Source organism: Phyllostomus hastatus, unplaced genomic scaffold, assembly GCF_019186645.2.
Source record: "Phyllostomus hastatus isolate PE091 unplaced genomic scaffold, TTU_PhHast_1.1 phas_contig_64, whole genome shotgun sequence".
Taxonomy (NCBI): Eukaryota; Metazoa; Chordata; class Mammalia; order Chiroptera; family Phyllostomidae; genus Phyllostomus; species Phyllostomus hastatus.
In genome coordinates this window covers 6,023,656-6,095,744 of record NW_025333928.1, presented here as the reverse complement: position 1 = coordinate 6,095,744, position 72,089 = coordinate 6,023,656, and the positions used below count along the sequence as shown (strand labels likewise).

The window sequence follows — 72,089 nt, the reverse complement described above, 5'->3', positions numbered from 1 at the left end:
AAACCCTGTGAGGAGCCAGAAAGGATGTCAGCAGAGAATGTCCTGTTCAGACTCTTACTTTAGAACAATCTCTATGGCTGAAGTGTGGGGTTGAGACTAAGGGGGCCCAGGAGAAGCAGAAAGACCACTTCAGAGACTAAGGCTGAGAGCCCAGTGAAAAGTTATGAAAGCCTTAATGGAGACAGTGACCTTGGAGTAGAGCAAAAGGGACAGAATGACAAGCATCTCAAGTAAGAACCTGTGGGATACAGTGATTGGTTGACAATAACAAATAACTAAGAGGGGATGTATATCTTAAATGACTCCTTGGTTTCTGTCCTGAATAACTGGGTCGAGAGCTGTACCATCAAGTTAGGGAATGAAAGTGGCAGTTTTGGGAGGGAGGAGTGAGTTTGATTTTGCATATATTGCACATTACATGCCAATGAAGATGCCCATAAGGAACTAGCCATACAGATTTAATGTTCCATGAAGATCTGGGTTAGATTAAGGAGGTTCATCATAGCTGAAACTATAGGTCCTGGAATTTTAATGGAAGCTTTGTTCTGGCAGCCTGCAGTTGGGGTGAGAGACAGCAGGGAATACTCCCATTGATAGGGATGTGGCTGGGAAACAGATCTTCCTCTCCAGGAAGAATTTGAAATGTTATCCCAGTGTAATCCCATATGGTTATTGATTCTGTAGAATGATTAAGATAGCACTATTGTTCACCAAATTCTGAGTGAATTTGGTCTTGTGGGCTAGCCTAGGAACCCAACCACGTCCTGCATAAGGTTGTTTCTCCAGTAAAACATATACCCACACCATTCACAAATTGAGGACTGCTGTTACAAGATGAGAAACCTCCACATCAGCCTGCATTTTGGAGAATCCCAGTAGTACACTGTGATTCTTCCACCTAAAAGACAACTGTCTCAAAAAATGTGAGTAGTGTTTCTGACTCCCAAGTGGGTTGCTAATGCTGAGGAGCATGGTTCATCCTATAGTGTCACAGTTCCAACTCTGGAATTGAAGGAATCCCAGAAGGAAGAGTATTGATGAAAGAGAAGAGAGATCCTAAGACACTATAACAGAAATTGGGAGAAACAATATGTGAGAATGCGCTATAAAACTTGACAAATATGGGGACTTCTGGACAAAATGGAGGCATAGGTAGACACACTGTGCCTCCTCACACAACCAAAATAAGTACAAGAACAATGTAGATACAAAATAACAATCAGAACTGACAGAAAATTTAACTGTATTAAAGTCCAACAACCAAGGAGCTAAAATAGAGATATTCATCCAGACCTGTAGGCAGGACAGAGTCAGACAGCTGGGTGGAGAGGGGTTGAGGCACAAAAAGCAGTAGCACTGGGCAGGCAAGGCACCCCGGGCATGAAGGCGACATCTGGCAGACCCCAGGTGTGGGGTGGCAACAGGCAGACCCAGTGAGGCAGCAACTGTGAAGCGAGGCACTGCCCACAAGGCAGCTGGCTGACCAGGCAGTCCCCTATTCACGCACAGATAAACCAGGTGAAACTGGGGAGCGAGATAGACCACACAACCCAGGTCCCCAGCACTGAGAGATAAAGCCTCAAAACTCTGATTGAAAACACCTATAGGGGTTGAGGTGCAGGGAGAGGTTCCCAGCCTCACAGGAAAGTTCATTGGAGAGACCCACAGAGTCCTGCAATGTACACAAGCCCACCCATATGGGAATCAGCACCAGAAAGGCCCAGTTTGCGTGGGGGAAGTAGTGGGAAGGACTCAAATCTGACAGAGAGCAGAGTAAGCGCCATTGTTCCCTCTTGGACCGTGCCCCCATATACAGCATCACAACCCAGCCACTGGGTTGCCCTGCCCTGGTGAACACCTAAGGCTCCACCCCGCATATGTAACAGGTGTGACAAGACCAAAAAAAAATGGCCCAAACAGAACAGATCAAAGCTGCAGAGCAAATACAACTAAGCGGCCAAGAGATAGCCAACCTATCAGATGCACAGTTCAAAGCACTGGTGATCAGGATGCTCACAGAATTGGTTGAATTAGGTCACAAATTAGACGAACAAATGAAGGCTATGATAAGAGAAATGAAGGAAAATGCACAGGGAGCCAATAGTGATGGGAAGGAAACTGGGATTCAAATCAATGGACTGGACAAGAAGGAAGAAAGAAACAACCAAACAAAAAACAATGAAGAAACAAGAATTCAAAAAAATGAGGAGAGGTTTAGGAACCTCCAGGACATCTTTAAACATTCTGACATCTGAATTATAGGGGTACCAGAAGGGGAAGAGGAAGAGCAACAAGTGGAAAACTTATTTAAACAAATAATAAAGGAGAACTTCTCCAATCTGACAAAGGAAATAGACTTCCAGGAACTCCAGCAAGCTCAGAGAGTCCCAAAGATGTTGGACCCAAGGAAGAACACACCAAAGCACATCATAATTACATTAGCCAAGGTAAAAATGAAGGAGAGAATCCTAGAAGCAGCAAGAGATAAGGGGACAGTAACCTACAAAGGAGTTCCCATCAGACTGTCAGCTGATTTCTCAAAAGAGACCTTGCAGGCAAGAAGGAGCTGGAAAGAAGTATTCCAAGTCATGAAAGGCAAGGACCTACATCCAAGATTGCTCTATCCAGCAAAGCTTTCATTTAGAATGGAAGGACAGATAAAGTGCTTCTCAGATAAGGTCAAGTTAAAGGAGTTCATCATTACCAAGCCCTTATTTTATGACATGTTAAAGGAACTTATCTAAGAAAAAGAAGATAAAAAACATGTATAGTAAAAGGACAGCAAACTCACCATTATTAACAACCACACCTACAACAAAACCAAAAGAAACTAAGCAAACAACTAGAACAGGAACAGAACCACAGAAATGGAGATCACAGGGAAGGTTAGCAACAAAGGAGTGGGAGGAGCAGAGAGGGGGAAAAGGTACAGAGAATAAGTAGCATAGATTGTAGGTTGAAAATAGACAGGGGGAGGGTAAGAATAGTATGAGAAATGTAGAAGTTGAAGAACTTATGACACATGGACATGAATTAAAGGGGGGAATGTGGGTGGAAGAGGGTGTGCAGGGTGGAGGGGAATGAAGGGGAGGAAATTGGACAACTGTAATAGCATAATCAACAAAATAAATTTTAAAAAAACAAAAAAAAACTTATAAATATGTCACCCAGAGTCCGTAGAATTCCACGTGCAGGATTTGAATAAAATAACCAGCTGTACTAGTCAGTGTTTCTTGGGCTGCAGCTAACAGAGACTCTAACTAACTTAAGTAGAAAAATAATAATAATAAAACTAATTAATGAATATTTTTAAAGGGAAGGAGTGCTATTGGCCTAATATCTATAAAGTGAAGGGGTAGCCACTAAAGCTTCAGGCACAACTGGATTCGCGGACTCAAATGATGGCTCCTGCCTTCAATTTTCTTTTTTCCCATCTCTTCACTCTGCTTTCCTACATGTTGGCTGCTTTATCAAGCAAGTTGACCCTTCATAGCAGCAAAATTACAGTCATCATTTTCAGGTCTATGTTTTATCCTCCCAACAACCTTAACTAAAAGAGGGTGCTCTTTTCTAATAATTCCAACAAGAGTGATTAAAATTGATTGGATAAGCTTGGGTCATGTGCCATTACTAAAACAAACCCTAGAGCAGAGGGAATAGAATCCCTTAGTCACACTTGGATCTCTTGCTACATAAAATGCAATAGGGCTTAGAATATAAAAAAGGAGTGATTCTCAAGGAAAACATGAATTCTGTTACCAGAAGGAGGAACAGATCCTGGGCAGCAAGAATAGCAAATGTCTCAGCAGACCTGCCTGGGAAAAACCTTCCTTTGAAGATTCTCTTCCTCAGAAGGTTTTTTTTTTTTTAATCTTCTCCCAAGGATATGTTAGTTGATTTGTGAGAGAGGGAGAGAGATGGAGAGAGAAACATTGATTGGTTGCCTCCCATACATGCCCCGACTGGGAATCGAGCCCTCAACCTAGGTATTTGCCCTCACCAGGAATTGAATCTGCAAAATTTTAGTGTACGGGATAATGCTCTAACCAACTAAGCCACCAGGCCAGGGCCCCAGAAGGCTTCTTTGAGGGCTAATCAAGTATGTTTCTGGCCCTAGTAAGCTGGAGGAGTCAAAGAAGATTGGGCATAAAGCGTAGAGAGGATGAATGTTAACTGAAGACATATCTCCCACTAACGAATGCATTTAGCTCAAACTAAATGTTCCACCCACCTTCTTCTGCTACGATGCCCCAAAACCTCATTTTAATATACAGCCTTCCCCAGTGTCCAGTGTCATTTTCATCTTCACTGTTAATTGGCAGGACGATTGAAAAGAAAAGGGAAATTAAGTTCAGCAATTTCTGAGACTGAGATGGGTATGGAAACAGAGCACACTTCTGAAATTTAGGGGTGTGTTTTGACACTGAGTGTGCTTCTCCCTTGCCCCTCATTGTAGAGTTCCATAATAGGAGTGGTCCACCTTTAAGTCATAATTCTAAGAGAAGAGAAATTCTTATACTGCATTTAGGGAGTTTGAATGAGAGGACCTCCAGATCCATGGATGGAGTGGGGGAAAGAGGGACTGAGATGGACCCAGCTCAGGCACCAGCTAAGGGATGAGTATCAGCATTTGGTTTAGTAAAGCAGGAGCTGGAGCATACAGTCCCCACTCAGGGCTGCACTATTCATGGATGAGTCTTAGATGAGAGAGGAAAGTCCTAACTAATGATTAGGACATCAAGAGGAGACTAGAAAGCTTAAATTCACTGCATGAAGCAACATAGGCTCTAGGGTCCACAATCCTATTGTCTTAACAATAGTGCTAAAGATGGGTAGGGAAAGTGTGCGAGTCAGTCCTTAGAGGCAATTCAAGCTCAAACACCAGGATGGAAGGCACAACAAAAGCCAAGTAGGTACACAGTTGGTCTAAAGGGATTCATTTAGATAATACATGAGATGCTGGAGTAGATCTAGGTCATGATGCCTAAACATTGCTCCATAAATCTCTAAAGATGTAGTCTTCTAACATTTGATATCAACCAGTAATATGTCCAAAAACCTTCCTAAGCTTTACTCTTCTGAGGCCAACTTTATAGCCTAGTGTTGAAATAGTGTTTTTCAATGAATTTTTTATTAAACTTGTTTTTTGACTTATGGCCTGACAACAAAGTTGGTTGCTCACTCTTAAAATATGGATCCAGCTTTCCTAAGGCGCATACATTGGCTGGGCACGCCTTTAAGAAACCTTTCTTTTTTGGTAGATATTCTTCTGCTGAAATAGATCATCAATCTTCCAGTCTCTGTTCTTGCCATGCCTGAAGCACTGAAGCCTTTCATTATAATCAGCTGCCCTTAGCTTGTTATTCCCTGCACGGTCTTTGCCTCAATCACATAGGCATTACAACAATTGCCCTTTTAGCTGTGGATCAGGTTGTCTTTGGGTTGCCCTATGTAAATGAGAACATTTCAAAGTGCTCGTTTATAATGAGCCAAAAGTTGACTGACAGAATAATAATACTACTGCTATGAGTGGACTATTGAGAAGGCCAAATGGAAAGCCCAAGAAAAAACATGGCTGGGAAAAAGAAGTGAGCTGACCAAAAGCATGGACAGTAAAGAAAAAAAAAGAAAGAAGCAGAGATAAAATGATGATTGCCAAGAAGGAGTCGCAGGGGCAAAGAGGGACAGATATTAGGCTGAAAGTAAAAGAGAAAAGACTAATTGTTTTGTTACTGTCATGACAGCTGTATAATAGAAAACAATATGACTTGGAAGTCTCCGGGGTGGAGGCAGGAGGAAAAGAGTGTCTGGTAGAGTAACTTATAGGATAAAGTGCTTGAAAAAACTGTATTTGAGAAAGGCAAGTAGTACAAATAAAAAGAGGGAAAATAAAGAAATTTTTCAATAAAAGAAATATAACTGTAGTATACCTTTTGACTCTTTGGTGAACAATATTTGCTAGTTATATAAACAGTGATATCTATCTACATTAGAAACATAGAAATAGGAAATATAAGAAAGCTAAATCCTCAGTCATTACTTCAGGATGTAAACAGATAATATCCAAAGTTGATACATCAACAGGTATAGGAGTTTATTATTTAGAAAACAGCTCAAAGAGTTTTAAATGCTTATCTCCAGAAAGCAGCAAAGGAGGGTGGAACAGGAGATTGTTGCTTCTCACTAAAAATCCTTCAGTGCTATTTGATTATTTTTTTAAAGATTTTGTTTATTTATTTTTAGAGAGGGAAAGGGAGGGAAAAAGAGAGGGAGGGAAACATCAATGTGTGGTTGCCTTTTGCACACCCACAACTGGGGACCTGGCCCACAACCCAGGCATGTGCCCTATCTGGAAATCGAACCAGTAACCCTTTGGTTCACAGGCCAGTGCTCAATACACTGAGCCACACAAGCCAGGGTTATCTGATTATTTTTAGTTTTCATGGGACTTAGTGACAGAAAAACTTTTACTGAACATCTGCCCTGTGCTAAGTATTTTATACACATCATTTCATTTAAACATCATAACAACAACAAACACTTTTTATAGAAATTGCTTACTGTGTGCCATTTTACATTTATTAACTCATTCAATCTTTGGAACAACTGTATAAAGTGATTACTCTTATTTTGCCAATTTAACAGATGAGGACATTGAAGCACAGAGGATGAGAAACTAGCATAAGGTCACACGGCTGGGAATGGTGATGCTGGGATCTGAGCCCAGGTAACCTAGACCCTAACCTCTGTACTCTGCCTACTCTCTAACAAAGCCAAGGCATAAATATTATTATTTCAATTTTGGAGATTAGGAACCATAGGGAGAGACAAAGCCATTTTTCAAAGCCAAATCACACAGATAGTATTTTATGGGATCTAGTTTGACTGCGTGTTAAATTGATTTTTTTATTTAATCTTTGTTGTATTTTTTCCATTACCCTTTAGTCTCCTTATACCCACCTCCCCCAGCAGCCACCACACTGTTGTCCGTGTCCATAAGTCCTTTCTCTTTTTTGTTCAATTCCTCCACCCCTTCCCCCCTACCAGCTATCATCCTACTCTCCATCTATAAGTCTGTTCCCATTTTCCTTGTTAGTTCAGGTTGTTCATTAGATTCCACATATGAGTGAAATTATATGCTATTGATCTTTCTCTGACTGGTTTATTTCACTCAGCATAATGTTCTCCACGTCCATCCATACTGTCACAAAGCATAAACTTTTCTCTTTTTTTTATGGCCCAGTAGTATTCCATTGTGTAAATGTACCAATAGATGAGTGGATAGATTAATTTTAATACTAGTGCTCTGTTTCTCCATAGCCTGATGCAAACCTGTGTTTAAAAAGATGAGCTAGTCAGAGATAAGACAGGACATCCATTCTCACCACTGCTATTCAGCATAGTGCTGAAAGTTCTAGCCAGTGCAGTAAGGTAAGAAAAAATGAAAAGAGAAAAGAGAAGAGATAAGAGGGGAACATATGGAAGGGAAAGGAAGGGAAGGGAAGGGAAGGGAAGGGAAGGGAAGGGAAGGGAAGGGAAGGGAAGGGAAGGGAAGGGAAGGGAAGGGAAAGGAAGGGAAGGGAAGGGAAGGGAAGGGAAGGGAAAAGACAAGTCGTACTGATCAGAAAGGAAAAAATAAAACAGTCCATATTTGTAGACAACATGATGTCTATGTAGAATATCCTAATGAATCTACAAAAAACCGCTAGGATTAGTTGAAGAAGGAAAATGTCTCAAAGCAAAAATATAATAAATACAGTAAAGGAACAATGGCTCTATAATGAAGAATATGGGATACTAATTTTAGACAAGGGTAGTTAGAGAAAGCCTTTCTCATAAGATGATTTGACATGCTGAGACATAGGGAATAAGGAGTCTATGAAGACTTAAGTGAAAATAATTAGAGTAAAAGAAAACACAAGGGCTCTGATGTGGGGGGATGAGTCTGGAGCATTCCAAGAAATAGAGTAAGGCCAGTGAAGCTGGAGCAAAGTGAGAAAGACAGAAAAATGACCTGGAGGGAGTATGGAGAGAGAGACAGATCCAAATCCCACAGGACCTTGAATAGGCCTAATAAGGCATTTTATACTTGGAAAACTATTGAGGGGTTAAAATGATATGATGCAAATTGTTGAAAGATCACTCTGCAGAGAATGTCTTGAAAAGGATCAAGGATGAAGGTAAGAAACCTGAGTGGGAGGTCACTGTAGTAAATAATCCAAGGAAGATAAAATGGTGGTGACTTTGGCTAAGGTGGTGGCAAGAAAACAAAAAAGTATGAATGAATTTTGGAAGGAGCATCAGCACTTATGGATGAATTTTAAAAAGAGAACGAGGGAAAAGGAGGGACCAAAGACAACTCTCAGGTCTCTGGCTTGAGCAGCTGGAAGAACAATGATATTGTCATCTGTGCTCAGATGATGAAGATCATGAGAGAATTGGGTAAGCAGAGGAGAGGGGGTGGGAATCAAGCTTTCAGTACTGGGCATATTAAAATTGACATTTGTAAGGGACAACCAAGTAAAAACGCCAACAGGCTCTCTTGAGTGAACCCAAAGGTTTTAAATCCCAAAGGTCTGGGATTTAAGTTGAAAGGGGAACATCATTGATCAATGGTTCTTAACCCTGGCTGTTTAATAAATTACATAAACGGTTTTTCAAACGTGCTGCTGCCCAGCCCCTACCACCAAATCCACAAAATAAGAATCTCTGTGAATGGGAACCAGCCACTGAAACTTACAAGGACTGCTTATGTTTGGAGTTTGGAGAAAGGGGTGAAGTGAGGAGAACCTAGCAGAAAGAAGGCTGAAAATTGACCAATGATGCAGGAAGGAAACCAGGTGTGGCTCATGGAGCTAAAAGAGGACTGTTTCAAAAGGAGATAAAACACTACTATACAGGGATATTATAAGAAGTCAATGAATAACTAACTACATGCAAAGTCACTTTATATAAAGTGTTCATTGATAACCAAATATTAGATATGGTATTATTATCATCTAAAGGAAAAAATCATTCTGCTCCTGGTATGACATTCCTACCTATGCCCACAGATATTCCAGAAAAACTTGACGCTTCAAGGAATGCTGAGGAAGGAGGTCCACTCCCAGCACTCTCACACTTGTGAGAAGTAAGCAAAAGTCATTACATTAATGAGGATAAAACAAATTCATGTTCATTATGCTTAGCTGAATGCACAGCACATCATCACCATGACCCCAATAATAATAATAACAGCTAAGACATACATAGTGCTTTCTAAGTGCTTTATATACATTCACTGAGTTAGCATTCAAAAAGATTAGCTACTGTTGTTTTTTGTTATTAATTCCAAGCAATTTGGCTTCCCTAGCAGGCATTAGGAGAAGGTGTAGTGAATGGTTCTTTATTTCAGAGCCATTGTTCTGATATGGAGATTAACAATGGCCAAATGACACTTCCCTCAAGTGGCAGAAAAGATGGGAGGTGCCCCTAAAGCCCTCTCTGAGCCTTCAAAGTCTTCTTGTTACAGGGTGCAGCCAAGAAGGGGGACCCCAAATAGGCATTTGAAATGGGGTCCAGATCTTAATGTGTCCAGGAGATTCACCCCCACCCCACAGGGGTGGAAGGGACAAATGGAGTAGGGCCTTTGAAAGCTGTTTCTCATAGCAACAGCCTTGCAGCTAACCTCTGGCGTGGTCATTTAACATATCTATAGCCTTTGGCTGGTCGCTTAGATATGTTAAATAGCCGTGGCCCTGCTCTGAGCCAGGGGAATGGAAGTAACTACCCCACCAAGATGTAACTGGGGGGCAGGTCCCGCGAGTTACAGCACCTGCGTGGGAGCTGGGAGAAGATTGGCTCCAAGACATGGGGTCACACCTGCCCAGACCCACGATGGCGACCAGAAAAGCTGGAGAAGACAGCAGATTGAGGGCAAGTGTGCCCAAGTGTAGGAGGAGTTGGAAATGGGGCTGCAGAGGAAGATTGGCATGGGGGATTTAAACCCAGACACAGCACCCATTGAGAGAGAACCACGCGGCAGCCCTGAGAGAGGGAGAACCACGCAGCCTGGACAGAGTAGGTGTTACAGGGTGCAGCCAAGAGGGGGGACCCCAAGTGGGCATTTGAAATGGGGTCCAGAACTTAAGGTGTCCAGGAGATTTTAAGATGTCTCCATCCCCCCCTACCCAGGGTGTGGGTTGGGGGAAGGGACAAATGGAGCAGGGCCATTGAGAGCTGTTTTGCATAGCAACAGCCTTGCAGCTAAGCTCTGGTGTGGTCATTTAACATATCTATAGCCTTTGGCTGGTCGCATGGATATGTTAAATAGCTGTGATCATCTCTGAGCCAGGGGAATGGAAGTAACTTCCCCACCAACACGTGACTGGGGGCAGATCTCCCCAGGCTACAGCGCCTGCGTGGGAGCTCGGAGAGGATTGGCTCCAGGACATGGGGCCACACCTGCCCAGACTCATGATGGCAGTCCAGTAAAGCTGGAAGGATATGAATTCTGACATGTGAAGCCGAGTGTGGGAGGAGTCGGAAATGAGGCTGCAGAGGAAGATTGGCCGAGGGGATTTAAAACCGAGACTTGGCGGCCATTAGGGGGGAGAACCACGCGGCTTTGGCAGAGTGAGGACTCTCCCCTTCCCGCAGCCCTGAGAGGGAGAACCACAAGGCCTGGACGGAGTGGGGACCCCCACAGCTTTAGAAGGGGAACCACCACCTGGTTTTAGCAGAGATCCCGGCGACTCAGCCGAGGGTGCTGGGAACCCAGGGAGGTCTTCCAGTCGAGATGGAGGACTAAGAACCAGAGGACTGTCTGAGCCATGGACTTCTATTTCCTTTCCTGAGATACGGTACTCTGGACTGGGCAAAGGGGGAAGGAAGGAAGGACTGTGACTGTGTTTGTGGGTGTTTTAAGGGACTTTGGGATTTTTGATAAAGACGTTAGGTCACTACTTTAAGTTTGTATAGCATTAAATAAACATTTCCTTTCCTTTTCACGAATCTCTGGCATTGAGAGACGTCTTTCCTCTGGCGGCGGACATAACGGACCCAGGGCCTTCTTTCAATAATAGTATATTGTCCCAGGCCCCCCTTGTTGTGTTCTGTAACATAGGGACTCTCCCTTCCCGCAGCCCTGAGAGAGAGAACCACGTGCCTTTGCCAGAGTAGGGACCACCACCCCCCCGCAGCTTTAGAAGGGGGAGCCACCACCTGGTTTTAGCAGAGATCCCGGCGACTCAGCTGAGGGTGCCGGGAACCCAGGGAGGTCTCCCAGTCGAGATGGAGTACTAACTGGGAAGAACCAGAGGACTGCCTGAGCCATTCACTTCTATTTCCTTTCCTGAGATATGGTACTCTGGACTGGGCAAAGGGGGAAGGAAGGAAGTGGGTCTGTTTGTGGGACTTTTAAGGGACTTTAGGATTTTTTTCATAAAAACATTAGGTCACTACTTTAAGTTTGTATAGCATTAAGTAAACATTTCCTTTCCTTTTCACGAATCTCTGGCATTGAGAGATGTCTTTCCTCGGGCTGCGGACATGACGGACCTGGGGGCTTTTTTTTTTTCAATAATAGTATATTGTCCCAGGCCCCCCTTGTTTGTTCTGTAACATGTGTCAGCTCTGGTGTTACCACGCAGAAGGGGATCTGGCCGTTTGTCACCACATACAGACGCACCACAAAGATTTGTAAGGAAATAGGTTTTTTTATTAACAGGAAACCCAATTGGAGGAAGCTGAAAACGTTTTTGCTCCAAGCCAACCTCATCTCCAACACACAGTAAACCAGCCATCCCCAGGGAGATTACAGTCCAAGACCAAATCCAGGGTTCTTCATTACAATTTATCTGTCCTTTAGGAGTTCAAGGCAGCTACACACTCCATCCTCAAACTCCCAGCTCTCTCTCTCCAGTGTGTACTGATAAGGTCAGCACCCCTATTGTTTCCCACAGCTCTCTCTCCAACCAGTCTCTGGGGTGCACTGCCAGATCACTCCAGACAGTCTTGCAGGGTCCTGGAACCTGAGGCTACCATTGCCCTCTGGGCTGGTGCTTGTTCCCCATGCACTGCTCTCAGCCTTCATTCACTGCTCTCAGGGTGAGAGTGGAAGCAGTCCAGGAACCATATGCTGCACTGGGTCTTGGCATCTCAGCCAGCAATGTTTATCTTGGTTCCTTTTCCCAGGCATGTGCAGAAGTCTCCAGTTACCCTGGGTGGGTCATCAAGCCCCTTCGCCTCACACAGCACTGCTGTGTATCCTGTGTCAGGAGCTAGTAGCCGCAAGGCTGTGGGCTATTAAACCCCAGCTCTGGTTTCAATCCAGAGAACTCTCTGCCCCTCCACCAGGCTAACTGCATTGTGTTTACACTAGCTTCTTGCCTTGGGCAATTTCCCTTTTTTAAGCAGCCCCTCCCTTTATGAAAGGCAGGCTGCTTTAATCTGCCACTTCTGCACCCTTTAGTGGGAAGGTGCTGGCTCTGGCGGATCCAGGATCCCCTGGACTGGAGCCCCTGGCCTTCCAGCGATCTGGGTAGACCTACCCTATTAAACTAGGACCACCTGGCACACAGCAGGACTGTCCTATGCAAGGGCTGTGTCCCACAATATCCGAATTCCTCCATGGAGACTGTGCTGAAGTCAGGTTCAGAGCTACCTTAGAAGGCATCTGGGCATGGAGACAATTTCACTGAGTTCTTCAACTTAGCTAACTCTTGATCACTTATAGATATTAGTGCATTTAAGCCTCAGTTTGCCTTTGTGTAGCAGAGGTGATTACCACCATCCTACAAGTAAGGAAACTGAGGCTTAGGGAAGTTTTAGAAAGCTTTCCCAAATTCACACAGCCAGTTAGCAGCAGAGCCTGGACTCAAACTGAAACCCTAAATTCAAATTGGACTTTTTCTGTTATCATACTAATTCCCCCACTTTCTGTTTAACCAGATTTTGAGGAGGTAGGGCCACAGCCAAATTACAAGAACTCATAACAAGACCTTGAGAGACTTCACTTTCAATACACTAAAGAAATGGATAAAGGATCTGAATAGGTAATTCACAGAAGAGGCCTACAAATGCCAAAAGTAAAACGATGCAAATAAAATACAAGTTAAAATTATATAATTTTACACCCATCAAATTACTTTTAAAATATAAAAGTCAGAAAATAAGCACTGGAAAGGATATGGGGGGACATATCCTCAGACATTGGTGATGGGAGGTGTAAACTGGGGCAATGAACCTGGAAAGCAAGGCAATGGCATTTAGAAATCTTAAAAATGCTCCTGCTGGCCCTGGCTGGCGTAGCTCAGTGGATTGAGCGCGGGCTGCGAACTGAGCAGGTTCAATTCCCAATCAGGGTCGCAGGTTCAATTCCCAATCAGGGTACATGCCTGGGTTGCAGGCCATGACACCCAGCAACCGCACATTGATGTTTCTCTCTCTCTCTATCTCCCTCCCTTCCCTCTCTAAAAATAAATAAATAAAATCTTTAAAAAAAATGCTCCTGCCCCATTACCCATCCACTTCATGTGCCTCAGTGTAGTCATCAGAGAACCTTCTGTCACTGTGTAAAAGGAGAGATATACAAGGATATTTACTGTTGGTAACAGGAAAAAGGGGAACTACTTAACTGTCTATTACCAGGGAATAGATAAATAAGATACGGTGTATTCATGCTATAGAATACTATGTGGCAGTTCAAATAAATAAACAGATCAATATATGTGATAATGAACAAATCTCAAATACACAGAGCTCACTGAAAAGGGTAAATTTGCAGAACAATACATAAAATACAATATCATTGACCAAGAGCTTTGATTTTTAAGAGAAATATAGGTTCTGGGACTAGTTCAGAGTAAAGATGTGACATATTTAAGGCCAGAATAATCTTTGATTCAAACTCCTCAACATATGTTTCCAAACACTCTCCATTTCTCTCTGACACTACCCTAACCACTGTCTTCCTCCTTTTCCTTTTAGTCTTTTCTTTCCTTTTCCTTCTGTCTCTCCCTCACCCTCTTCTACATTCCATGAGTGGATTTCAGAGACATCTTCTAATAATGTAAGTAAAAATTTGTATTTATGGGTACTTTTCCTGGGGAATGGATCCATAGCTTTCATCAGATTACCAGAGAGGTCACTGTCTTCTAAAAACATTAAAATTTAAGGTGAAAAATTTTCCAGAGGATATAGTATGTAGCTCTGATATGGTTTCTTTGGTTTATCATGCCCTGGAAGTAGGAAGTAGGAGTTATTTCTCATCATAAGAGAGAAAGACAGAGAGAGAGAGAGGAAGTGATTTGTTCTGACCCTGCTTCCACTAGCCCCATGCCCTGGGAGAAAAGATCTGCCCCTGGAAACAAACCTGTCCATCCTTCCTAGCCTGCCAGGCCTCCATCCATCAGCTCTGGGTGGCAACAGCCAGCTTCCTTTCCTGCCATTCATGACCCATTCATCAGATGTCAGGCTCTGGCTCTGGCCAGCTTGTTGATAATTATGAAAAATTTTCTAACCCAAACAGCCTTACACCATCAGAACTCTCCAGAGCTGTGGAAACTACAAGAGACCAGGAATGGATGACCATTTTGTAGAGCATGTTCCCACAGAGTCTCCATACCCACAGGTCTAGGCACAGCTACAAGGCCTCCCCAAACTGAAGACCCTAGGAGTTAAGTGGGCTTCTCTGTCACCTAGGGTTGTGGGCCCCCATAGGTCTTGGCTCTAAACTCACAGATCATCTGGAGAGACCAGTGAGAGGAGAACAACGAACACATACACCTAAGGGAAGCTGAGGGTCACCAGGTGGCTGTACCCATCCTGGATGGGCTTGCTCCTGTGTCTGGGTGTGGACTATCAGCTGATTTGGAATGGCCTCTGGCAGGTGACTGATCAGCTCTGCTCCAAGCACCTCTCACTTTGCAGCATGCTAGCCTGGGCATGTCCTCATGGCGATGACAGAGGCACTAGAGACAGCAAAGGCAGAGACTTTCAAAGCCTCTGCTTTCATCACCTCAGCTAACACCCTGTTGGCCAAACCAAGTCACAGGGCCACCACACCCAGAGCGAAAGACAGGGCTGGTAACCCTGCCCACAGTGAGCAGGCACTGCCAGCCAGGTTAGAGCCTGCATTGCCTCTTACCAGGGATGTCTTAAATTCTCTGAGCAAATAAGACACTACTTTTCATCTCTCTGATTAGTGAAAAATTTTTTAAATGGTACACAGTTTCATAATAGGGTGGAGAAATGACACCTTAACATACTATTGGTAAGATTTTACCTTTATGAAGGTGATTGAATCATATTTATTGTAGTAGGTTACAAAATGGCCCAAATCTTCTCCCCATTTTCTTTTCTGCTTTTTCCATATAATAGTTTTTTTTTCCCCCCTTTCAATGCAACTTTGCAGTTTCTCCAGCAGGAAGATGAGATGTGACTTGCTTAAGCCAAAGGGAAGACAGCAGATACGACACACACAGGGCTCTCAATAGCACATGTACATTGGGAATTGCCCCTTAGTGCTTGCAAGCCTGAGACTGTAACCGGAAAAGACACCGGCGTTAGGGCTGCCTGTCACTACCAAATCCAATAAGCAATGACAGTGATTGAATATTTTATAGGCGCTTTATTCAGATGGCCGGTGATCCGAGAAGATGGCAGGTTCATACCCTAACAAACCATCTTACTCTTTCTTTCCCAGCCAGATCTTTTATAAGGGGGTTGGGGGAGGACAAGGTGTCAGCAAAAGCCTTTGAAATTCAACAGTTGCCTCCAAGGGGGGAAGGGCAGTCGCTTGCTTCTTCCTGGTACAGATGTCTCCAGGCAAGGTAATCTCCAGCTAGTGCTCCAGGAGGTCAGCTGCTTATTCTCAGGCACCAGTGTTACAGAACAGAACAAGGGGGGGCCTGGGACAATATACTATTATTTAAAAGGCCCCCAGGTCCGTCATGTCCGCCGCCTGAGGAAAGACGTCTCTTAATGCCAGAGATTTGTGAAAAGGAAAGGAAATGTTTATTTAATGCTATACAAACTTAAAGTAGTGACCTAATGTCTTTATCAAAAACCCCAAAGTCCCCCAAAACACCCACAAACAGACACAGTCCTTCCTTCCTTCCCCCCTTTGCCCAGTCCAGAGTACCGTATTTCAGGGAAGGAAAACGAAGTCCATGGCTCAGACAGTCCTCTGGTTCTTAGTCCTCCTTCTCGACTGGGAGACCTCCCTGGGTTCCCGGCACCCTCGGCTGAGTCGCCAGGATCTTTGCTAAAACCAGGTGGTGGTTCCCCTTCTGAAGCTGCGGGGGTCCCCACTCTGTCCAGGCCTCGTGGTTCTCCCTCTCAGGGATGCGGGAGTCTCCACTCTGCTAAAGACGCATGGTTCTCTCTCTCAGGGCTGCGGGAAGGGGAGAGCCCCCACTCTGCCAAAGCCGCGTGGTTCTCTCTCCTAAAGCAGCACGGTTCTCTCTCTCTGGGATGCAGGAGTCTCCACTCCGTCAAAGCCGCGTGGTTCTCTCTCCTATGGCTGCGGGAAGGGAGAGTCCTCACTCTGCCAAAGCCGCGTGGTTCTCTTTCTCTGGGATGCACATAGTTCTCTCCCCAGTGGCCGCCAAGTCTGGGTTTTAAATCCCCGCGGCCAGTCTTCCTCTGCAGCCTCATTTCCGACTCCTCCCACACTCGGCTTCACAGGCCAGAACTCGTATCCTTCCAGCTTTACTGGGCTGCCATCCTGAGTCTGGGCAGGTGTGGCCCCAAGTCCTGGAGCCAATCCTCTCCGAGCTCCCACGCAGGTGCTGTAGCCTGGGGGATCTGCCCCCAGTCACGTGTTGGTGGGGAAGTTACTTCCATTCCCCCCCCCCCAGAGATGATCACAGCTATTTAACATATCTAAGCGACCAGCCAAAGGCTATAGATATGTTAAATGACCACGCCAGAGCTTAGCTGCAAAACAGCTCTCAATGGTCCTGCTCCATTTGTCCCTTCCCCCAACCCACACCCTGGGGAGGGGGGGGCAGTTTGGAGACATCTTAAAATCTCCTGGACACCTTAAGTTCTGGACCCCATTTCAAATGCCCATTTGGGGTCCCCCCTCTTGGCTGCACCCTGTAACACCAGGATGGGCCTTATCTGTAGTTACTGAAACAAAAACTTAACATACACATTAGTTGCTAGATTTATGACCATTTACCTTAAGCTAAATTTTCCCAAGTCTTAAGCCCCTATCAAGACTACTATGTAGATGAGCCCAAGCAGGCCTGCTATAGATGAGAGGCCATGCAGAGAAACATTAAGGAGCCTCAGTGGACCTGAGTGAAGACAGTGGACAGACACATTAGTGAGTTTAGCCACAATCTGCCACACCTGGCCTACACAGGAAAAGCCAACCAGCTGAGCCCAGCAAATCCCAGAACCCCATAATAAGCTCGTAAAAGAAACCAATTCATTTTATCATATTCTCATAAGGGTCAGTGTCTTTCAGAAACAGAACTATAACCTAGCTCCATTTAACAAATACCTATTAAGGCCCTACTGTTACATGATAGGATTCTTCTAAGCACTGATGATAAAACAAGAGGGGGAAGAGAGAGATGAAAATGTTCCTGCCATCATGAAGCTTATATTATAAGGGTAAGAAACAAAAGCATTTTAAATTACCAATTAAAATACATTGTCTGAGCAAGAATGATAAGTGCTCTGGAGAAAAATAATGTATGACACTATGTTCCAGGCACCATTTCAATGAGACAGGGAGTGTAGAGAGGAGATGTAATACTAAATGAGAAAGGTAGAGACATCCTCTGTGAGAAGGTGGTATTTGAATAAAGATCTGAAGGTAGAGGAAGGAGTCTCGTTGATATCTAGGGGAAGGCACTTCTTGGGAGGGGGAGCAGCAAGGGCAAAAGTGGGCTTCCAAAAGTGGACTAGAGCTAGGGGAGAATGTAGGTAGGGTTCAAGGGTCCAGCAGTGAAGGGGGGCCAGGCTATATAGGACTTTGTGGGCCATTATAAGGAGTCTTTAAATATAGAGCTATAAACAGCTCTAATTTTTTTAACGAAGTGTGTATTTCTTTCAATACAATAACTTTAAAGAATATATAGAACAAAAACAAATATGCTATTGGTACTTATTACTGCATTCCAGAACTCGTGACAAGTGCCGAAACCCACGAGTACTGAGTACCAAACAGTGAAGCACTTTCTATTGTGGGTCGTTGTCATGACTCATACAACTTCTACCAAGTGTGAAGAGTCCTGAGCAAGCACCGAGTGCTGAAATGTTTTTTCTCATCAAAATGTGATGAGTACAGGGTTTGATTAGTTCTGAAGCCAGCAAGTACTGAGGTATGACTGTAGCTATCCCGAGCAGCACACCAGATTCCAATATTAGTGGAATCTACCCGCAGTTTATCATAAACCCTGGCAGCCAGAGCTTGCTGGAGCCACCAGAGAGTAGTGTCATTGCTGAGCACAGGCTGCCCTCTGCTGTTACCTTTTGGGTTGCACCCACAAACACCACCTGAAGAAGCAAGTTCCCACTTATCAAGTCAGCTGCCACCACCGCTCGCTGACCTGGAAATGGTGGGAGACAAATTGCTCAACCTTGAATTTCCTAATTCTTTGAGGGATTCTGCTGAAATTCCATGAACCAGGAAATACTACCTCACTTGGAAACATTGTACACCGTGACAAGCCACCTAAGGGACAAACATGACCTCTCTTTAAAAAATCATTTGACACTGGCTCTGAAGATGGTGGTAACTGAAAAGACTTTTCTGTTTGCTAATAGCAAACTGTTTATCCTTCTATACTGGTCCCTGGCAAACAGGAGGGCAGTATTGATACATGGTGGTAGTTTGCAGGTTTGGACATAAACACTAGGAGAGGTCTAGCTTATCTGAATCAGGAAAAGAGAAGGCAATTGTCAGGGAAGTAAGGAAAGGGCAAATGCTGAGCCTGCCACACTGGCAGCTTTGGCCAAAAGAAAAGCCAGTTAGGAGGCACCTTCCCGAAGGCTTTTTTTGAAGTTGTATGCCATGGGGAGTGTCATGTAATTCTGTGTCACAAAATCTCCAATAAGTTCTGTATTGCTTATTAATGCTTAGGGAAGTTTGTTTCCTTATTTGTGGCATGTAAATAATACCAGGTCCTGTTTTAGCTGTATCACAAAATGACAACTGATGTGATTCACAGGGAGAAGACAACATACAGATGGCCCATGGGTTCAGGAAATTCAGACTACAGAGAATGAAACATCTTTATTAAAGAAGTCATTAAAATAGAATCTGATAAATATGGTGAAGGCTATTCTACAAATACACACAAAGTACTGTATATACACAGTGGAGATACTGATTAACTGCATGAGAAACCAAGGAACATTTCACAAGGTAAAATGATAGCTAGACAAATGGAAAATAAAGAGAAAACCATTCTGTGGGAGCTAACAGAAACCACCCCCAGATAGTCATGCCTCTCTTGAATGCTGTGGACAACAGAGTAAAAGAGGGCAGAAGCTTAGGAAAACTTGTCTGAAATAAATGAACAGGCAATCAATTAGAACACTAAAAAAAACACAGATGAAAAAAGAAAGCATGAACCACATTGTGATTATGAGATTAGGTTTAACAAAAAGAAAGTATTAAACTAAGCAAAGAGGTTTGTGTTTTTGATGACAAAGGTACAACCTTCATGCAGCAGACATAGCCATCATAAATGTCTGTATACCAAATATCATGTCCTTGGAAAGAGTAGAAGAAAGAGTAGAAGCGACAAGAATTAAACAGTGGCACAACACCAGTAAATGTTCAGTTGACTTTCTTAGCCCATGACAGATCAAGCAGATAAAATATAAGTAAGAATATAGAGTTTATAAATAAACTCTATTCTATTAATGAAATTCTATTAATGAAATTGAGTTTATAAATATAGCCATAAATATAATATGGCTATGCAGTCAAAAACTATTTATTGACACTCACTCTGTACCCCATATTATTCTAGGTGCTCAAGGTGAAGAAAACAGACATAATATCACTGGACTCAGGTGATGTTTGCCAGGTGTCTCCATTGTACAGTTACTATTTTTCCTTTTGTAAACAATAAATTTCTCCTTAGGAAATATTCTGAGATTATGTAAATGTCCTATTTCTCACATACATGTATTTACTTGTTTTAGCATCCATTGATTATTCTTAAATGAAACCATTATTGCTGTGGTCACTGCCAGGTGATTTTCCACTTCCCTTGTTCCTTCTAGATTTACTAGCTAGAATTCTTCTATAGGCAAAAGGTTTTTCTCCTCCCCATTCATTTATTTTTCCATATATTTACTTAAATCTATATGGACTTGTGGATTCTTATTTTAGTATATAGGTCATCATTCATTACTATCATTATTTAACCCATAAAATTAGCCCATAAAAATAATAGGTAGTTGAGGAATAAAAACAGAAATGTTAAAATAGTATAATTAATAGTTTCAGAAATGTTCAATAAGAAACCCTATACATTTAAAAATTATGTTGGTAGGCAGTTACTCCTCTGAGATTTCTCTTAGTAATATTTTGTCTAATAAATTTCCTCAAACAAAGAAAACAAGGGAATAAAAAACAATTGGGACTACATCAAGCTACAAAGTTTTGCATACCAAAGGAAACCATCAACAAAATGAAAAGACAGCCCACTGAATGAGAGAACATATTCACGAATGATATAGCTAATAAGGGGTTAATATTCAAAATTTATAAAGGACTCTACAACTGAACAGCAAAAACCAAACAATTCCTTTTGAAAATGAGCACAAGACCTGAATAGTTTTTTGGGTTTTTTTTTTCATAGATTAGTCTAGGACTAGAAGTCTACTTTCCATGTAATTTTCCCTCAGTACTTTATAGACATTGCTTTTCTGTCTTCTGACAGTCAGTATTAAGAAGTCTGATGACATTTTTTCAAAGAGGACAAAGATGGCCTATAGACATATGAAAAGATGTTTGACTTCTAGTCAACATAGCAGCATTTGTAAACATGGCTCACCTCCTTGCACAACCACATCAAAAGTACAACTAAAATATAAAACAACCATCACTCAGAACCATCAGAAATCAAGTTGTTGGGAGTCTGACAACTATGGAATTAAAGAAACTACGTCTATCTAGACTGGAATGGAGACACGGAACACATCTGCATGTGGTGGATAAAAATTCAGGAGGGATATCTCTGGAATAAGGAGTCTTTGCCCAACACAAGGCCCCCAATCCCAGGGTTGCAGTATCAGGAAAATAGGTCCCCATAACTTCTGGCTGCAAAAATCAGCAGGGGTTGAGTTGGTAGAAGAAATTTCTGGAGTCCCAAGCAGTTCCCCTTAAAGAACCCAGCACAAACTTACTCTACCTCATTCCCTCTGAGCTCCAGCACCAGGGTAGCAGCTTGAAAGATACCTGTGGCATACAGGGAAGAACTGAACTATCTGGCATCAAGGCAACAATAGGGGTACAACTTTCAGACAGAAAGGTGGGCAGAGGCCATTGTCCCTTTTTGAGCCCTCCATTCAAAGAGCCACAGGGTGGGCAGGTGAGTGCCATATCTGAGACTCTATCAACTTGGCTAACATGTTTGCCCCACCCTGAAGTTCCCTGAGACTCCATCACACCCAACTTACAGGTCCACCCAAACTGTTAATTGTGACTTTTCTATGTGAATGGCTGGCCTTGGCTCATGCTGCACAACTTTCTAAATCCTATCAAAGAAGCAATATCCAGCATCAGTAAGCCACCAGCTGCCACACTTCTTGCTAAAGGCCCCAGGCTCTCACTTGCAGCAGCCAGTCTAGATTCACAGCTTGGCTTCACCTAGGGTTCTCCAAGCCCAGCACAAGTACCAGCCATCTCAGATTAATTTGTAGCTCATGCAGGGCAGCTGTGGGTAAAATGCAAGTGGGGACTGACCTTGACTTGCACCACCTGGGAAAGCCCAGAGCCTGTGCAGCAAGTAGACAGCTACAGACCACATCGAAGTGCTGCCACCTCACCCATGCACAGCTGATCTCCCACAGAGAGTGGAGGTTTGTGGTCAGTGGTCACAGCAAGTCCCTGCTGTGGCCCAGCTGACTGGCCTGGATAAATCCCCCCATTGACATGCCAACAGCAATCAAGTCTCAACTACAAGAGGAGGCTCTACTTAGCCCACACAAAGGACACACCTTGAGCACTCAGACTGGGTGATAAGAGAGGCTGTGCTACTGGACCCCACAGGACAGCTGCTACATTAGTCCATACCACCAAGACAGGGAGACATAGTAGCTCCACCTAATACATAGAAAGAAACACAGGGAAGTTGCCAGAATGAGGAGAAAAAGAAACATGGCTCAAATGAAAAAAGCAGATCAATAATAAAAAAAATCAGACAAAATGGAAATAAGCAATCTAGCAGATGCAGCATTCAAAACACTGGTTATAAGGATGCTCAAGGAACTTAGCTAGTACCTCAACAGCATAAAAAAGATCTAGTCAGAAATGAAGGATACACTAATTGAAATACAGAACAATTTGCAGGGAAACAACAGTAGAGTGGATGAAGCCAAGAATCAAATCAATGATTTGGAACACAGAGAAACAAAACAAACAAACAAACAAACAAACAAACAAAAAAACCAATTGGGACAGCAAAAAGAAAAAAGAATCCAAAAAACTCAGAATAGCATAAGCAGCCTTTGGGACAAATTCAAGCATTCCAATAGTCACATGATAGGAGTGCCAGAAGGAGAGAAAGAACAAAAGATGGAAATCTATTTGAAAAAAATAATGAAAGGAAACTTCCCTAATTTGGTGAAGGAAATAGATATGTAAGTTCATGACACACCGAGTCCCAAACATGATGGATGCAAAGAGGCTCACTCCAAAACACATCATAATTAAAATGCCAAAGGTTAAAGGTAAAGAGGGAATCTTAAAAGCAGCAAGAGAAAAGCAGTTAGTTACCTATAGGGGAGTTCCCATAAGATTGTCAGCTGATTTCTCAAAAGAAACTTTGCAGGATAGAAGGGATTAGCAAGAACTATGCAAAGTCATGAAAAGCAGGGACCTACAGCCAAGATTGCTTTACCCAGCAAAGCTATCATTTAGAATCAAAGGGCAGATAAAGAGCTTCCCAGACAAGAAAAAACTAAGGGAGTTCATCATCACTAAACCATTAGTATATGAAATGTTAAAGGGATTTATTTTTAAAAAAGATCAAAACTATGGACAATAAAATGGCAATAAATACATATTTATTAACAATTGAATCTAAAAAACAAACTAAGCAAACAAGAAGAACAGAGACAGCATTATGAATATGGAGAGTGTTTTGATGGTTGCTAGATAGCAGGGGGATGTGGGCAAATGGGTGAAGAGGTAAGAGGCTTATGAAGTAAAAACTGGTAGTTACAGAATAAGCGAGGGGATGTAAAGTACGGTATAGGAAGTGGAGTACCCAAAGAACTTATATGTATGACCCACAGACATGAACTATGGTATGCGTTGCCTGAAGGAGTGGTGGTTACTAGGTGGAGGGGGCAAAGGGGGAAAAATTGGGAGAACTGTAATAACATAACCAAACAAATATAATTTTAAAAAAGAAAAATTCTCAACATCATTAATTGTCAGAGAAATGCAAGTTGAAACCACAATGACATTCACCTTACCCCTCTCAGAATGGCCATCATCAATAAATCAACAAACAACAAGTGCTGACAAGGATGTGGAGAAAAGGGAACCCTTGTGTACCTTTGGTGGAAATGTAGATGGTGGAGCCACTGTGGAAAAGAGTATGGGGGGTCCTCAAAAATTAAAAATGGAACTGCCTTTTAACCTAGCAATTCCACTTCTGGGTGTATATTCAAAGAAGCCTAGTACACTAATTTGAAAAAATATATGGACCCCTATGTTCATAGCGACATTATTTATAAGAGGCAAGATGTGGAAGCAACCCAAGTGTCCATCAGTAGGTGAGTGGATAAAAAAGTGGTGATACATTTGCACAATGGAATATTATTCAGCCATTAAAAATGAAATCTTATCATTTGCAACAGCATGGATGGACCTAAAGAGTATTATGCTAAGTGAAATAAGTCAGACAGAGAAAGAGCAGTACCACATGATTTCACTTGTATGTGGAATCTAAAGAACGAAATAAATGAACAAACAAAATAGAAACAGACTCATAGATGCAGAGAACAGACTGAAGGTTACCAGAGAGGAGGAAGGTTGGTGGGACTAGGTGAAAAAGGTGAAGGAATTAAGGAGTACAAATTCGTAGTTACAACATGGTCATGAGAATGTGAATTACAGCATAGGGAACATAGTCAATACTATTGTAATAACTATGTACAGTGTCAGAACAGTACTGGAAATATTGGGGGATCACTTTATAAAGTATAGGATTGTGGAACCACTATGTTGTATATCTAAAACTAATACAAAATAATATTGAATGTAAATGGTAGTAGAAAAAATAATTTTTTAAAAAAATCATGTGAAGAAAAATAATTCATTTACTCATAAATTTTAAAAAACCACATTCACTATAATATAAGACAATATATGGACAGCAGGACTTCATGTATTTGAAGTCTGAATTTATGATCTGAAAGATCAGTCTGAGAGTCTCCAGAATGAGTCATAAAAGGACAAAAAGATTGAAAGCCTGAGGTAAACAAAGTTCAGAGACCATTTGCCTATCAGTAGCTCTGAGAGAAGGAAACACATAAAAAGGAGGAAATAAAATAATCAAAGAAATAATGGGGCAATACTTTCTCCTATGTGAAAAAATATATAATTTATGACTAGCCAAAATTGTATAAAATTTAATAAAATATTTTTCAGACATTTAAGGATTCATAAAATTGACCTCTCATACCCTTATTCTAATAATAATTATTCTTTTATAATAATACTATTTATCATTATTATTTTATAATTATTACTATATAATATTTATTATTTTATAATAATCGTTATTATATAATAATGATAATAATAATTGTCATGTAAAATAAGGAAAGCTTGGGATCTAAGCTACAATAGAGCCAACCTAGGAACCCAAGAAAGGGCTACCCCTGGACATTTGTGCAGCAGGTCCAGAAAGCAACTAGTGTACATCCACACTGGAAGTCAGAGGGCTCTTGGGCAGCTGTGTTTAAGTATAAAGAAAATTCCACTCAGCAAAAAGTGGAGTCAGATATCTCAGTTGATCTGAGGGACCCACAAAGACATGCTTCCTGGGTTACAGAAGAAAAAATAAAGGAAAGGCAATTAGAAATTTCAGTACAAAGAAAAAGCTGTATAATATAGCTAGAGTCCAAATACGAAGCCAGCTGGAGTGGAAAGTGACTTTGAACAATTGACGAATTAAGGAAAGGAAGTCCATTTCACTTTGATACCCTGAAACACCTCAAGCACACTGGTTTAGCCACATATGACTGTCTTCTTTTCCATGAGTCCAATCCCACTCCTGGGCTCTACAATGAAAGATATTTATATTATCATAATACTGTAAGTGGTATTTATTCATTTTCAATTTCTGTACTAAGCCTATTAGCAAAATGTAAACGTTATAAACCTTATAATGCACAGATGATGAGAGGCAGAGAGAAGTGAAAATGTAGGAATACTGATTTCCACATCTCTGATATTGTCTAAAGATAACAGAACATAAAATTAAAGATCATATTTACTTTAAAGAAATAATTATTAGAAGAACTACAACTAATGAAATAGCCAGTTAAATTTAAGATAGGATTTTAAGTAAGGACATTCCTTAACCTTCAAATAGAGCATGAATAAATACTGTCTACATATAAAAAATTTTAAAGTATGAGTATGAAAATATTATATAAATTATGGAAGTAATGACTATTCATTTAGCCCAAAAGTCCATGTTTTTTTCTGTAAAATAAAAGATACATTTTTCATTTTCACCAATAACTTTATTGATTTGGATGCACTGAGTAGGTTGGCTATCACCCGCATGGTATGATGTTGATCATTCTCAATGAATGTCTCGATTTGATTGCTATTAACTTCAACTGGTCTACCTGACTGTAGAATATTGTTTAGCAAGAAATCTCCAGCACAAAACTTCGCCAACCATTTTTGACACGTTTGATCAGTCATAGCACCTTCTCCATACGTTGCACAAATCTTTTTTGGTTTCAGTAGCATTTTTACCTTTCTTGAAATAATAAAGTACAATATGCTGAAAATGCTGCATATTTTCTTCCATTTCAATATTAAAATGGCTACACAAAAGTTCACCAATTTTGATAAGTGTTTTTAAAATGCATGCTGATATAACAGCTGTAACAATACAATCTAACAAAATAGTTTGGAATAAAGTTAAAGACAACTAAGTGCTACTACAGTCACTTAACAGGGGGAAAAAAAAAAGCAAACTATTTGGCCCACCCAAGAAAATATTTTAAAAGGGAAAAAATTAAAAAGTAGATTATTTGGACAGAAGGAAAGTCTGGAATTGAAAAACTTTTGCTTTTCATATTATGTCTTTCTAAATTGCTTAGCTTTCCCCCCCCATGTTTGTGTTCTAATTTAGTAATGATTTTTTAATGTGTTAAAATATTAGGGCAACCACTGAAGAATCGAATAGGATCTATAACTTCCAAAGCCTGATACGGAAAAAAACGAACCACAGAAATTCAATCAATGCAACAATATGCAGGAGAATGGGGGAAGGGAGGCAAAGAATGAGGAAGTATGGTAAACAGAAAACATAAAAATGATAGGAAAAAATAGACACAGGACACTTAAAGTGCAAATTGATCACAAGGTAAATCTATTGTATTACATAAAGGAAAAAAATATTAACAAATAAATTTACAGACCTGACTTGTGCAGCTCAGTAGGTTGGGTGTCATTCCACAAACTAAGAGGTTGGGGGTTTGATTCCCAGTCAGGGCACATGCCTGGGTTGCAGTCCAGGTCCCCAAGTGGGGCCTGCAGGAGGCAACCGATCCATGTTTCTCTCACACATCAATGTTTCTCTTCCTTTCTTTTTCCCACCCTTCCCCTTTCTCTAAAAATAAATAAATAAAATCTTTTTAAAAACAAAAGAAAGAAACTTACAAAGGGTCTTGTATATATTATGTCTGTCTGTGAGTGCAAAACCACCACACACACACAGACACACATGCATATGTATATACGCACATATATGCATGTATGTGCATACATACACATGTACATCTACATGTGAATGTGCACGTGCACATATACACATGTATGTACTCATGCTGTACACATATGTGGATACACACATACAAACATGCACACATATACACATGCATGTGTGCGCACATGCGTGTACTCTCATACACATATGTCTACACATGCAGAGGGCAAGGAGAAACCAAAGATAGGGTAGGCTACTCCAGATTGGTAGATAGCAGGTTTAACAAGTCAGGGAATTTACCAGGCTAGTCCTGAGTGACTGGAAGACAAGTAGGTCTCCACCTCACCCCTCAGGATCTTAAGTTTATACAGAGACCTTAACGGGGTTTAGTCATGAATACTTTCCAAATGGTCTCAACAACACATTGTTCTCTCAAGGTTGTGTCATTGAAAACAGCTCCCACTGTGGGACCAGTGAGCAGAACATAACATTCCAAGGACTGGGAAGGGTATGAGGAGCTCTGACTGCCCTCAAGAGTCATGTACTCTGATAGTCTCCTCCAACAATGTTGACAGCAATGAAATTAAATCGTGAATTCAGGGAGGACCTGCAGAGAAAAAGGCTTAAGAAGAAGGAAGAAGAGAGGATACTCTTGGGGCCACAGGAATGAGGTGAGTCACAGGTGCATCCAGCCAAGTGCAGCAGGGTGTTCAGCTGTGACTAAATGGGGCATGGTCCATGTCTGACCACTCCATTAGTGTGTGTTATGGGCTGAAGTGTGTCCCCCCAAAATTCACTTGTTCAAGTCCTAATCCTTAGTACCTCAGAATGTAGCAGCATCTAGAGAGAGGATATTTAAAGAGGTAACAATTAAAATAATATCATTAGGGTAAGCCCTAATCCAAAATGGCTGGTGTCCTGAGAAGAACAAATTTGGCCTCAGCCATGTAAATGGGGAAGATAATGTGAAGACAGAGAGAGGACAGCCATCTACAAGTAAAGGAGAGAGATCTCAGAAGAAACCAACCCTGCTGACACCTTGATCTTAGACTTCTAGCCAGCAGAACTATAAAAAAATGAATTTCTGTTGCTTAAACCATCAGTCTGTGTTAGTTCATTATGGCAGCCCTAGCAAATTAATGCATAGGATCACCTCTTCTTGATAATTATATTTAATTGGAAAAATTGCATGCAAATGAAATAAACAAAATAAACAGTAGTTGTAGGCAGAACAGCATATGGTCTAGCCAGTGTTACCTTGGCAGAGTCATGGGGACTAGTTAGGAAGGTTTAAACAGTGAGTAAAGGGGTAAACACAGGAGATAGGATTGAGGTGTAAATTTGAGGAACTGGGCTGAAGCTGAGAGCTTAGGAAATTCTTAGCTACTGCAGCCCTAGTTTATTTTTCATTGACTTGGTCATACTTAGGTGGAGCATGTTGATAAGTCCTTGCTGCCTGAATCTTTTATCTGATAACCATTGATCAGTTCAGGAAAACACCATACAAGTAAAAGCAGGGCCTCTTCTCCTGATGGCTTTGTGAATCAGCTTACTATCAGTCTGACAGTTCACTGCCTCGTTTGCTTTTCTTGTCCCTATTAACAAGAACGATTGGGCCTGATTAAAGAAATTAGGACATACAGAAGGGAGTCAACAAACTATATCAATAATATCCAATTAAAAGACAAAAGATTTGAGTGATGCTAAGTAAATAGATCAGTAGAAAAGAATAAGTCCAGAAAGATACACATATTCAATCCACTTATTTTCAACAAAGGAGTCAAGTCAATGCAATGAAGAAAAAGAATTGTTATTTAACAAATGATGCATAAGCAAAATTGTAAGCGAACCTCCACCTCTGCTTCATCCTATACACAAAAGTAAATTTGAAATGGATCATATACCAAAATACAAAAGGCACAAAGCACTGGTTTTAAAAGGGCAAAACACTTACACAGAAACTTCCTTTGCCAATAAGCACAGGAAAAGTGTTCAACATCATTAGTCATCAGGGAAATGCAAAAGATAGAGACTTTTTGTTTGTTTTTAAGTTCTCCTACCCAGCTATTGGTTATGCATTCCTAAAACAAAAGTAGCTCCCTAAAAATTCAAGAAATAAAAAGGATAGAAAACAATAACTCTCATTTATCATTTATAAGAATGCTAATTGTCAATTTTTTTTGGAGAGCAACTAAGCAGACTTTAACATCATTTTACATGTAATAACCTTTGACCCAGTGATATCAATTGTGGGAAAAATCTGAAGAAAACTCAGCAGAGTCCACAAGGATACATGTACAAAAATTTTCACTGCAAATTTGTTTTGAAGAGTAAAAATTTGGAAACTAAAATGCCCACTAGCATGGGGAGTGGTTAAATAGGTTATGATGCATCCATTATTCATAACAGATGCAGTTGTTAAAACAAGGTAGACTTGTATTTGCTGATCCAGAAAGATCACCAAGATATATACTGCTAAGTAAAAAGAACAAAGTCACTGAACAGTGGAAATGGCCTTATTTCTATTACTACAGACTTAAGTGAAGATGCACATTTTTGTAAACAGAAGCAAAGATAAATTTCTGAAAGGACACATGTGGGAACATAATAGTATTTACCTCTGTGGGCATAGAGTGTGAGGATCCTGTCATCACTTTTCACTCTGGTTCCGTGTTATTAGAAACAGAGTGTTTGTAACTAGGATGAATTTACTTGCTATCTATGTAATTAAAGGAAAATAATAAGAGCTGCCTTTTAAAGTACTGAATACTAATTATTAATGGAACTAACTTGTACAGGGTTATAGTCCACACTCTATGCTAAAGCCTTACATACATTATCCAGCTTAATCCTATAAAATGAATGCTGGTGCTTATTACATGAGGAAGTTGACACTTAAAATAAAGGTTAAGTTGGTGGTGCCTGACAGCACCTTAAAATCATCTTAGGAGCTTCGTGGCAGGGGGAAATCTGATAATTGGGCCTCATCTCAGACCCACCTGAATCAGAATCTTTGTGGGTGGGGTCCAAGCATCTGAATTTTATAAAACTCCTGGGGATGATTCTAATGTTCAGCCAGAGTTGGGAACCAATGGTTGAACTTGATTCTCACTGCTAGGTCACATTGCTAGCTAATGGTAGAGCAGAGGCTAGAACTCAGAGCTATACTGTCACTTCATATACAGAAGATGACATAGATACATAGATGACATAGATACAGGCATAGCTATACATATTGAATTTGTTTTTCAGCTACTAATGAAGAGCACCTTAAGTATAAAATGCACCATGCACTATTTCCTCTTCTCACTCCGTTCTCTCTTTCCTTCTACCTTCTACAGTAGTCACCAAAACTCCTGAAGGCAATACTAAAATATTTAACAACCAGACAGCACAGACACTAGTCAATTGGAAGGGACCCTAGACTTAGTGTTACAGCAAGATGCAGACTTTAACCTTTATATCACTGGGTTCTAAAGATGTGAGGGGTTTCCTAGGGAGTCACAATGGGGTGTCACTCAGTGAGCTCAAGACAGCAGTTGTTTACTAACTGGTATGGAAATAGTTCAATATTTTAATAACTAGTACAGTATTGCCAGTGTCTGCCTGTGCCTAGACTGAAGTCTGAGTATTTATTTATTTAGTATTTTTAAAGGTTTTTCTAAGATGCTGTGCTGGTCAGGCAACTATTACATGTCTCTACCCAAAGACTGCTCCTTGAGTGTTCAGAGAAAAAAGAAGAGCCTGGCAAGCAATCTGTGATCCCTACCAGCTATGTGTGCCTAGCAGCCCCTGCTCCCAGCCCCACTCATTGCCAGCTCCAAAGGGGTTTGTTATGTTGCTGCTTATGCTGGTTATTGCCACATTTCCATCCTGAAGTGGCAGCTCCAGTTGTGTTTCCCAGATAATTTCCTGGATGCTAATTACCACCTGCTGATTTCCTGTAAACACTGCTTTACACATATGATTAATCAGAGAGCTGTGGACTGTTCTAAGGAAACGCACGTACATTCGTGTGTGTGCACACGCCTTTCACTACTGTAGCAGCTTGTTTTGTTGTTGTTAAATATTTTGTTTATTTATTTTTAGAGAGGGAAGGGAGAGAGATAGAGAGAGAGAGAGAAACATCAATGTGCGGTTGCTGGGGGTCATGGCCTGCAACCCAGGCATGTACCCTGATTGGGAATCGAACCTGCGACACTTTGGTTCGCAGCCCGCACTCAATCCACTGAGCTACGCCAGCCAGGGACTGTAGCAGCTTTAAATCACATGCAATGTTTGCTCACAAAACTGCATTAGCAAAACCACAGGGAAAACAAAATTATAAAACTCCATAAACTGCAAGTTCAAAGACTGTACAAACAACTCGAGTCAGCCAGACAATTCACTGAACTCTGGAAGTGAGCAGCATCTATAAAAGAGACTTTGAATCATAGGTGCTTGCGTTTCTTGAAGAAGCTGAACCTGAAAACACTTTCAAAGGTTTCTGGTAAAGTACATTCTCTTTAGATTCAAGATTAACTTTATGTCAAATCCTAGATCTTTCACTGACTACATGAAAGATCCATGCAAATTACCTGGACCTTCAACCCTCCATTTCCTCATCTGTAAAATAGAAATGATAATTTCTAAAGTCACTTGGAATAACATGTAAAATACTTATTTGGTGCTATAGCCAGAATCATTTGGGTTGTAAGTGACAGAAATTTAATTCAAACTGGCTTAAGCAAAACAAGAAATTTATTGGCTCAAAAAATGAAAAAGGCCAGGGGTTCTGGCTTCAGTTGCTGTTGGAACTGCGAACTCAGATGATGACTTCAGAAAACTCTAGGACACCCTCTGCATTTTTTGAGCCTTGCTTTCCTCCATGTGGACTTTATTCTGAGCAGACTATACTAATAGCAAGCTAGCAGACTAGCCAACAACTCCATGCATATAACTTATCTTGTCAGCAACCACAGAGAACTGGTATAGATAGCATCTTGCTTGTAAAATGATCTACTAGCCCATTCTCAAACCACTTGCTTTGGATAGGATTAAGTTCCTGCTCCAACTCCAGAGATATGCCCATAACCAGCCACATAGATGAAGACACAGCTGGGCCTCTGACCCCAAACCAAACAAGACAGTTTGAATGGCAGCCAGCCACATCTGATAGGATTCATTAAGGGGAAAATCAGGAATTCCAAACTCAGGATCTGAATTCTAGGAGTGATACTCAACCTTTCATATAAGTAGATGTGCTGTATGAGCAGATGGAAACAAAGAGAGGGGAGTTTGCTCAACTCAGAAGTTGGTCAGCACTTCCTACACGTGCTCACAAAAAATTAGTTCATTTCAGTGCTGGGACAACTGTGGAAAGTAGATGATTCACAGACTCAAACCCAGGCATATCAGGCCAGGATAATGATTTGACACTTTCTTTCTAAGCCTCTCTGAAAGCTCATAACATTTCACCAGGAAATTTTCATAGTATAGTTGTCCCCACTTATCCACAAAGGGTATGTTCCAAGATTCCCAGTGGATGCCTAAAGTTGTTGACATTACTGAACCCTATATATACTATATTTTCCCCTGCATACATACACATACCTTTTCACTTAAAGAAAGCACCCATGGCTTCTATTTAACATATCCAAATTGCCAGCATCATTATTCTTATACTTTGGGTCTATTATTAAGAAAAAAAAGGGTGGATTGAACACACGCACTATGATATGGCAAGCTGATCTGAAAACCTAGAAAGCTACTAAGTGAGTAACAAGTGGGGAGCATATGTAGCAAGGATATGGGGATGAAGGAATGATTCATACCCCAGGAGGGACAGATGTGATGGTGCAAGATTTTATCATGCTACTCAGAATGGCATGCAAGTTAAAACTTATGATTTATTTCTGAAATATTTCATTTAATATTGTTGGACCACAGTTGGGTGTGGGTAACTGAAACCACAGAAATCAAAACCATGAATAAAAGGGGACTACTATATTGCAGCCAGTTCTGGTCTTAAAGGTATAAAACTAACTGCTTTATCTAATCACTTAGTAACATTATCCCACCCTACCCCCACTACTGTAGCAAGATGGGGTCCTCTGTCCCCTTTGTTTCCATTGTCCATCCTCCTTGACTTCTCCCCAGATGTGGAAAGTGGTAATGCATCAAAGTTATCCTATGAGAGTTGATCAATATTAGTCAAAGGGGTTTGATTGTCTTTAGGCTCTAAGAAATGTGAAGTTCAAGTTTCAGTCCCTTGTGGTCAGAGAAAGTCCTTGATATGATTCCAATTTTCTTGAATTTGTTGAGGCTTCTTTTGTGTCCTATCATGTGGTCTATCTTTGAAAATGTTCCATGTGCATTTGAAAGGAATGTGTATTTTGCTTCTTTGGGATGGAAGGTTCTACATATATCAGTCAAGCCCATTTGATCTAGGACATTGTTCAATGCCACAATATCTTTGTTGATATTTTGTTTGGGTGATTTATCCATTTTTGACAATGGGGTGTTAAAATCCCTTACTATAATTATGTTGCTGTCAATATCTTTCTTGAAGTCCTCCAAGATTTTTCTTATGTATTTAGGTACTCCTATGTTGGGTGCATATATATTGGGATTATATCTTAAGAATTCAGAAACACCAATCCAAAAGAATTTATGCACCCCAATGTTCATAGCAGCACAATTTACAATAGCCAAGTGCTGGAAGCAACATAAGTGCCCATCAGTAAGTGAATGGATCAAAAAACTATGGTACATTTACATGATGGAATACTACACAACAGAAAGAAAGAAGGAGTTCCTACCCTTTGCAACAACATGGGTGGAACTGAAGAGCATTATGCTAAGTGAAATAAGCCAGGTAGTGAAAGATAAATACCATACAATCTCACCTTTAAGTGGAACCCATTCAACAAAACAAACAAGCAAGCAAAATACAACCAGAGACATTAAAATTAAGAACAGGCAGTAACCAGAGGGAAGGTGGGTGGGGGAAATGGGGGGAAATGGGTGAAAGGTTATCAGAAACAACTATAAGGGAGACATGGACAAAACCAAGGGGGGTGGAATCAGAGGAGGAAGGTGGAGATGGCTAGGGGGGGAGTAATGGGGGAAAAAGACAGATGACTGTACTTGACAACAATAAAACTTTTTAAAAAAATGAAAATAAAATAAAACCAGAGTATACAAAATGGAGAATTTTTTAAAAAAAGAAATGTGAAGTTCGGGGTAAATGGGTCTTATCATAACAAGTAAAAGGAACAGGTGCCCAAGAAATCTGGAGATCTCATCAGAAAAGGATGGAGGGACAAAAATTAAAACAATGGGGACTTCTAACTGTATATGAAAGGCAAACTTAGATTGACCAAAAGGACATGCACATAAAACAGAAAGCAAATGTTAATAGCAGCCTTTGGACTCAGAATCTCTTCCTAGCTAGCTATAAAGAGCATTAAAGTCCTTTGTATAATGCACTGAGCTTATTTGCCTTTCCAGGCACTGGGGTTAAAGTAAAAATTAGATAGAACATAAAGTGATGGTGAAGAGCATAGACTCTGAATTTAGGTCATATGGATTTGAATCTAGAATCCTCCACTCTGTAGCTAGAACATCTTGCACATGTTATTTAATTTGTGCCTCAGTTTCCTTGCTGGTAAATGAGGATAGTAATGGCATCTACCTCTCAGTGTTGGCATAAGAAGGAAATTCATTAATATATATTAACATTATATATTATATTACTATATCATGTATTATAATGATATTATCATATTAATATTACATTATATTACATATTCTATTATATATATTTAAATAATATAAATATTAATGCAAATAATATATTATATAAGTATTATATTAAATGTGTTGCATATTAAATATTAAATTTTTACATAATATTTATATTATATAAATGTTAATACAATGTAAATTATGTTATTTATATAATTTACATCATATAATGTATATTATATACATAAATCATATATAATATATTATATAATATATTATGTTATATTATATCACATATGATATATTTTATGTGTTATATAATATGAAATAATAAAGTATATTATATATTATGTGTAATATAATATTATATAATGTATTATATGTAATCTAGCATTATATTATATGTGGTATATTATATGTGATGTAATGTGATATAATATATTGTATGCAATATATGTGGTGTGTATATGTGATGTGTAATGTGTGACATATATAGTGTGTCATGTGATGTGTATGTAACATACATGATGTACATCATAACATGTATGATATAAGTTGTATTGTGGCATCTAATGTTTTGTGTATTGTAATTTATTATGTGTTATAATATATTATATATTGTATATTCTATATGATTATATAGAATAATTAATACTGGACCTGGCTCACAGTAAACACTGAATACATATTAGCTATTCTACAAGCAAAAACCTGGACTCCCTTCCTCCAGGACACTCTCATGTCTACATGGTTGATTGGGTAAGTACACCAGGGATCATGATGGGTCTCTCCACAGACTCACAGTGGCAAAGTGGGGGTACCCAATAGGGGCATGGCTTATACCCAAGAGCTTTGATTTCTCACAAGCTGCTACTTGCTTTTGCTGCACTTCATTTTCTTGTTTGGGGCAGTTTTTCTTCCAGACTCCTTGGAGGAATTGTTTTGCAGTGTTGGAGCAACCTCTTCTATTGGTTTACTCCGAAAATGGAGAAAGGTCTGCAGCACATTTTTCTTGCCCTAGGACAAAAAGGCTTGGCAGTCAATTACAGGGAGTGATCTCGGCTGGTCACAGGAGGGCATAAATAGGCACTGGACTTTGATAACAACTGAGAAGCAGCGTCACAAAGCAGGCATTGGAGTCAGTAACAGGCATTCTCAGAACTCCAGAGGCAAAAGCCAGTTTGAACCCAAAAGCATCATCCATGCATCAGAGATAAGGGTGAAGAATAGACTATAGGTTGGCTCAGGCAAATTTTACCATAGTAGCCTACAGTATCTTGTCAATGTCATCTTTACAATCCAGCATTTCCAATCTTCCTCTGTTTCACCAATTATCCACTCAGGTCACTTGGTCCACAAAATATGCTGATTTCACTCACCTCTAGAATTCCTTTTATTTATCAAGTTAATTCCTGCTCCTTCCTCAACCTTAACTAAATTTAAATCTCCTCTCTGGAGTTTGCTTTGACCACTTCCAAACCCTCTTAACTGACAGCTCTTATTACCTGATACAATCAAGTGAAATTATGTACTGTCTTATCACACCTCTTATACTAGGGCCTTGTAGGAGAAAGAACCTGTATAGCCTCCTTTATTCCTTCTTTTGGTAGTAACACTTCTCTGAGAAAAAAAAAAAAGTCCTTCTAAGCTCTTGTTCCATGTGGCTCAGAAATCTAGGATCCGGGGATGGACATGTGACCCAAGCCTGACCAACCAGTTTTCCATCCCTTGGTCACAATAATTGGTTAAGGAAAGAGCACATGACCTAAGTCAACCCTATAAGTGTCACCCCCAGGACTTCTGCTGAAATTATTGAAAAAAGGTGGGGAGATCAACAGCCCCAGAAAACCTTCCTGAAAACAAGGCTGATTCAGAAGAAAGCAGAGCCAAATAAAGGAAGGATACAGATGCCAGAGGACATGATCTGGATATCTGTATAAAGCCATGCCTGAACCTAAACTTACCCTGCACATTTCAGCTATGTGAGACAATAAATTCTCTTAATTCGTGCATTAATTCAACAAATATTGATTGAAAGTCTATTGTGTGCCAGGCACTGTTCTAGACACTAGAACACATCAGATAACAAGATAACATTTTTTAAAACTTAACATGGTCTTCACTTGCAACTGAAACAGCCTGGGTCAATAGACTTCATGTTGCTTCATTCCTGCATTATTTAACATATTTCATGCAAATAGATCACAAATTGATTAAGAATAAAGACCCCACACTGTATTTTTCTGCATCATCAACTATGGTATGTACATAGTAAATAATCAACAAATTATTGGGTTAGCCAAAAAGTTCATTTGTTTCTTTTTTCTGTAAGATGGCTATAGCAGTGCTTAGTTGTCTTTAACTTCATTCAAAACAATTCTGTTAGATTGTATTCAGACAGCTGTCAGTGTGCATTTTTTTAATTAACAAAATTAGTGAATATTTGTGTAGCTGCTTTAATATTGAAGATGGAAGATACAACTTTTAGCATTTTATGCTTTATTATTTCAAAAAACAGTTAAAGTACTATGGGAAAACACACACACACACAAAAGATTTATACAGCATAAGGAGAAGGTGCTGTGACTGACCAAAAGTGTCAAAAGTGGTTTGTGAGGTTCATGCTGGAGAAATCTCACTGAATGATGCCCCCAAGTTGGGTAGACCAGTTGAAGTTGATAGCAATCAAATCAAGACATTAATTGAGAATAAATATTATACCACACAGGAGGTAACTGATGTACTCAAAATATCCAAATCATGAAGTTATTGGTGAAAATAAAAAGTCTTTTATTTCAAAAAAAAAAACTAAATGGACTTTTTGTCCAACCCAATATTTGTTAAATCAATAAATAAAGGTTATATATATTGGAAATTTCCACTGGTGGTGTTGATTCAAATACCATCATTCAGAAGAAATGTCAAATGATATTTTCCAGTGAATTCTGATTAGAACACAAATATGGCATGATGATGGAATCAATATAAATCCACAAAAAAAGGAATATATCAGAGGTTTGAGCCACAATGTCAGGACACAGCATGTGCCTACCTCTGCTCTGACACAGCCACCAACCGGCAGTGACCGCGGAATGCTGTGGATGACTGGTCAAAACACGAGAAAAACATACACAGAGACAACCAGGTCCTGTGGGGAAATAGGAATGAAACAGACACTCTCTCTAGTGGGGAACACCTTGGCCACCCTCCCTAGGGGAGAGCGCCTCGTTCTCCTGCCCGAGCAGGCTTTTATTGGGTTCATTTACATACGAATTCAGGTAAAGTTCATTAATCATTGCCAGGAAGTAAGGATCAAACAAGAGATAACAAAGAACTCTGAGGGCCTATTTTGAGTCAGGGTCAAATAGCTAAAGAGCTGTAAAACTTTGAGGATCAATCTTACTTCTTGCTTGGACCTTTATCATTTCATTGAGAGCATTTTAAACAAAGCAGGTTTCACAGGATTTTACATATTCTTTCTTAGGCCTGATTGCCTGGGGAACTCGCCCTTCCCAGCACAGGGCTGCACCACCCTCCATCATTGTTTCAGGCTTAGGTGGAGCAAGGGAAGTAAGGCAGCCAAGAGATTAGGAGATTTTCCTGTAGACAATGAGAATTAAGGCTATGTCAAAGCTGAGGGGCGAGGGTCCATCACCCCCTTTTGCTGTTGCCCCCAAAGTCCTTCCTTAGGGGCCTCCCATGTGATCATGCCTGTCTTAGGTCGTTCCCCCCTTTGGGAATCTTATCCATCATTAGCTAACTGACCAAGCATTGGGGACCAGGCAGGGTAAAGTAAAAGGAGCAGAAGTGGCGCTCCTGCCAGGGAGATAAGCTTTTGTCTCCTTGCTGGCTTATGGTCCAAGGTCATTCCCTCAGCCTTAGACTTGGCGGGGGTTACGCTTCTGATACCAGGCAGGGTGGTTCCCAACACTGCTCTGAGTTCATATTCCTAGAAATGAACATAAGGAAAAAGCTAAAAATGTGGACAGGAGGTGAAGATGGTAATGGTTCTGGGGATGGTCCAAATTCAGAATAGGAAGAAGTGGACAGTGAATGGTGAATGGAGTATTTGGAGAATTGATTTCAGCACAACTGAGTGGTCAACTCATTCACTGAGATTCTTAGGCCATTGAGGAATAGGCAGCAAATATCTTTTCCCACAGAAGATGGCATGACTAAGGACACAAAGGAGGAAGACATAGAATGCTACCAAAAGTATCTTCCAACTCCCAGGAGATACAGGGAACATTCAAGTCAGAAAAAAAAAATCTACCAGCTCACTCTATGTGGCAACATAACCAGTCTCTTCTAACAGCTAAAGATAAACTGATAAAGCAAAAATAATCACCAATAGGTAAATATCAAAAGTCAATCTCAAATATGAGAGGTGGGGGAATAAGAATCCCCAAATGTATTACAAAATCTAATCTAGTTGTCCTTTTCCTATCCTCTTCTTATTTATCAACAGCCTTTAATAAAAGTGACCACTCCCTTCTTGAAATACTTGTTTTCCTTGGCTGCCATGACACTATATTCTAGTGATTTTTCTTTTACTTCTCTAATGACTTCTATTTACTCTTGTATGCTAGGTCCTTCTATTAGTTTGCTAGGGTTGCCAGAACAATATACCACAAGCTGAGTGGTGTAACAGAAATTTATCAGGGGTTCTGGCCAAGGTGGAGGTCTAGATAGAAATGCTTCATTTCTTTGCACAACCCAAAGAAGGATAACAGCCAACCTACAATCAATAAACAATCAGAAGTGCCAGAAAATCAAACTGCATGGGACTCCAACAACCAAAGAATTAAAGAAACATTCACCCAAATGGGTAGGAGGGGCAGAGATGGGAGAAAAAATGCAGCAAGGCAGCAGACCCAGTGGGTAAGGTGGGGCTGGCTGAATGAGAAACAAAAGTCTCAAAATCTCTCGATGTAAAATATTGCAGGGTTGCCATAGTGAAAGAGACTCTCAGTCTCACAGGAGAGTTCGTTGGAAAGAGGGGCTAGAGACAAGTAAGTGAGCCACATTGTTCCCTCTCTGACTCCTCCCCCACAGACAGTGCCACAACACAGCAAGGAGGGCCGCCCCACTTTGGTGAATACCTAAGGTTCCACCCCCTTACAACATAACAGGTGCACCAACACAAAAATATGGCCAAAATGAAAGAACAGATAAAAACTCCAGAAAAAGAGCTAGGCAACAAGGAGACAGACAACCTATCTGATGCAGAGTTCAAACACTGGTGATCAGGATGCTCAGAGAATTAATTGAGCCCAGTCATAAAATGAAGGAAGAAATGAAGGCTACCCAAAGTGAAATAAAGCAAAATATACAGGGAACCAACAGTGAAGGGAAGGAAATCAGGACTCAAATCAATGACTTGGAACAAAAGGGAGAAATAAACATTCAACTGGAATATAATGAAGAAACAAGAATTCAAAAAAATAAAATGAGGAGAACCTTAGGAACCTTATGGGACAATTTTAAGTACCCCAACATCCAAATCATAGTGGTGTCAGAAGGAGAAAAACAAGAGCAAGAAATTGAAAACTTATTTGAAAAAATAAAGAAGGAAAACTTCTCCAATCTGGTGAAAGAAATGGACTTCCAGGAACTCCAGGAAGCCCAGAGAGTCCCAAATAAATTGTACCCAAAGAGGAACACACCACAGCACATCATAATTAAGTTACCCAAGATTAAAAATAAAGAGAGAGTCCTAAAAGAAACAATAGGAAAGGAGAGAGTTACCTACAAAGGAGTTCCCATAAGACTATCAGCTGATTTCCCAAAAGAAACCCTGCAGGCAAGAAGGGGCTGGAAAGAAGTATTTGAAGTCATGAAAGGCAAGGACCTACATCCAAGATTACTCTATCTAGCAAAGCTTTCATTTAGAATGGAAGGACAGATAAAGTGCTTCCCAATAAGGTCAAGTTAAAGGAGTTCATCATCACCAAACCCTTATTATATGAAATGTTAAAGGGACTTATCTAAGAAATAGAAGAAGATCAAAAATGTGAACAGTAAAATGACAAACTCATAACTATCAACAACTGAACCTAAAACAAAAACAAAAGCTAAGCAAACAACTAGAACTGAAACAGAATCAGAGAAATGGTGATCACATGGAAAGTATCAGTGGGGAGTGGAGGGGAAGAATGTGGGAGGGAGGTACAGGGAATAAGAGGCATAATTGGTAGGCATAAATTCACAGGGTTGGGAGAGGTTAAGAATGGTATAGAAACAGAGAAGCCAAAGAACTTACATGTACAACCCATGAACATGAACTAAAGGTTGGGGGTGGAATGCTGGAGGGTGGGGGGTTACAGGGCAGAAGGGGGATAAAGGGGAGAAAAAATTGGGAAAACTGCAATAGCATAATCAATAAAATATACTTAAAGAAAAAAGAAATTTATCATTTCATAGTTCTGGAGGCCAGAAGTCTGAAATCAAGCAGTCAGCAGGTCCATGAACGCTCTAAGGAGCGTTCCATGCCTCTCTTCTAGCTTCCAGTAGTCCTTCAGTTTGTGGTAGCATAACTCCAAGCTTTACATGGAGTTTTCCCTTTGTGTGTTGTCTATTTCCAAATTCCCTCTTTTTACAAAAACACTAGATATAATGAATTAGGGGCCCACTGTACTCCTCATCTTAAGTAGTTAAGTAATTAAGTACATATGCAGAGTATCTATGACCTCATCTTAAGTAATTATAGCTATGTTATTTCTAAATAAGGACACATTCTGAGGTACTGGGTTGGGGCTGGCGGGGAGGTGGTTAGGACTTCAACATAAAAATTTGAGGCCCTGGCCAGATAGTTTAGTTGATTATTGAGTGTTATCCTGATATGCCAAGATTGCAGGTTCGATCCCCAGTCAGGGCATATACAAGAACCAACAAATGAATGCATAAATAAGTGGAACAACAAATTAATGTTCTCTATCTCTCTCTCTCTTTCTCTCTGCCCCTCTCCCGCCACCCTCTCTCTCTCTAAAATCAATAAATAATTTTTTAAATATGAATTTGAGGGGACACAAGTCAACTACAACAACTCTTCCTTTCAACTATCTGCTAAATGATAGTGTGCTATATGGCATGCCATAAAGTCGTTCTTTCCTTTCTCTATCTATACTTTTTATGTTTTCATCAAGTCTGATGGCTTTAAATATATGCTGATGACCCTGACTTTATCTCACTACTGACCTCTCCCTAGAGCTATATCCAACTGTCTACTTGATATTCACATCCCTAATAGAGATCTCCAAATTGTTGCATCCAAACAGAATTAATGCTTTTCCCAACCACAACTCTACTCAACAAACCAGTCCTCCCCATATCAAAAACTGTAGTGCTACCAATTCAGCTGCTCAAATAAAAAAACCTAAAGGCCATCCTTGATCTTTCCCTTTCTCTTATGTTCCATCATATGTACTGACTCTTCTGCATTCAAAATATAGAACATACCCATTTCTCTCCACCCCTATTATCACACCCAAGTCCAAGCCAGCAGCACTTTTGCCATAACTAAAGCCAAAGTCCCATACCTGATCCCTCTTGCCCTCTTTCAACTCACTCTCAAAATCATCCAGTGTTATTGTGTTAGAGCATGCATCAGATTATGTTACTCAGTAACTTAAAATCCTAAAATGCCGTTTTTAAAAATCATCTACGTGCATCTTACCACAGCCTGAAAGGCTCTTCCAACATGGTCTGCAACTAACTCTGGTCCCATCCCTCCACTTGCTCATAATGCACCAGCCAAATGGTCTCTCAGTTTGTAGAACATTTCACACTGTTCCCCATCTTGAGGACTCTACATACACATGCTATTTTTCCCATCCAGAATGCTCTTCCACAAACTGTGTGCATGCATGGTTCCTTCTCATCCTTCAGCCTCCTTACAGCAAGCCTTAGAGAAACTTCTCACTAATCAAACTTTATAAATAACCCTGCTCAGTTACTGTCTGCCCCACCCCTATTTATAACAACCTAAACTTATCCTGTTTATATCTATGTTTATTTGTATATTATTTTTCTCCTACAATCTCCACTAGAATGTAAGTTCCTCAAGGGCAGGAATCAAGTCTGTCTTTTACCGCCATATACTCAGTATTCATTATTTTACCTGAAGCACAATTAACTTCTATATATATATAGGGCTTAATGTATGGGCAGATGAATAGAAAAATTAATAGACCCTAGAAATTACCCTATTCAAATCCCTGTATATTGAGTATGTAAACAGTGGCTCTAGCCCAGGAGCCTATGTGGAAGAGAACTTTCTTTGAGAGACAGAGAGATGCCCTCACCTTCCTACAACAATGGGCAAACTCCCCACTGCCTTCAAAGTCCAAATTCTCTCCAACCTGTGCGCACAACTTCATCTTCCACAACTTCCTTCCCCCAACCTAAGATCATAAATACCACTCATGTTCATGATATTACCTCCCTTTACAATGCCTTTTTCTCCCTCCTGGTAAACATCCTTCAAGATTCCCTCGATTGAGCTTTTCCTTGTAGCCATTGCTATTACTCTGTACTGCCATGGACCTTCATGCATAGCTCTGCCACATTTATTCTAATGTATGACAATTATACAATTAATTTCCCCCATTTTACAGTTAATACTTTGCATAAAAGTTATGTTTTATGTATCTACCCACTAGTGCCTAGCATGGTGCATCAACAAAATATAGAGAAGAATGTGTTGACTGCTAGCTATATGCATATCAAGAAACATTTGAGAATATTTCATTATTGCTCCATGGAGTGAGAGGAACTGGAACATTTTAATGGTTGTTATTCTGCCAGCTATCTGACCACCATTAGTGAGCCAGTGGGAGAGGAAATTTTTAATTTGTGAAATGGACATTTATTTCAGTTAGTTATAGCTTATCACATTTGAAAATATTTACACCATGTCCAAAATGGACACACCAGTACACATAGACCCAACCTTTTCACCTCCAATTTTCAATTTTTAAAAGTAGTAAGAGGTAGCTGAAATTATTAGGAAATTCTCCAGCTTGTACTTTTTTTAACTTTTAGCATAGGCACAGAAAGCACTTCTTGAAACTATTTAATGTGTATTTAATGTTAATTTTTATAATAACCGTACATTCAATCGCATTGGTCAAAGCAAGTTATAGCTCTTCTGTTTGCCGACCAAAGGGTGGGTTGATCAGCACCAAGGACAGAGGAACATTGTGCCAAAAGATAGCCTTTTTTTGCTAGTTTTTCTAATAATAAACAAATGTAAATGCCATTTGTATGGTAGAAATGTTTAATTTTATTTTTTAATTGCAGTTTACATTCAATATTATTTTGTATTAGTTTCAGGTATATGGCATAGTGGTAGACAATCATATACACTACAAAGTGATCACCCCAATATTTGAATTACCCATCTGGCATCTAGAGGGTATTATGCTGAGTGACATAATTCAGAGATAGAAAGACAAATGCTTTAAAATAAAATTAAAAAAAAGAAAGACAAATGCCATATGATTTCACTTATTTGTGAAATCAAAAGGTCACTCTTAAGGCTGCTTATAAAATGACAGCTATGATATCAGATGTTTTACCAAGAAAACACTGGTTTGAATGTTCCTCTAGGGGTCATGAGAGGAGAGCTCCTCTGGATTTGGGTCAAATCAGAGGATGGGGTCTTAAGAAAATAACCATTCCTCTGAGATGTCTCCATGTAGCGTGATTTCCTTTATATATTGACCTATATTGATTCACTTTTTCCCTTTTTAAAAAAGATTTTTTAAATTTATTTGCAGAGAAAGGGGAAGTGGGAGAGAAGGGAGAGAAATGTTGATGTTCGAGAGATACATCAATCAGTTGCCTCTCACACACCCCCAGCTGAGGACCTGGCCCAAAACCCAGGCATGTGCCCTGACTGGGAAGCAAACCAACGACCTTTCTTTTCACAGGCCAGCACTCAATACACTGAGCCACACCAGCCAGACCAATTCACTACTTTTTTGACAATGTGTTTTTCTTTTCCCAAAGTGCCAACATTTTCATGCTGAAGTAACTGTAAACACCTACCTAGAAAATGTGGAGAAAATTTGCTCTTTTTACCTGTCTAGTACTTATGATCCTTTTTGCCTTTGCAAACCACCTTTCAATCAAATAAGCTGTTTTAAAAAGATACTAAGGAATTTTTTATGCTTGGAGGGGTAAAGATTATATTGAAGTTGTGTTTAAAATGGGAGTCCCTGTCTTTTAGCAATAGATTCTGACAGTTACAAATAAAGTAATTTGATGTCTGGGATTTGCTTCAAAATAATCCAGGATCAGGGGTGTAGGTAGATATAAAGGGAAAGAAGACAAGATTGGCTATGAGTTGCTAAATGTTAAAGCTGGAGGATGGGAACATGAAAATTAATTCTACTTTTTCATATGTTTGAAAATTTCCATTAAGATATACATATATGTAAGTGTACATGCACACATGCTACTGAGAGGCCACAAAAAAACCCAGACAACGATTTCTGAAGATCTTATGGACCTGCACCTAAGAGATAATGAAGAGCAAGCTCTAATACTTCAGCTCTAAAAGCAGCTTAAAGAAGGCCAGGTTATAACTGTCCTGTAAAGATTTGAGATTTTGTCTTGCTCAAGCCCATGGGATGAAATAGGAAGTTCAGATGTCTAGGCATTATCACTTTCTTCTGAAGGAAGATGTCTTAGGAGATAAACTTCTAAAAAATGAAACCTTTCATGTACCTGCCTGACAAAAAATCAGCTTGGGGCAGCCTAGAGTTGCAGGAGCTGAGGCTGAGCATAAGGAGGGGGTGCTTGGTTTGTAATGATGAATCCAAAGTCAAAACCTAAAGTTCTAGGTAAGAACCAAAAGAAAACAAAACAAAAACATTTTTAAATACAAAATGGGCTGGATATGTGCAGGGAACCAAGATATGATGCTATGCACATCAGGATGGAAAGGAGCTAAAATGAGGAGGGTGGAGAGGTACAAAAACACAAGTAAATATTCTTTGTGGGTGGGGGCTGGTAGTAGTTTTTCATGAAGCAGCCATGTCAGAAGCAAGGAGCTGACAGAGACAGATGTATAAAATTTAAAAATGAAAGTAAAAGTAAACCTGTGAAACTGCACACACAGGAAGAACTACTGTGACGCTATGGACTGTAGATAATGAGGTAGAATGTCAACCATTTGTGAGGCACTACTCTAAGCACCTGGCATACATAGTTTAAAAAAAAAAAAACCTGCAACGAGCTAACATTCTAGTGGGAGAGATAAATGTATTTGCCAATTATTTAAAAATGCAATAATTTCACCTTTTTCATTTACACAGAAAGCATGGCCTACAGTTTGCTGCAGTCTGCACCATTCTCTATTGTCTTATATTCTTCCTACTTCACTCAATTTATGTTACCTGCCTGAGGCCCTCAGGCTTTTGTGTTAGTGACACCAGGTCTCTAATGTCCCTGGGTTACTTGTAACACTAGGCTCTCTTAAAACCACCAAATTGCCCAAGGACTATATAAAAGACCCTATTCTTAGTTGAATATGAATTCTGGGCTGTCAATACAAAGAAACGTTGGGCAATGATATACCACTTCGCTGATATCTCAGCGTCCTTAACTCTAAAGTGAAGGTAATCCTATCTCCTTTATAGGATTTCTGTGGGACCAGACATAGGTCAGTTCTTACTCCTGCTTTGGATCTCATCCCTAACATTACTTCCTCAAAGAAAGCTTCCCAGACTTCCTAACTAGGTCAATAAAATACGTAGGTTCACAGCATCACGTTTCGCAGTTGCAACTGTACCTTAGTTTGTTGTCTATTTTATTAACCACACTGTAAGCTCAGAGGTGGCAGGGATCCTCTTTGTACTCACAACCTATCACCCTGCCTGGCATAAAACGTGTTCAATACAGATCATTTTAAAGACGGAGAAAAAAAGAAACGAAAGACAAGAAAGCTGATTAGACCATCCCTGGCCTCCACGAGGTGCACTGCAGCTTCTCTGACCCTCTCTCACAGAATGCCTGAGGAGGGAGTGCAATAAGGCACAGTATGCTGGGCACAGCATGGTCTGGGGTTCCACCGAAGCTGGCAGACTCCGGCAGCCGGTCCTGGTGCCACCAGCGCCGCCTCCGCCAGAAGGGGAAGTAGAGCCCGGGGTGGGGGCGCAATAGGCAGAGATCTCCTATCAGGTCAAGCCGCACCGCTGCCTCAGAGCTCGGGTGGCCAGAACTCCCAACGCCAAGAGGCGGCCTCACCCTGCTCCTCCGAGTGTATGGAGCTACGCACAGGTGCTAGTGCACAGGTGGTCCACAGGACAAAGACCGTTTCCCCCACTAGCAAAGCGAGACCGCCGCAGATCCTCTCGAAAGCTACCGCCTGCACTAGGCCCGCCAACACGTCACCGAAACGGGGAGTAACAACCCCTACGCTTATCCCTCCGTAGGTCCTTCTTCTGCTGATGAAACGGCTTTGCACCTCCTCCCCTGTGGTGCGCCTCCCACTGGGAGCCATCCCCGGGCCTCCCAGATTCCCCAGGGTGAGGGAGGACTCCACGGCCCGTTCTCGCACTGTCCACTAGGTCCCGCTGTGTCCCTGCGCCCAAGGAAAGAGCCTCAGTACCCCTACTCCCTCCCGATGCCTCTCAGCAACGATTCTCAGCAACACGTGCTCTCGCGAGACTCCACCTACAGCCGCTCCCACCTCAGACCCCCGCGGGCGAGAAAGTACGTCTAGGCCCCCCGCAGCGCGAGGTTGCGGGCGGCGCATGCGTGGTCGCGGCTCCCAGTGCGCCCCGCGTCCATCTCCGGAGGAGTGGACACGGTCGTACATCGGCAGCCAGCATCCTCCCCCTGAGAGGCCTGGCTTGGTACCCTCTGCTGCTTTCCCTTCACAGTCGGAATCGCTTCGCGGCCCGACCTCGGCGCGCGGGGGTTTCTTGAGGACGGCCAGGCAGCCTAGGGCCAGGAAACTCGGTGCTGGCCCCAGACTCCGCTGGCCCTCACAGACCACCACAGCGGCCTGAGCACGCTTCCCTCCCCGAACCTACAACCCGAGGCCGGGCGGGGTCGCACATCCGGCGCCTCCCACCAAGAATCCTCGCCTCTCCCCAGCCCAACCCTTGGTATCCGGCACAACCCCTCTGTATCCGGCACAACCCCTCGGGGCATGGCTGTGCGCCCTCGCCCACCCTTCCTTCAGTCCATTCGGTTTTCTCCCAGCCCTCGAGCCTCGCCGTGTCCTCCACGGCACTGAAAGAAATGCGACCTGGACAGCCACATCGTGGGGACACATCTTATTCGGAGAAGAGGCCCAGTTTGGGAACTTAAGTGTACACATTTACCGTGTCAACGGCTGAGGGTATTTGATTAATTTAATCAGCCTGGAATACCTGTTCGGGCTGATGCTGCTGTTTTCTCTCCCCACGTATCCAATGAAGCAGGTTGCCCTGGGAGGTGTGGTTTATTTGAGTCTACTTTGAGCTGAACGTGAGGTTGACCCCTGTGTGAGAGCATGGACCTTCAGACGGATGTTCCCCTGGAGGTTGGGGGGTGCCTGATAATGAAGGTGGAGCAGGACCCCAGGTGGACATCAGAGCTGGGTCTGAAAGAACCGGGGAGCTCAGAATCTGAGAACTTTCGCAAATGCTTCCGGCATTTTTGTTATGAGGATGTGAGTGGACCCCACGAAGCTTTCAGTAAACTCTGGGAACTTTGCTGCCGGTGGCTGAAGCCAGAAATGCGTTCCAAGGAGCAGATCCTTGAGCTGCTGGTCGTTGAGCAGTTTCTCACCATTTTACCGGAGAAGATTCAGGCGTGGGTGCAGAAGCAGTGTCCGGAGAGTGGCGAGGAGGCGGTGGCCCTGGTGATACATTTGGAGAAAGAGGCTGGAAGACTAAGACAACAGGTGAGAGGGCATTTTCCAAATTTTTATTTTAGAAAGAAGGCGGTGAGTAGAGCATGTGTGCACTGCAGGAAGTGCTCATTACGTGGCAGGATAGTGGTATGTACTAATGAAAGAAAGACCTTTGAAATGAAGAAAGACCACTTGGAAGGGAATCAGAATTTCATATTAAGTAGAACAAAAGCTTTAGTTGAAATAGTATCTTGCAAATAAAACTAAACAGTATTCATCTAAATATTTGTTTCAAGTCTTTGACATAATGTTTCCCCAAAAATTCTGTGAGAGAATGTATGCTTCACAGGGTTTGACTTTTACAGCTTGGTCCTAAAGAGGGCTGTGGGGGGGGGGTGGGAAGGAAGGGAGTAAGGACTTAAGTTACCCCAGGGTCCTCTCTAATCCTTTAATATTCTAATCAGTGTCTTCTTCTGAAGTGACCTCAAAGACATCATCCTATCAGACTTTTCCATTTAACTGCCAGGTCTTCATTTGTCAGTGGCTTTGCATGGTCTTCTAGATATTTTTCAACAGCCCTTCCATTAACCTCATGAAATCCTGCAAGATTTGCAGGATTGCATTTTTGTGAAGATCTGACTACAAGCATGTTTCTGTTTTGGTCAGAGATAGACACTAAATGTGGAGATTATGCTTTCATTTCACTAGGGAATTTGTGTTCTGATAATTTACTTCTCTATGAATCTAGTCAGTATGAGGACTCAATATCTATTTTAAACAAGAGGCTCTGTATTTCGTGCCTGATGGATTTCCCTCTCTGTATATTAATAAAGAGCACTCACCATTCCCTTATGTCCAGTCTTATGGACAGTACTATTAACCCAGTGCCCTTGGAGCCTCTGTTGGGAATAGACTGAAATTTTCATTCCTTTTCACATCTTCTGTCCTTCTTTGATGTCTTTCCTGGGGTAGTTTGGTCCTCATCTGGCCCTCTTTTCCTCTTTTTTTATTATGGCTTTGGTTTTATTCCCCAGGTTTGCAGTCCTGAGCACTCAGGGAAGCAAGCCCCACTTGGAACAGTGTGGGATGTGGCAGACTTTCAACCAGAGACCCAACCCAGAGTGATGTCTAGGGAAGAAGCTGGAAGCCTGCACTCAGGACACCAGGAGCAGCTGAGCCCAAAGAGAGAACATCAGCCCTTACCCAAGAATGGTAAGAACTCAGAAGATGCCCAGTGCAGACCACGGCAGATTTATTTTTAAACTTTTAATCTGACTTACACAACCCCTCACCAAGAGGCAAGATCCACCACTACATATCCCACTTCCTTATCTCTCCCGAAATTCATGTTACGATAGAATGCATTAAAAATATTTATGGTCTCTGAATTTTCTGGTGTGTATTCACAGCATCTAGGTTCCCTGCTCACATGGATTAAATGCTCCCCGTTACTTTAGCTGATAAGCTTAGTCCAGTAAATCCCTGGTGTTGTTTGATTCTGCCATAAATGGTAGGTTAGAAAATAGAAAATAGAATTCCAGGGTGATAAGGAATTCTTAAAGTAGAAAGGTTTGTTCTGTTGAGGTACTTGGGTTGCAGAGGACAGAAAATTTGTGGGATAGATTTCTCAGAAAGGTGAATTCATTCTAAAGAAGACATGTGATTTCAGCCATGTGTGCTTAAGGAAATAATAAGTTTCCAAAGAAGTGATTGGATTTGCTTCTGTAGAAAGTAGTAGAGCAAGCCCTGGCTGGCGTAGCTCAGTGGATTGAGCGTGGGCTGCAAACCAAAGCATTGCAGGTTCGATTCCCAATCAGGGCATATGCCTGGGTAGCAGGCCACAGCCCCCGGGAACGCACATTGATGTTTCTCTCTCTCTCTCTCTCTCTCTCTCTCTCTCTCTCTCTCTCTCCCCCCTCCCTCCCTCCCTCCCCTCCCTCTCTAAAAAAATAATAAAAAAAATTTTTTAAAGTAGTAGAGCAATGATATATATATTTTTTCCATCTTTTGAGGGTTGTGTTGCCTGTCCAGGACCATGTAACTTCTTTAACATACTAATGGGGATTAACAGGCTAGAGATTGCAAACTGGTCACTCACATGCCAAATTAGATTTGTTTTGTTTCACCTACAAAGGGTTTTTGATTTGGGGGTTTTATTGGTTTGTTTTTAGTTCTCAAGTTTTAAGACTTTCAACACTTTACACAAAAGTCCAGAATTCTGGCTTCTCTTGAAAAATTTAGAAGCTCAGCTATTCCAGGGCCATAGTCTCACAAGGAAGCATCAACTGGGGCTAAACATTGCTGTACCTTTTGAAATGCAACATGTACTCCCACACACCTTACCTGGCCCTTTCCATGATGCATTCTGTTTGCTTACTCTCTAAAAGGATTAGCATTTTTGAGTTCTGCTTTAGGTTACCATGGTTACAGGCATAGTTCTGAACTCATTGAGAAAATGATCAATTTGTATTTCTTCCTCTTTTAAAATTTTTATTTATTTATTTTTAATGTATCTTACTGATTATGCTATTACAGTTGTCCCATTTTCCCCCCTTCATTCCCCTCCACCCTGCACACCCCCTCCCACACACATTCCCCCCATTTAGTTCATGTCCATGGGTCATACATGTAAGTTCTTTGGCTTCTACATTTCCTATACTATTCTTAACCTCCCCCTATTTTCTACCTACCATCTATGCTACTTATTCTCTGTACCTTTTCCCCCTCTATCCTCTTCCCACTTTCCCGCTGATAACCCTCCATGTGATCTCCATTTCTGTGATTCTGCTCCTGTTCTAGTTGTTTGCTTAGTTTGTTTTTGTTTTTGTTTTTGTTTTAGGTTCGGTTGCTAATAATTGAGTTTGTTGTCATTTTACTGTTCATATTTCTTATCTTCTTTTTCTTAGATAAATCCCTTTAATATTTCATGTAATAAGGGCTTCTTGATGATGAATTCCTTGAACGTGACCTTATCTGGGAAGCACTTTCTCTGCCCTTCCATTCTAAACAATAGCTTTGCTGGATAGAGTAATCTTGGATGTAGGTCCTTGTCTTTCATGATTTGGAATACTTCTTTCCAGCCCCTTCTTGCCTTCAAGGTCTCTTTTGAGAAATCAGCTAACAGTCTGATGAGAACTCCTTTGTAGGTAACTGTCTCCTTTTCTCTTGCTGCTTCTAGGATTCTCTCCTTATCTTTAATCTTGGGTAATGTAATTATGATGTGCCTTGGTGTGTTCCTCCTTGGGTCCAACTTCTTTGGGACTCTCTGGGTTTCTGGACTTCCTGAAAGACTATTTCTTTTGACAGATTGGGGAAGTTTTCCTTCATTATTGTTCAAATAAGTTTTCAGTTTCTTGTTCTTCCTTTTCTCCTACTGGAACCCCTGTGACTCGGATATTGGAACATTTAAAGATGTCCTGGAGGTTCCTAAGCCTCTCCTAATTTTTTTTGAATTCTTATTTCTTTATTCTTTTCTGGTTGAGTGTTTCTTTCTTCATTCTGGTCCACACCATTTATTTGAGTCCCAGTTTCCTTCTTGTCACTGTTGCTTCCCTATACATTTTCCTTTATTTCACTTAGCATAGCCTTCATTTTTTCATCTAATTTGCGACCATATTCAACCAGTTCTGTGAGCATCGTGATTACTAATGTTGTGAACTGTGCATCTGATAAGTTAGCTATCTCTTCATTGCTTAGTTGTATTTTTTCTGAAGCTTTGATCTATTCTTTCATTTAGGCCATTTTTTTTTTACTCCGCACACCTATTACACAATAATGGGCAGAGCTTTAAGTGTTCACCAGGGCAGGGCAACCCATGTCCCTGCTCATTGTGGTGCTGCATGTGGGGGAGAGGTCCGAGAGGGGACAGTGGTGCTTGCTCCACTCTCTGCCAGTGTTCAGTCACTTCCCCTGCTACCCACAATCAAATTGGGCCCTTCTGGTGCTGATTCCTGGGCAGGTGGGCTTGTGTACATTCTAGAACCCTGTGGGTCTCTCCAATGAACTCTTCTGTGAGGCTGGGAGTTTCTCCTGCTGCCACAACCCCCACAGGTGTTTTCAATCAGAGGTTTGTCACTTTACTTCCCCTCACTGAAACTGTGGATTGCACCTTTTGTCTCGCTCCCCAGTTGCTTCTCCCAGTTTATCTGCCCACAAATGTGGGACCGCCCAATCTGCAATCCGCCACCTCGCCAGATCCTCCAGCCTTGCCCACCCGGGTCCTCCAGCTGCCGCCTTGCCACAAGTCTTCACCAGGCTGTCTCCGCCCCTCCTACCAATCTAGATGAATGTTTCTTCTTTACCTCCTTGGTTGTTGGACTTCCATACAGTTTGATTTTCTGTCAATCCTGGTTGTTTTTTGTTTTTGAATTGTTATTGCCCTTCTTTTGGTTGTGAGAGGAGGCCAGTGTGTCTACCTATGCTTTCATCTTGGCCATAAGTTCTTTTGCTTTTTTCACACACTCATTTCTTAAAAGACACAGCGTGAATTCAAGGGCCAGAGACCAGAACACTAATTGTTTCTTTCTCTTACAGCTCAGTCTTCTCCCTGGATTCCCATCCCTGCTGAAGAATGGAACACCATAGATCGGGAAGTAACAACCACAAAACTTCCTGTTGGGTTTCAGGTAAATGGTATTGTTCTCTCTGGCCTTCCTTTGTAGGGTATGCAGTCACAATGATTTCCTGGGCCTCCACAGTCCTCACATTGTTATACTCCCACCAGGAGACCTTTTCCCCCTTGTTCCTTTTCCACAAAAGATGGCCGTTTTTGAGTACTGGAACACCACAATGGATCATCTCTGTTAGGATTCTTTATTTTAAGTAATTTTTATTGATTATGCTATTACAGTTTTCCCAATTTTTCTCCTTGTATCCCCCTGCACCCTGCCCCTCCAACCCTCCAGCATTCCCCCCCTTAGTTCATGTCCATGGCTTATACATAAAAGTTCTTTGAGTCCTCTCTTTCCTATACCATTTTTTATGCCTACTAATTATGCTCTCTCCGTCTATTTTATGCCAACTAATTATGCTTCTTCCCTGTACCTTTTCTCCTTTATTCCTCCTTTTCCCTTCTCCACTGAAATCTCTCTGTGTGATGTCCATTTATCTGATTCTGTTCCTGTTCTGGTTGTTTGCTTAGTTTGTTTTCATTGTTTTTCTTTTCTTTTAGGTTCAATTGTTGATAGTTGTGAGTTTGTTGTCATTTTACTGTTCATATTTTTGATCTTCTTTTTCTTAGATAAGTCCCTTTAGTGTTTCATACAGTAAGGGCTTGGTGATAATAAACTCCTTTAACTTGACCTTATCTGGGAAGCCCTTTATCTGCCCTTCCATTCCAAATGAAAGCTTTGCTAGATAGAGTAATCTTGGATGTAGGTCATGACTTTAAACACTTCTTTCCAGTTGCTTCTTGCCTGGAAGGTTTCTTTTGAGAAATCAGCTGATAGTCTAATGGGCACTCCTTTGTAGGTAACTGTCTCCTTTTCTCTGGCTTCTTTTAGGATTCTCTCTTTATCTTTAATCTTGGGTAACTTAATTATGATGTACCTTGGTGTGTTCCTCTTTGGGTGCAACTTCTTTGGGACTCTATGGGCTTCCTAGACTTCCTGGAAGTCTATTTCCTTTACCACATTGGGGAAGTTTTCCTTCATTATTTGTTCAAATAAGTTTTCAATTTCTTCCTGTTGTTCTTCTTCTGGCACCTCTATAACTAGGATATTGGAATGTTTCAAGTTGTCCCAAATGTTCCTAAACCTGTCTTCATTTTTTTGAATTCTTGTTTCTTCCTTTTCTTCTGAATGGATGTTTATTTCTTTCTTTTGTTCCAAATGGTTGCTTTGAGTCCTGGTTTCCTTCCTGTCACTGTTGGTTCCCTGAATATTTTGTTTTATTTCATTTTGCATATCCATGGTTTTTCATTTTTTGACCAAGCTCAACCAGATCTGTGAACATTTCAGTTACCAGGTTTTTTAAATTCTCCATCAGATAGGTAAGCAATCTCCTCCTCACTTAGTTCTCTTTCTGAGGCTTTGCTCTGTTCTTTCATTTGGGCCATATTTCTTTGTCTTGGTGCAGCTGATATGTTGTAAGGGGGCAGGGCCTTAGGTATTCACCTACGCAGGGCAACCCTCTTTGCTGTACTATGGGGCTGTCTGTGGGGGAGGGGCCAGAGAGGGAACAGTGCAGCTCACTTGCTCATCTCTGACGCACTTTTCAACGAACTCTGGTGTGAGACTGGGAATATCTCCCACAATGGCAACCCCAGCCATAGCCCACAGTCAGCTCTGAGTCTCAGTTTTACACTTAAGTCAGCCTCTCCCACACAGCCCTGGAGCTAGGCAGCCAGCCCTGCCCCCAAGGCTGCCACATTGATGCGGTTTTTCTGAGTCGACCAGCAAGGTTCACCACTTCCCAGTCTGGTTGTTTCAGTTGATTTTTTCTTTAATTCCTTGGTTCTCAGAGTTCTGTGCAGTTTGATTTTCTGGAGCTTTTGGTTGTTTATTGATTTTAGATTGGTTGTTATCCTCCTTTTGCTTGTACGAGGAAGCAAAGGGTTTCTACCTACGCCTCCATCTTGCCCAGAACTCTGATGGTCTCTTAGTATTCTTTTTTTTTAATTGATTATGCTATTACAGTTGTCTCATTTCCCCCCCTTCACTCCTCTCCACCCTGCACACCCCCTCCCACACACGTTCCCCCCATTTAGTTCATGTCCATGGGTCGTACATATCAGTTCTTTGGCTCCTACATTTCCTATACTATTCATACCCTTTCCCTTTCTATTTTCTACCTACCATCTACTTATTCTCTGTACCTTTTCCCCCTCTTTCCCCATCCCACTCCCCTGCTGATAACCCTCCATATGATCTCCATTTCTGTGTTTCTGTTCCTGTTCTTGTTTGCTTAGTTTGCTTTTGTTTTTCAGGTGTGGTTGTTAATGATTGTGAGTTTGCTATCATTTTACTGTTCATATTTTTTATCTTCTTTTTCTTAGATAAATCCCTTTAGCATTTCATGTAATAAGGGCTTGTTGATGATGAATTCCTTGAACTTGACCTTATCTGAGAAGCACTTTATCTACCCTTCCATTCTAAATGAGAGCTTTGCTGGATAGAGCAATCTTGGATGCAGGTCCTTGCCTTTCATGATTTGGAATACTTCTTTCCAGGCTCTTCTTGCCTGTAAGGTTTCTTTTGAGAAATCAGCTGATAATCCAGTGAGGACTCCTTTGTAGGTAACTGTCTCCTTCCTCTTGCTGCTTTTAAAATCTCTCCTTATCTTTAATCTTGGGTAATGTAATTATGATGTGCCTTGGTGTGTTCCTCCTTGGGTCCAACTTCTTTGGGACTCTCTGGGCTCCCTGGACTTCCTGGAAGACTATTTCCTTAGCCAGAATGGGGAAGTTCTCCTTTATTATTTGTTTAAATAAGTTTTCCACTTGTTGCTCTTCCTCTTCTCCTACTGGCACCCCTGTGATTCGGATATTAGAACATTTAAAGATATCCTGGAGGTTCCTAAGCCTCTCCTCATTTTTTTGAATTCTTGTTTCTTCATTCTTTTCTGGTTGAATGTTTCTTTCTTCCTTCTGGTCCACTCCATTGATTTGAGTCCAATTCCTTCCCATCACTATTGGTTCCCTGTGCATCTTCCTTTATTTCACTTAGTGTAGCCTTCATTTTTTCATCTAATTTGCAATCCTATTCAACCAATTTTGTGAGCATCGTGATTACCAGTGTTACGAACTGTACGTCTGATAGGTTGGCTACCTCTTCGTCACTCAGGTGTATTTTTTCTGGAGCTTTGATCTCTTCTTTTGTTTAGGCCATTTTTTTTTTGCCTTGAAGTGCCTGTTACGTAGTGAGGGACGGAGCCTTAGGTATTCACGGGACACAGTAACCCACGTCACTGTGTTGTGACGCTGTATATGGGGCAGGGGTCCAAGAGGTAACAGTGGCACTTGCTCTGCTCTCTGCTGGATTTCAGTCACTTCCCCTGCTTCCCACCAGCAAATTGGGCCCTTCTGGTGCTGATTCCCGTGTGGGTGGGCTTATGTACATTCTAGGACCCTGTGGGTCTTTCCAGTGAACTCTCCTGTGAGGCTGGGGGTTTCTCCCGCTTCCCCAGCTCCCACAGGTGTTTTCAATCAGAGGTTTGAGGCTTTATTTCCACATACTGGGGCCCTGGGTTACGTAGTCTGTCCCACTCCCCAGTTGTTTTTCCCAGTTTATCTGCCCACAAATGTGGGACCACCCAGTCCACAATATGCTGCCTCTCGGGGTCTGCCTGCTGTTGCCTTGGCAGCCAGCTGCAGCCTTGTGCACCCTGCTCCACAATTCACCGCCTCACTGGGTCTGCCAGTCACCGCCTTGCCCACCCTGGTCCTCCTCTACCACCTTGCCACGAGTCCTCTCCACCTGGCTGTCCATCTCCACCCATCCTACCGGTGTGGTGGAATATGTCTTCTTTAACTCCTTGGTTGTCAAACTTCCATACAGTTTGATTTTCTGTCAGTTCTGGTGGTTTTTTGTTTTTGAATTTTTGTTGTCCTTCTTTTGGTTGTGTGAGGAGGCACAGTGTGTCTACCTATACTTCCATCTTGGCTGGAAGTCTGTCTCTTAGGATTCTTTATAGTATCTCCTGCTTCATTTGTCACAGAATGTGTGAAGTCTGTCCAGAAAGTATCCAGCAATGTGCTAAGAAAAATAGAGGTATTTATTGAAAATACAAGATACAAAAAAACATTGTACATAGGCCATTGACACCTCAGTCCCCTTGAAAGTAGGCATCTTAGAACCTCACTCGGTTATTCCAGTGTCTCTTCCTTCCACTGTCCAAACAACTCTGCAAAATCCTTTGTTGGAATTGACATTAGCTGTTCCATTGTATTTTCCTGAGTCTCATCGGCAGTCTGAAATTTCTTCCCTTTCAAAGGTGATTTTAGTTTTGGGAAAAGCCAGAAGTCGCAGGGCACCATATCTGGGCTGTAAGTGGACTGAGTTGCCTGGGTGATTTGATGTTTCATCAAAAATCTCTGCATGAGACATGATGCATGAGCGGGCAGATTGTCATGATGAAGTTGCCAATCACCAGTTGCCCATAGCTGTGGCCATTTTCGTTGTATTGCATCTCTCAACTGATGGAGAACATTGAGGCAGCACTCCTTATTAATTGTTTGGCCTGGAGGGGTATACTCATGATGTACAAACACCTTCCCAATCAAAAAACACAGTTAACATGGTCTTGATCTTACTGCAACTTTGTCATGCCTTCTTCAGGTGTGGAGAACCAGGCAACTTCCACTGGGACAACTGGGTCTTTGTTTCTGGATCATAGCCATAGACCCACAGTTTATTGCCGGTTATGACCTTCTTGAGGAAATCTGGTTCATTGGTAGCAGTTTGAATCAAGTCATTAGCAACTGCAGCACAATGTTCCTTCTGCTCTGGTAGCAGAAGCTGCACAACAAATTTTGCCACAGCATGTTTCATGCCCAGATCCTGCATCAAAATCTCAGACACAGTAGTTTTTGGAATTCCCAGATCAGTTTCTAATTCTCACACTGTCAGTCGCCAATCTTTGTTGATTGCAGCCCGTGCACATTCAACATTCACAGGTGTTCTGCGTGTTGCAAGCCTTCCAGAATGTGAATCACTTTCAAAATATTCCCAACCACCTTTGAAGTGTTTGTGCCACACTTTTATTGGCACTGCACTTATTGCATCATCCTTGAAAGCCTTCTGAATCGTTTGAATAGTTTCTGTGGAGGAATGTTCCAGCTTAATGCAAAATACGCAGATCCGTTCCTTTACTCACTCAAGTGATGGCCACACAATACAAATGCTCACTCAGCAGCATCTACCACCCCCACTAACTAGTACAGTGAAGTCGTCATTCATGCATGCACATTCCAGTCCACCCTCCTTAGCAGCCAGGTTACATTGATGTCACACAAACTATTCTCATTATATTAACAATAGCTGGACTTTTTCTGGACAGACCTTGTTGTACACTCGGTTCCTTGGTTTTAATTATTTTTTGAAGCCCTTCTGTGCTTCATTCAATATTATTTATCCTTCAAAGACCCACATGGTTATATTGGTAGTCATTGTTGTTAGTGTTGTTACAGGGACCAATGAAAGATGTCCTCACGGCAAAAGGTATTTCCTACAAAAAGAGTGTACATCAGATTCCTGCTCACAGAGTTGTCTACCAGGATATTAGAGAAGAGAGTGTTGGGAACATGGTCTCCCTGGGTAAGGATTCTTTCTCTTTTCAGATAAAAAATTTGGGGATTTCTAATATACTCATTCTGTTGATGATAAAATAGTTATAGATGATAACACTTAAAGGACTTTTATGGGTTGTCTAATCATTTTTCACTCTAGCTTACCAGATCTTGTAATCACTTACCCATATTCTCTTGCCTCATTCATCCCTTTTTTCTAGTTTATAATTTACATATTTTTTTTATAATTTAGTGATTAAAACATTGGACAGGTATTATATATGACTGTCATTTACATTATTTAAATGTAAACTTACACACATTGACTAGTTGTTTTTGTTTAAATATAGTAAGCACAACAATTTTCACAGAGCCTGACATATGGGTGGGTACCCAGTGTATATTTGTCGGGTGAATGGAAATCATGGAAATGGAAGAAAAAACTTTTAATACAGTAACCTCAATTGCATGTTGTGAGTTATTTAAATGGCACAAATTCACAGGCACACATTACCACTAAAGTGTCACTTTAACCTCAAACTTCTGCTTCAACAGTAGGGATAAATATGATTCATTCATATATATGTAAGCCACAAGTCAAAGAGTACTTATAAGTAAAATTATAGGCCTAAAATGTGCACTAATACATACTGTAGCTACTTTGTGTTGTCTAATAGGGTAGCCACTAGCCACACATGGCTATTTAAATTTATAAAATTAATTAAAGTTAAAAATTCAGTTCCTCAGTGGTAGTGGCCACAGTTAAAGAGTACGTTTAAGGATTTCAGTAGCCATGTTGGACCCTGCAGTTATAGAACATTCCTATCATCCCATAAAATTCTGAACAACACTACACATAGACACTAAAAAGTATAGAGATTATAAAATAGGCCATGTCAAACTGAATGAATAAGATACACTGACAATTGTTTATGTATTGATAGAAAACAATTTTTTTTAAATGACTAACTTCAGACCAACTAATGAAAAACCAGTAACATAGCACTCTTCCCAAAACAGCAGGTATCCCAGCTAGTTGTGTGCAACTAGGCATTTACCTAATTGTGTACATGATGGATGTTTCCTAGTGTTGTCTTGGATCACACAGCATCCAGAGCTAGTAAATGCTGCTTGAGTGGGATAGGGACCATACTTTAAGAATACAGGTTTAGCCCAGCACCTTCACATGTAATTATAGATTATTAAAGACTCAGGCCCCAATTTTTTATCATAGATTGTAAATGAATGGCTCACGGACTGAATCTAGCCTATACATGTATTTTGGCCTTGCACAGAGTTTTAATTTAAATTTAGATTGTAGGTCTGGATTTCCAGTATCTTGAAAAATTAAACGCAAGGCACTGTGGACCCAGAGTGACTTCCACAGAATAAGAGAGCTCATGCTGAACTGCGGCTGTTCTCACTCTTGCCATCTCATGCAGTTAGGTTGCCAGGCTTGTCCTTACAGATACTGAACTTTCACTGTCCCTACACTTACTTCTCCAATGTAAAAATAAAGAGCAAATCTCCAATCCCAGGGTTCTTTCAGAAGGGGTTTGATTTGATGCTTCTTATCTAGGAGAATTCCATGAAGCTTCTTTTTGTGTTGCCTAGAGAAAAAATATAGTTTTATTATAACTTATTGGGCATTGGACACTTTACAAATGATCATTTATTTGATATTCCTAGCACCCTCTTTGAATAGGTGATATTATTCCCTAGGAAACTGAGGTTCAGAAAGATTAAGAAACTTCCCTGATCAAAAAGTAAAGTGGTAGACCTAGGATGCACATTTAAGGCAGGTTGCTTTCTAGGTATTGTAAGGTAATATACTCTCAGTTTGCTTCCCTATTCTTACATTGCTTCCCTATTTAGCTTGCCAGATGTGTCCAGAAATCCTTGACTTCTCATCTCTCATGGCTCAGTATGTATGTGTGTGTTACGGGAGTGGGGAAGTATGGGGAGCAGATGTAATCACACTTTATTTTATAAGTAACAAACACTGGTTAGGAGGATACTTTGAACCTAATGCAGTGTAGGATACTATGAGGGACTCAAAGGTAATAAAATATGTTATTTACCCTTAAAGTTTTTCCTTTAAGAACCAGCTGGAGAAATAAGTGGTATGTACGTGGGAAGTAAAATGAGAGTGTAAGTTAGTAGATGATTGTGCCAGAGAACTCATGTAATAATGACTACAGTGTGTGCCATCATGGTTGAGTAGGGCCCTAGAAAAAGGGGATTGGACAAGACTTGAAGGACAGGTGTGAACAGTGGTTCAGGAGAGCATGCTGCCAGCAGAAGACTGGGGCATGCAGTAACGAATGACCTCAATGTCTACTATGAAGTATGTTTCTCTTACTATAGGAAGTGCAGTATCTAATTCTAACAGGATAGCCCAGGTGGAGCAAAGAAAGGAGCCATGGACCATAGGTCTACATTCCTCTAATAAAAGGAATATTCTACGAAGCAGCTACATTAAGGAAAAGTCAGTTCATACTATTCAGATTCCTGCAAGAAGTACAGGGAAGATGTGGAGAGAACAACAACAGTGGGGCTTAGAAGATGAAAAGATAGCAGGTGTGCATTGGAGCTATGAAGAAACAAAGACTTTTCTTGCAATTCTCAAAGAGTCTCGATTTTATGAAACACTTCAGGCTTGTCCCCGAAACAGCCAGGTATATGGTGCTGTAGCTGAATGGCTTCGGGAGTGTGGCTTCCTCCGAACCCCGGAACAGTGTCGGACCAAGTTCAAAAGTCTCCAAAAGAGCTACCGAAAAGTGAGAAGCGGCCACGTGCTTGAGCCCTGTGCCTTCTTTGAGGACATGGATGCGTTGTTGAACCCTGCAGCCCATGCGTCATCCACTGACAAGCCAAAGGAGACTGTGTCTCTCCCTAGACTAAAACAGATTGGTATCAGCACTAAAGAACAGATCAGTCTGATGGAGGAGGAAGCTGCAGAAGAATCTGATGGTGAGGAAATGGGCATTGAGTTTATCCGGAAGTCCAAGATTCATGGTACCCCTATCTTGTTTCAGAACCTGAGCGGTAAGAATTATGCTTTTTGTTTGGTTTGAAAATGGATGATGCAGTCTTGTGGAAAAAGGAGTAGTCCTGGGGAGTGATGTCATGCATACCTTGCCTCTAACCCCTGTAACTAGCTAGAAGTATTCTCAGGGTTCTATTGCTGCCCACAGTGCAGTCTGAATACAGCACTGAGTGGCCATGGAGGATTCATTTTGAGGTTAGAGTACAGCATGGATTTTGAGTACTTGGAGCCTGTGGAAGGAAGAGAAATGGAGTTAGAGGGCTCTAAGGACCTAATATTATCTGAGAATTGGTGTAAAGCAGTCAAGTGCATTAGATTGTAGTAAGTCAAAGATACATTTTTATACTATCTAGAATAACCAGTGAAAGACTGTGTAACAAAAAAAAATTAAAAAAATGAAACCCTAAAAAGTCAAGAAAGAGAAAAGGTAGATATAAATCCAAATATATCTTTTTTTTAAAGATTTTATTTATTTTTAGAGAGGGAAGGGAGGGAGAAAGAGAGAGAGAGAAACATCAATGTGGGGTTGCTGGGCGCCTTGGCCTGCAACCTAGGCATGTGCCCTGACTGGGAATCGAACCTGCGACACTTTGGTTCACAGCCTGAGCTCAATCCACTGAGCTACGCCAGCCAGGGCCAAATATATCTTTAATTACAAACTTAAAAGATACTTATACATTTAATAAATAACTATACGATGCTTACAAGAGATACATCTTAAATATAATAACACAGAGACATTGAAATTAAAAGGACAGCAGATATACCATATACCATATAAAAGAAAGCTGGTGTTATAATTTGGAGGCTGGAATATGTAGGACTAAACTGCCAGTGAATAACTGTGTGACAGTAGACACATCATGTAAATACTTTGAGCTTCAGTTTTCTTATCTGTAAAGTATGCCTGAGAATGCCAGAGTTATTAAATGAGATGACATACATGAAGGCATTCTGCAAATGTTAAAATGCAATAAAACATTGCCTGGTATCACTGTTAGTAGTAATATTTCTCCATCTTATAAAAAGGTAAATTTTTAGATAGAATGAAAAAATAAATCAGGCAGAAGATCTGGGAGTGTACATATGACTGTACCTGTTCAAAAGAAATAGATGGAAAAAGACGGGAAGATGCATTGTTATGTGTGCACAGGTATTCACCAATCTGGAAATCCATAGACATAAGGGTGGGGCTCTTGATATGGTCTCAAATAGGAGAATCCGGTGATAGACGTGGAAGAGACTACCCAGTAAGATAAGGACAGAATTGACTTTTTCCTACTTACAAGACATAAAAAGCATTGTTTAACAAACTATATTCTAACATATCCTAAAAAGTTTTTTTCTGCTATAAAAGCAGAACCTCTGCTTATCTTACAGAACATTTCATCTCTCAAAATATAGAGGACTCACTGATGTCAAAAACCACTCTGAACTTAGCTCTATTCTTTGAGGAAGACTGGTTTAAAAAGTGATAGGAATTTGTGGGGGTGGGGAGGAATTTTTACTGGGTGTCTCAGTCCATTATTCTTAACTGGGCTTAGCTAATCACCAGAGCAATGTCAGATTGGGGGACTGCATTTTTAGCCTACCAGGTAAACTGAGATTAGTTTATTAATTTAGTTAAAAATCCTATTGGGATTTTTTACTTTATAGATTCATCTGAGAATTGATATCTATATAACTTGAGTTTTCCTACCCAAAAACATAGTATCTCTTCATTTTTTAATAAAATATTATAGATTTCTTTTATACACCTCATTTTTGGCAAACTTTATACCAGGCATATAATAGTTCCTGCTGCTACTGTGAATGAGATTTTCTTTCTTTTATATCCTATATGTTTTATTGTAATATTGTATAGAGGCTACAAACTCCTTTTCTTATAACTTCAAACTTTATCCTTGAATTGCAGGTGTACACTGGGGCTATGAAGAAACCAAGACTTTTCTTGATATTCTCCATGAGACTCGGTTTTATGAAGCACTTCAGTCTTGTCATAGGAAAAGCAAATTGTATGGGGCTGTGGCTGAACAACTGCGAGAATGTGGGTTCCTCCGGACACCAGAACAGTGCAGGACCAAGTTCAAAAGTCTTCAGAAAAGCTACCGCAAAGTGAAAAATGGCCATGTGTTAGAGTCCTGTGCTTTCTACAAGGAAATGGATGCCCTAGTAAACTCTCGGGCATCTATCCCCTCTACCAACACCCAAGAAGAAGTCCCACCACCCTCAAGGCAAGAAAGAGAGGATACTGAGGTTGAATCCCAGGAACCTACAGGTTGGGAACCTGAGGAGACCTCACAAGAGGCAATAGTAGAGGATTCTGGCAGCGAGAGAATGAGTGAGGAGGATATTGTACAAGAGTCAGAATTCCAGGGATCTCCAGGTCTACTGCAAAGCCCAAGTGGTAAGGATCATCAAGGGGTTATAGTCTAAAAGAAAGTAAATGTGATTTACTGAAAAATTACTAGATCTTGCCTGTCATTCAGGAGTATTTATTCATTAAGCAAATATATGAGTGCCCTGAGCTGTTTGAAGGGCAGGGAATATAGCAATAAATAAAACAGTCTCTCTGCTCGTGGTGCTTCTATTCAAGGAAGGAGCTTACATTCTAGTGATTCAGTCCTTGGGATCTCAGCCTGTTTTTTCTGTATGGGTCAAGGAGTGTTTTGTATCTCCAGAAAATACTATGGGAAAGAAATTTTGGAATCTTATATAAGAAAAAACCCAGATAAAGGAAGTGCATCAGTGTGCCCAAAACAGAAATGTCTCAGTGATATGTGATGTGCATGAGAAAAAAAAAAAAACACAGGCAGAGATCAAATGAGAGAGAGGGGCTTTATCCTGGTTGTCAGCTCCACCTGCATATTTCCCACTGACTGCTGGAAACCCTTTTCGGCATCTCATCATACTTAAAATTTTCAAAACTAAAATCACCATCTTCCTTCCCATACCACAGCTCTTCCCTGTGTCCTCCTACAGGCCATCAGACTGAAAACTTTAGAGATATTTCTGATGCCTTCTCTCTCATTATTTACACCCAGGCAGTAACACTATTTTCCCCCAACTATTGTAGAATTTTTATCTGTCCCTTATCCTACTCCATACGCTAGTGCAGTCTTTTTGTCTATTGCCTAGACTGTTGTGAAGGTCTCCAAACCAGTTTTCTACATCAGTCTTGTATTAACATTCCACAGTCATCCTTACTCTGAGCTGTTATCTTTCTGTCCTTACCCACTATTATTTCCCTTCCAAAACACTATACGCATTCAAAATGAACATTAGAGGAAGAAATTCCTACACATGCTCTCTGGGTAGTATTTATGTGGGAAGTTATAGTATGAAAGCTGAAATTGTAAGTCCTACATAACCCTGGTTTCAATAACTCGAAAGAAAGCCCTGTGGCATCATCTCCTGTGAATTTTTTTTTAAGTTGAACTCCAGATCTTCATCAAATTATCAGGCTCTCTGTGAGCCAACTACCAGGCTATCACTTCTTCCAGACCCAAAAGCAATGTTAGACCCAATCAGAATACTTTAAAAGAACTGCTAAATGAACTATGACATTGTCATGGCTTTTTACTTAAGTTAATGGATTGATTGATGGTTTCCACCTCCCCACAGCCCATGCTACAGCTGCCCTACTTGGGACAGAGGGCTATCAGCAGTTTCAATTATGTGGAAGGAAAGTAATGTTGAAACTGGCAAGTAGAAGTGAGGCAGTATAGCAGAGTGCTTATGAACAAGCGTTTGATAATCAACCAAGCCTTCATTGGACCTAAGTTAACACAGCTTGTGAAATATTTATGGATGAAATAATACAATGCCTGGAATTCACTTCCAAATAATCTGGGTAGAGGGAACAGGGAGTGTGTAGGAATAGAGATGGAGCAAGATTGGCAGTGAGAGATCATTGTTAAAGCTGGTGAATAGTTCATGGAAGTTCATTGCACATACATACAATTCTCTACCTTTCTGTATATTTGAATTTTTCATAGTAAAATGTTAACACAAAACTACATAATTAAATGACCAGGATAGACTCAGAACCAGAGCTGATTCCAAAGATTGTGTCTCTTCAACATTATATGTTCTCTGTCCAGAAAACCTTGGAAAAGCTGGGATCCAAGATGTACCTTATAGTGAACATGGGCTGTAGGTGAAAGAGTGAGGAGAAGATCATGGGAAACAGAACTAAGGTTGAATTAGTGTGACCTGTGTGTATGACAGCCAGAAAAACAAAGTAACAGGAACCGTTGAGGAGAAGAAAGAAACACCCTTTGGTAGGATATGATTAGATATTGATGAACTTTAAAGTTCATTGAGGAATTTGAACTTGATCACTATAATCTACTCTAAACAGTAGTGATGTTCATGTATTTTAGGATAGAACAAATTTTGAAAGGATGAATTAGAGTGAAACTTCAGAGAGATAAACCAAGTTAATCGGGATATGGATGAGGAATAATGGCTTGGATCATTCAATTCAGAGGACATTTCCTGAGACATTTGAGCTCAGTGTTATTATTGGATGTCCTTGGAACTGAATGGCAATAAGGCTTAATGAATCAGGGAGGAGTAACAGGACCTGAAGCCAGTTAAGAGTACAGGGATCCTAACAGATAAAGCCATGAAGGCCATGTTTATGTTAATATGGACCTGCTCTGAAGTTTTTATTGTCTTTTTTTCAGATTTTGAATTTGGAGGTAGTATCAAGGAGGATGCAACGCAGGTAATATTTAAGGATATGGAGCAGCACAGGGCATTAACAGAAAAGTCTAAAAGGGTTTTTTCCCAGAATACTGATCCAGGTAAATATTGTAAAAAGGAATGCATCTCAGGAAGGCACTGGGAAAACCATCAAGGAATCAGACAGGGAAAGTTGATGTCTCAGCCTAGAGATTTGGGGAAAGCTGTAGTGCATCAGAGGCCTTTCATGGGAAAGAGATCCTACAGACTTCTCAAGTATGGAGAAAGCTGTGGAAGAAGCACTCGTCTTCTCTGCCGGATAACCCACCAGAAGGAAAATTCTTATAAGTGTAGTGTCTGTGGGAAGTGCTTTGGTAGAAGCAGGAGCCTAATCAGACACCAAAGAATCCACACAGGAGAAAAACCTTTTAAATGTCATGACTGTGGGAAAAGCTTTAATGACTCCTCAAACTTTGGTGCCCACCAGAGAGTCCACACTGGGGAGAAGCCCTACAGCTGTGGAGAGTGTGGAAAGTGCTTTAGTCAGAGCTCAAGTCTCATCATACATCAGAGAACCCACACAGGTGAGAAACCATATCAGTGTGGAGAGTGTGGGAAAAGCTTCACCAACAGTTCTCATTTCAGTGCCCACCGCAGGGTCCACACCAGTGAGAATCCCTACAAATGCATGGATTGTGAAAAAAGTTTCAATAACTGTACACAATTTCGAGAACATCGGAGAGTGCACACTGGAGAGAAGCCCTATGGGTGTGCCCACTGCAGCAAACATTTCAGTAAGAGTTCTGTTCTGACCAAACATCAGGAGGTCCATGTGAAAGAAAAGGTGCTGCATCCTCCATCTGTGTACTACCCAGAGAACCCACATAAGGGAAGGACTGATGACTTCGGGAAGACTTTTTGATGATGATCTCTTCCCTTCCTCAATGCCCTTTAGCCATCCTACCCCGATCTCATTCTTGGGATCTTTTGTTGGCTATAAAGTATAACTCCCAAGATAAGCTTGAGAATATAAATAAAGACTTGGATCCTGTTCTCACCTCTGCCTCTAATGTGACCAGCCCATTTTTCTCCTTTTATGTGTCTCAGTGTCTCCCTTAATAAAGTGGAGAACATACATTGTCTGAATTCAGAATGGAGCTCTCTTCAATACATCAAGTCTACTGCTATGAGATCACTACAACCAGCAACATTTAAGATCCTTCTGTGTAGGTGAGAGTTGTTTTCAAGGAGATGAAAAATGCTGAAGGTTTGTTGTTGTTGTTTTGTTATCTGCCACATGAAATCCTGGATGCAGCTTGACCACAGAGTTTCATGTTCGGGTAGAGCTTTCAGAAGTCTGGTCAGCACTACATCAAGTCCATTTTCATTTTGAAGATATCAAAAGGAGACTGAAAATTTTGTAGCTTCCATAGGTAGTCTGTTGGCAGTGTACCTTTTTTGTGTCAAGAACTTGACCCAGAAAGCTAGGGTAGAATCCCTGTGTTGTCCCTGAAGTCATGTTAGCAATGCTTTGACCTCCACTGAGATGAGAAGCAATTGATTACCCATAAGCCTCTGTATACCGACTGTTTCTTTCCCTGAAGACTGAATCCCCTTAGCTGCTGCTTTCCTGCCTGTAAGAATCTAGTTCCTGTTATCATTTACCGTATGTCCTACACTTACCTCTTTATGTTTTAGGTGCTCTTATCTGTCTCTTCTGAGCTCTCACATCCTCCTCAGATTGACTAGGCTGCATGCTCATGGTGTGTTTTATTAAGATAAAGTAGTATTTCAGACACATTCTAGTTGTCTCCTGTAACTTCTCCAGTTCTTACCTAGAACATGATGTATGTTGGCATATTTATGCCTTCCAACCTCACACTTTAAGATTATATAATCATAGCTTTCTAAAACTTAAAAGGGGTAGAAAGAAGTAGAGACCTGAAATATTTCTAAGACCAGTCAGATTTCTTAGGCCTGCTAAGGTTGGATAGCCACCTTAATCCAGACAAAACCTCTAAGGTTATTTATCAAATATTCTCTTTTTTGAGTTCTATATCCTATTCATAGGATCATGACCCACACTGTAGAGCCCTGAGTAGTTTGTAGAATTCTATAGCTCATTGAGTGAAAGCAGAAATATTTACTGAAACTTCCAATCCAGAACATGTGTTTTCTTCATTTACCTGTTCGTCTGAAAAAATCTTTTGGATAATAACCCCCTAGCTCTAGCCCAATAAATAGTGAAGGAAGGGTTCAGATGGATGTATAATTCTTTCAACTCTGGAAGTTACAGATGAAACCCAAGAATTTAGTCATCCAAGACTAGTTACTTTAGGCAGTGAAAAGTCATAGTTTGGTGCAAAGATAACCAGAGTTGGGTAGATTTTTCTTTTAATCTTATCTCCTTTCTTTTATCATATTCTCTCTTATTTTAACATATGTGGAGATAATATTTTTTCTTTAACTGTGTTTTAATCTGTTGAAACTTGTTCAGCAGAATACCAAGAAAGGTAGGCAGTTACACTGCCAACATAGGGTATGGCCTTCTGAAAGGCAGGTGACTCAGGTAAATGTTGATAAATGTTCTGATTTACACTTGTTGAAAATGTTATGCTTGTTCACATCTGAATAGATTGATTTCCTCTGTGTTCTCTGAATCATAGACTTTTAATGGTGAGTGCAGCTTTGTGTTGGTAATATGCCTAGCACAGTAAGACGCATTAGTGCCAGTGGGAGTGTGCTTATATTGTGTGGATGTTCTGGAATTCCAGCTCTAGAGAAGGTGAACATTAATAGAAGTAACCACTTAGTAATACACACACAGGATTGATAATTATATCAACTTATACATGATTCAGGAAAGGTGTCTATTCATAAATATTTATTAAGCACCATTATATGTTAAGGCCGTGTTCCAGGCACAGTAAGAGATACAAAAGTGAAAATGGAGGCATGGTACCTGTACTCAAGGAACTTGAAATATGATAGAGGAATTATTATAGCAAAAGTCAATGCCAATTAATGCATGTAACTTACAAAAGTCAGTGACTCAATCATGAGAAAAGCACCTTTACTTGCAAAAGACTTTTTCTAACTTGCCTAAAATCATATTCTTCACTTCTGTCTTTCAGACTTCCCTAGTAGCAGGGAAGGTTCAGACCCAATCCATCTCCAGTGGGACAAGCTGATTCTGGTTTAGTCTCCTATGTCTGGGATCAAGCTAAGTTGGAACTTGGATTCCCCTACTGATATTTGTAATTGTAACTGGGCAGCTGAGACATGTGTTAAGTTAACTCATTGAAGTTTGTCTCTTCTTTCTGAGGAGACAGAAGGTTCTGCCCACATTAGACAAGGCTCCTTGCATTTTATCCTTTTTCAGCTGGAACATGAAAGTCCAAATGAATGATGTGTCTTTTATATCACATAGCACTGCTTTATGACAATCCATAGGAAAAGGCTTTTTTTTTTTTAAGATCTCAGTACCAGGGGAAGCTACTCTGATCCTAAGCAAAAAGAAAGAAAGAAAAGAAAAAAAATTAAAACACTGTGATTTTTATAACTTACTGTTTTTCTCTTTGGTTCTGGCTACTGCAAAGTTCAACAAAATTTACAACCTACCTTACCAACTACCTAAAATCTATATTTATTTAATCCTGTCTTATTTGTTTCAAAATTGTCCCAAATCCTATTTTTAATGTTACTAATAAACATATTTTATTTTGTGGCACCTTACCCAAGGCACTTTGGAAACTGGCTTGTATTCCCTGCCAAGGCTTGCTTGTTACTCTCACAAATGCCTCCAGTTCTTACTAGTCACTTTATTACACATACAACCTAATTTATTCCTATGGAAGGAAACCTTACTTTAAAGAGGAAAACTTCACACATATGCCAACACAGCTCAGGGCCGCCTGCTGTGGTAAAGTGAGCATTGGACCAGAAGCCAAAAAAGACAAGTTTTAGCCTTGTTACTGCCACTTACTGACTCGTTCAACAGGCCATATCCTCTCTCTGGGTCTTAGCTCCTACTATGAAGAGAGGTCGAATCTGATTACCAAGACTAATTAGAACCCTGGCTCTAATGTTCTGTGAGGCTGTGGAGCATGATGTGGATGAGGAAGAGTTTATAAGACCAGGCTACCCGGCCTGACTCAACATTGCACATAGTGTCCCCACCACACTGAGTCTATTTCCTACTTCAGGCAGAGGGATGCTGTGCATAGCCCAAGAGCTTACTCAGTAGAAAAGGAAAATGTCCCTCATGTCTTACAGGCACCTCTGACTCACTCACCTTGATGGCCAGTTGCAGATAGCCAACTCAGTAAAAAGCTTATTTTGTGAGGTCTGGTGCCTAGTGATGGACGAGATTCAACTGTGGGGGAGCTGGAGAAGCCCCAGTGCAAGTAGTGTCCAAGTTACTTGTATGGCTACAAGCCTTTACCTCAGTCTGAATGTATTCCAAGTATGTGTCTCTCTATTCATTGTTTTTGTATTGATGTTCACTTAGATGTATCTTCTTAAAAACGTATATGTGAAATAAATGTCTGCAATAAATGACTCCCATTGGTTTTCCCCATAATTTGAAGGATATCCTTTATTAAGGGAAAAGAGAACTTGTCTAAGAGGTAATAAAGCTGATCCTAGTAGCTAGAGAATTTCAGTCTTGTTCCAGTTCACTGTTCTCCCCCACAACTAGTGGGATCTTTTGTGAGTCCACAGCCATTCCTGTGCAGCTATCCTCCAATAGTGGCCATTGCCATTGTCCCAAATAATGGTTGGCTCTAATTCTAGGGTGGGATTAGTCTTGGGTTCATACCTTGCATGTATCTGGAGGATGCACTCACCCCACAGCCTTTTATGGTGGAACTAGACTCCACAATTTCCCCCAAAGGTATACAGTATTCCTCTTCACTTACTATTTTGATATAAAGAGTTCCACTGGCTTCCACTTAGTCTTTTTTCCAGAATGATTCCAACTCCTAAAATCAATGTAGAAATTTTGCTACTTGCTGAGCATGTATTTCCACTATACACATAAACTGGAGGAAGAACCACAGGGTGGGTCACCTAAACATGAGCTAGATTCCAGACAAAGTGCATCTCCCACCTGGACTTTATAAGCTTCTACTCTTTGCAGCGGACTGCAGTAATACCCAAAGTTCTCAAGAATCATAACTTCTCAGACAGTATCTGAGAGCCCCTGTAAGCTTCCTATATTTTCACTGAGTAAACAGCCATCACCTTTTGGGGAAAAGCTGTGACAAAGGCTCTTAATATGTATGATGTCCTATCTGAGTTCTCCCACAAGAATACTGACCTCCCTGTATTAGAGATTGAGGTCTGTGAACTGACTCAGGCTGGGATTTAGATGAGAGACTGAATCTTTGAGGGCCACAAATCTTCAAT

The 72,089-nt window shown here is 40.9% G+C and overlaps 1 protein-coding gene across 1 annotated transcript; it reads left to right on the top strand.

The window, feature by feature from the left end:
- The first annotated feature begins 47,792 nt into the window (after window positions 1-47,792).
- On the top strand, window positions 47,793-71,232 carry ZKSCAN2 (zinc finger with KRAB and SCAN domains 2). Its single transcript, XM_045849313.1, has 7 exons — window positions 47,793-48,768; window positions 49,752-49,929; window positions 53,251-53,342; window positions 58,844-58,970; window positions 61,310-61,990; window positions 63,907-64,398; window positions 66,683-71,232. Exons 1-7 carry the CDS (start codon window positions 48,376-48,378, stop codon window positions 67,600-67,602), a joined length of 2,883 nt encoding a protein of 960 aa, XP_045705269.1. The 5' UTR covers window positions 47,793-48,375; the 3' UTR covers window positions 67,603-71,232.
- The last annotated feature ends 857 nt before the right edge of the window (window positions 71,233-72,089 follow it).

Bases quoted from the DNA above. Each gene is read 5' to 3' on its own strand.
- ZKSCAN2 (XM_045849313.1), top strand. From the start codon at position 48,376: ATGGACCTTCAGACGGATGTTCCCCTGGAGGTTGGGGGGTGCCTGATA. The intron at 49,930-53,250 runs GTAAGAACTCAG...TTTCTCTTACAG, and splicing joins TCAGCCCTTACCCAAGAATG to CTCAGTCTTCTCCCTGGATT. The intron at 53,343-58,843 runs GTAAATGGTATT...GTGTTGTTACAG, and splicing joins AACTTCCTGTTGGGTTTCAG to GGACCAATGAAAGATGTCCT.